At 46.3% G+C, this 72089-nt stretch overlaps 1 long non-coding RNA gene across 1 annotated transcript; it reads left to right on the top strand.

Moving 5' to 3' along the window:
• Positions 1-19503: 19503 nt before the first annotated feature.
• Positions 19504-58947, top strand: LOC144094521 (uncharacterized). Its single transcript, XR_013306512.1, has 3 exons — positions 19504-19622; positions 56788-56927; positions 58769-58947. It is a non-coding gene; the product is annotated as an uncharacterized LOC144094521 (long non-coding RNA).
• Positions 58948-72089: the final 13142 nt, after the last annotated feature.

The following is a 72089-nucleotide window of genomic DNA, read 5'->3' as shown; positions in this document are numbered from 1 at the left end:
AGCGCCGACTTCAACAAAAGTTTATTGCTGTGCGAGCGACTATATATGGTGTACAGCGGACATGCGCAGCAACGAAAAGGTACAATCATTCATGAGCATCTGGTAGCGGCGCCACATCGCAAGCGAACACATCATTTTCTGCACGCGACAAAAAAAGGAAAAAAACAAAAACCTAAAAAACCTAAAAAGCAGTACGCGCACAAGAACGTCGAAGCCATAATACTCATTCCGAAATTCGCAAGATATGACGCTCCTTATCACTTAACAGCAATGATGGAGTGCTGACACAGTGATCCCTTTTTTTTGCAATCTCTGCAGCCTCAGCAATCTCCCTGGCTGTTTTGCTTATGTACTTGTGAAGGATGGTGGTTCCTCCCAAAGAAGGACCACGTTCCTTGCACTGTTGGCAATCACGGCAGTGTATGCCGAGATGACGAGATGCCCCGATGAAGCTGTTGTTATGTTCCATGAGCCTCTCGTTGAGGCACCTGCCTGTTTGGCCAATGTAGGCTCGTCCGCAGGGCAATGGAATCGAGTACACCACGTTTCTCGCGCACTTCACAAATGGCTGCCTGTGCCTAACAGCGCAGGAGTTGCTGACAGAGACGGCGGAATTCACCTTTTTGCATAGTTTAGAGAGTTTCTCAGGTGCGGAAAAGACCACATGAACTCCTGCTCTTTTTCCTATTTTTTTGAGCTGGTGGGCGATGGTGTGCATGTACGGCAATACCGTCATATTCTTTCTCCAATCTCTGTCAGCTCCGTCCTGGTTACGAACCACTTCCCTGCTCTCTTTGAGCAAGCTCTCTGCAACCGCTAACAAGAGTGTGCTTGGATAGCCAGAGCTGTTCAACCTGGTCACCTGGTTAAGGAACGCAGACTCCAGTCTATGCTCGCACGATTTCTCGAGAGCACTGCAAAAGCATGACTTAACAATCGCACGTTTCACTAGTTTTGAGTGGGCTGAACCAAAAGGAAGAACAGGTTTGTTTCCTCGCGGTTCATAAGCCCAGCACACATGGTTAGCAGAAAAATAAATACCCAAGTCAAGAAATCTGATGAATCTGTTCACAGCCAGTTCATGCGTCAAGATTAGTGGTTGAAGGCATTCAGAAAACAAAGACAGAACACTAGACAAGTTTGCCTGATTGGACATATCTTCTGTGCCGGTGAAAACGAGAAAATCATCCACATATCTGAAGATGCCAACAACACTGGACCCTTCACTTCTACGCTTCAATTCTCGGTCCCGCTCCGCTAGAAAAATGTCGCTCAAAACCGGAGCAACGCAGGAGCCAGTGCATATTCCGTTTTTTTGAGTGACGATGGTGCCTTCCCAAACTGCGAATGTTGACTTAAGGTAAGTTGAAAGCAATTCCAGGAAATTATCGACAGATAAACCACCCAGATAAACCCAGATAAACCTTATTCTGTATGCGATGTATTTTCTCAATGATGGTTAATGTGAAAGGGTCACAGATAATTACGGCATATTCCAACAAAGGGCGAATAAGGAAATTGTACGCTAAAAGGCGAACACTATTGCGCCGATGACTTAAAGGGAAGCTGAGACGGTTTTCAAATCGCATGAAACGCTGTGGTTGGGAAGAAAGGTCCTTGAAAATCATGTGTGTAAGTTTTTTCCCGATTCTATCCGCAGAGCTGCAATCGCGTCTTAAAAACCCTCCGCCGGCACGCCCTCGTCGCTTCCGGAAGCGCCGGGTGGGGGGACGGCAGAGCGGGAGAACTGGCGGAAGTGACGCCATTCACGGAGAGTCGGCCGGCCGTCTGGCTGCGCTTGCTCCGCTGCGGCCCGCACTTTGGCGAACCACAAATCGACGTAATCTTCCGCCAGGGCCGTTTACTTTCTCTCGTTCGGGCGTTCCGTGTAATGCTTGTAGCCTGTATATAAACCAGTTTTGGTATGGTACTTCATTCCTGCAAAGTATTTATTAAGGTAACCGCTAATAGAGTGAGGGCCACGTTAGACTTTAATCAACCAAATGATCAGGCAGGCTTTCGTAAAGGATATTCCACAATAGATCATATTCACACTATCAATCAGGTGATAGGGAAATGCGCAGAATATAATCAACCTCTATATATAGCTTTCATTGACTACGAGAAAGCATTCGACTCAGTGGAAACCTCAGCAGTCATACAGGCATTGCGTAATCAGGGGGTAGAAGAGCCTTAGGTCAAAATACTGGAAGATATAGATAGCAACTGCACAGCTACTATAGTCCTCCATAAAGTCAGCAATAAAATTCCAATAAGGAAGGGCGTCAGGCAAGGAGACACGATCTCGCCAATGCTGTTCACCGCATGTTTACAGGAGGTATTTCGAGGCCTGAATTGGGAACAGTTGAGAATAAGAATAAATGGAGAATACCTAAATAATCTGCGATTTGCTGATGACATTGCCTTGCTGAGTCACTCAGGAGGTGAACTGCAAATCATGATCAATGAGTTAGACAGGCAGAGCAGACCGATGTGTCTAAAAATTAACATGCAGAAAACCAAGGTAGTGTTCAACAGCCTAGCAAGCGAACAACAGTTCACAATCGGCAGCGAGAGCCTAGAAATTGTGACGGAATACGTCTACTTAGGACAGGTAGTGACAGCTTATCCGGATCATGAGAGGGAGATAACTAGAAGGATAAGAATGGGGTGGAGCGCATATGGCAAATTCTCGCAGATCATGAGTGGCAGTTTACCAATTTTCCTCAAGAGGAAAGTGTACAACAGCATAATCTTACCGGTGCTCACCTACGGGGCAGGAACGTGGAGGCTAACGAAAAGAGTTCAGCTTAAGTTAAGGACAACGCAGCGAGCCATGGAAAGAAAAATGATAGGTGTAACGTTAAGAGATCGGAAGCGGGCAGAGTGGGTGAGGGAACAAACACGGGTTAATGACATCCTAGTCGAAATCAAGAGAAAGAAATGGGCTTGGGCAGGGCATGTAATGCGAAGGCAAGATAACCGCTGGTCCTTAAGGGTAACGGAGGGGATTCCAAGAGAAAGTAAGCGGAGCAGGGGGCGGCAGAAGGTTAGGTGGGCGGATGAGATTAAGAAGTTTGCAGGCAAAGGGTGGATGCAACTGGCAAAGGATAGGGTTAATTGGCGAGACATGGGAGAGGCCTTTGCCCTGCAGTGGGTGTAGTAAGGCTGATGATGATGATGATGATGATGACTTCTTTCTAACAGCACTCAGCCCACAGCTTGGCAAAATCCGTCGGTTGTTCTCCGTCAGCCTCTTCCACGTTAACCAGACAATCTGGTTGTACGCAACATGCCGAAACTGCCTGCACAGAATATGTGCAGCAATATTTCTCTTTTCGTTATATAACTTTCTTACCTGTTTGTAAACTCTTTGCCTTTCCCAGCTGGTTCACATCCATGCTGAGCTAAAGCCACTTCCAGCAATGCTTTACTGAGGCACACAGTCTTGAACTTTTTGAGCTCGTTACGCACTGTGTGCCTTTTTGCTTTTGCCTGATTGCTTGAACCTCGTGGCAGCACAAGCAATTCTCTTAATCTTTCATCATCGCGCAGCACATGCAGCCGCAGCTAACTGAACAAAAAAACGATTATATAGGCCTAGTATACTTGAGCAAAGCAAACATTTGCATTCATGAGCGCTTGGTCATGGCTGACGATCGACAATGGGGCCAGAATTCATACAAATTTGTCCTTGAGTCAGAATGGCAAAGTGGTCGAGCAGCAGTACGCATATATATGCCACAAGCAATTCTGCCGGTTATCTCGATACGCAACAGCAGCAACTATATCTCGTAGCACACTAGTTTTGATGAGCAGCACTGCGAACTCCGAAACGCATCTATAATTATTTTCAAAAGCGGGTTCATCATGAAAAAAAAAACAACGCACGGGGGTACGTGCAAAAGTTTCATGGTTGAACAGTAGCCCGAACATGCGACAGAAGGAAAGCGCACACGGGAGCTTCCTCCCGGTCGCCTCGTCTCTTCGCGCTGTAGTACAGCAGTGCACCCACTCCAACTCATGCAGTTTTGCATTCTTTTGTAGTTCTAAAAGGCCTTCGGGGGGAATTAGGCAAGTAACCATAAATAAATGAACAAACAAATGCTTTACCTCGCGCCACTCGTGTAAGCGTGCCGGTGATCTGATTTAGATCATGTTTACAGGCTTTACAAGAATTTGGTGGCCAGGCTTTTATGCAGCAGCGGTACACAGAAACGTTCCGACGCAATTTACCTTTTTTTTACTGCCACTTGCACCTACACAAAACATATGCACAAGCATGCACCTAGCAAAACATACGTATCAGTGGAGATTTGGTTTTCGTGTTACCCTGGTAGGACGTGAAAGGCCCATACTGGGTTAACGAAATTTCCGGCATGCGGGCGCCGCCATGCGGTCACTTCTCTATTAGCTTCTTATCAGGCGGTGGCGCCAGTTTTCTGTTTAGTCTGTAGTTCTCAACGATTTCGGAACAGTTTTGCGCGCGCTCGTCCAGATTCCGACAGTCCGGCGGTTCCATGGCTACCCGGAAGCAAATAATATGGGAATGCGCTGACTACCCCGGAGTCGACGAAGTTATTGATAGCATACAAAGCTGGGAAGCCCTGCTGCGCAGCGAAGAACCCGCTCGGCAGAAACAAGCCAATCCGCTCGGCGGCTGATGCCGCGAAGAGATAAAATCTTTTTGTTAGCCTTCAGTCACGGAGGCTCCGGCCCCCGCCGTCCAGGCCTGCGTGCCGGGGGCGTTGAGTAGTAAGGCTTCTCCATTTCCGGTGGAAATAAAAGCTGTCATCCACCCATCCATCAAATCGAGATTTCCAGCACGCGAAAATGTCGCGACTTGGCTTTGGCTGCCGACGCACTCCGCGGCGTCGTTGGTTCCGCCGTTTTCTGAACCTGCTCATGGCTCGAACATGCATGGCGAAAGTCCAAACTGTTCAACACTGCTTGAATTATCCACATTTTCCAGAACGTAGTCCTTAAAAGCCCGCTGAAGCAACGCGCTACGCAGCAACGCCGTCGGTGCCGGCAGGAGATCCACGTGGAAGACGTCACGACGGTCCCGACCAATCGCGGGCAAGAGTGGCGTTCGCTCGGCGCCCTGAGGCGATGGGGCGCGTTTTCTTCTAAAAAAAACAGCTTTTTGCGTTTATTTCCGCTCTTTTTGAATGAGATATTCTGTTTCAGTGGACTAAAAGCTATAAAATGACGTAGAGAACTCATTTTTTTTCGAAAAGTGCTTCAGCTTCCCTTTAAGTGAGCGCTTCAAGAAAAAGAATTTTAGTGGAGAATTTGTTACAACAGCATCTATATGTTGTGTCCACGAAAGATGGCTTAATCGAAGATGTCCACGAAAGATTTCTTCAGAGGTTTCATCAAGGTTGGCCATCTATTTGACTGATTAGTCATCCACAGGCCCAAATACTTGTGCTCTGCTACTACCAAAGTGGTACGTTGATAGCGCCATACACAAATATTATCTCTCCAGTTATATTCTCTTTTAGCTGTAGGAGGGTGCCATAGATCGATATATTTGTTCTGAAGCCAAACATGATGCTGGATGTCCTGCCATCTTTTCTATTTCGTCAGCGGGAGAAATGGTGCTGTATGCTGATGACACAAGTGTATTTTTTTCCGGAGAGACCCTTGAGGAACTTGAGGCCACGTCAAACGCATGGCTGCATGTGCTCAGTTTATGGGTATCAACAAACAAGCTTCACATCAATGCAAAGGAAACAAAATACATGACATTTTTTCAAAAAATAAGCCCAATGTTTTTGATATAAACCTGAACGTTAATGATGCATTGCTTGAGCGCGTAGATCGTCATTCATTTTTAGGTGCTAATTTTCAATCGAACCTAACGTGGTCCTATTATGTAGAAAATATAAGAATGAAAGTAGCAAGTTGTATTGGAATGTTATGCCGCCTTCGAAATCTTCTCCCTCCCATGCTCAAAAAGCAGCTGTATTTTTCGCTTGTACACTCACACTTTAATTACTGTGCCTTAATATGGGGAACCGGAATTAAGACTGATAATGATAGACTATCTGCACTGCAGCGAAGGGCGATTAGAGCACTATATAATGAAAATGTACACCCTGTGACCGTAATGAGAACATAAAATATCCGACCTTTTCACGAAATATACATACAAAAATTATCTGCGTACATATTTTGCGAAGTATCAAGTAAATACAGCCGATTTGTTAGACACCATCTAAATAGAGATACTGGTCACAATTTGCGTAGGACTTTCATTGTCACAGAAAAACCAAGGACAAATTATGCTAAACAGTCAATTGATCATCAAATCATGAAATTATGTAATATTTATCGAGACATTCTAGAGATCACATAAACATGTAGATGTCTGAGAACTTTCAAACGCAGAATACAACTTCTGTTCACTTCAAATAGTAGGCCAAACACGTACGAATGATAATTTATAATTGCAAAGTGTTTGTGTTCTGATTTCTATATTTGTGTACAAAGTGTCAACAATAGCATGTTTCATTTTTTTTCTAATTTGTCACATGCTTTATTCGCATTTTTGTATGGTGATGACTGTTATGTCCAATTGTATTTGTACTGTCTACATGTATTTTGTAACCGCTGCTGTTGCGCCCAGTGGGGCCTGGGCCTCGTCAGGAGACTAATTACCTCCTTTTCTGCTGCCCCACGGGCCGTACTATGTATGGCCCATCCAATAAGTAAATAAATAAATAAAAATAGGCTTGTACAGACTTTTGCCCATTATTTTCTCAAAACGCTCCCCCAGCACGCTTTAAGGCGAGATTGTTCTTAGGCTCGCTATGTTGATTTCGTTCTCAGGCTTTAGTATTAAGTGCACCTGTGCAGCCTTCCAGTGCATTGGTATTTCTCCCTCTGCCCCGCAGTTGGTAAAGTATTCCGTTAGTCTTGTTAGCGAGCTTTCATCGCGGTTGGCCAGCATTTCGACTGCGAGTGCGTCGCCGCCCGGACTCGCATAGAGCATTGCCTTCTCAGTTAGTTTTTTTTTTCACTGCCATTCTTGCCAAGCAGAGCTCTAGTAAGGTTCCGCCCTGTGCTCCCCCTTGCTTTTGTAGCGGTCGATTAAGCACCTTAGGAGGCTCCATGCTTTTGTCAAATTTAATTTTCCTCTAAATGAGCTGCGTATTCGATGGCAGCTGATCTTGGCAAGCTTCCTATGCATAATTTTCTGCTGTTTTGTTAGCTCCGCTATTCACTTCTTTAGCTTCTTGTTGAGCCGTTGCATCTTCCACCTCTTTGCAAGGCTCCGTCTGTTTCCCAATGGGTGTAGCAAGTGCGGGTCGATTACCATGGTTTTGTCAGTTTTCTTTGTGCATTTCATATGTTGCCTGATTTCGCCTAGGAGTTTGCTCAGCCCACGCTTAGTAGTCTACGATTTATTCCCCCTCCTTCTCCTTCATGTTTCCCCAGGTTTGGTTCCAGCCCGTTGGCCTGGCTGCCTCTCTAGCTGTTTTGCTTTATTTTGACCTAATTAGGAGCATGAAAAGATAGCTGTTTAAGCTGTTTTCGCTGTTTTCTCTTTCCGCCTTCCTAACATGCTTCACCAGTGGAAGGTCTGGTCCTGTGTCGCTGATGACGCTATTTTCTAGCCTCGTTTTCCTTGGGTGTGTGAGTATGGCAGTGGCTTCCCTCGTTAGTATATTGTCTAATAATCTTCCTTTTGGGGTTTCGTAGTTGTAGTCTCACATTTGGTGTGCTCAGTTGAAATCTCCTACTGCCATTGGTGGAGCCTTCTCCGCTTCCTCAGTGCATTCCTGAAGAGTTGCCCAACTTGGCATCCTTGTTGCTCGGTCTGCTATATATAATTTATACAAAGGTGCCTTTGCTGTTTTTGTTTACAGGTATGATTTCCACAAAGAATTAATGCATTTCCTCTTCTTCAGTACAACACTGAGCTCTCCTTGTCTTTGAGCACTTGACCGCAGTTAGCCTTCAGCCACCGCCAGCACTTCGCAACGTTTTTCCGTCACTTTATCGTTTACTGCTTGCCGTAGGCTCAAACCGCAGCTCAAGTTGATCTCGCCCATAACTATAATATGTAGAAAACTGTGCTGCGTCATCATGGCTCTCCTTCTGTGTTCTTGGAAGGGGCGACTACAAATAAAGCGACGCTGTTCGGCAGCTTTGCGGTCTTAGAAAAAGACAAAAAACGCGTGCGTTTTTCTTCCGCTGATTTGTTGGTCTGCGAGCATCTAGCAAAGCTACCAAATTACAACCAGACCGTTATGTGTCACGGCGATACCACACCATAGCGGCGACTACTTGGTGGCATTAGTAGACCGTAGGTTGGCCCTGGTGGGTTTTCTGCACACGTTTTGAAGCTTTAAATTTGTGCTCGTAACCATTGAGTTAACAACGGCTTATATGCTGGTTAGAGAACCTCAGAAATTGTATAGATGTATCAGACTGATGTCTCCGAGAATCCGTTGAAAACAACACACCCTTACTTTTTCATGTCTCGTTAGTTTTTGTCGGGAGTTGAACGCAGTATTCACAAAACTCCACCAAATAGTTGTTTTCGTGAACAAATATTAAATCTTCATTCAATTGGTTCCCCCAAATTGCAGTGTTTGTGTTCTTACTATGAAATAATAAAAGGTCCGCAAAAAATTTTAGTTCGTGTTCCTACAAATATGAGTTCCGAGAACACTGCTGACATTGCTTTCTTGCAGCTCCATTTAAAGCACCTCTTGGCAGACGTGACGCTTTTATGGAAAAAAAATCGGGTATTCACCCAGTCATTAGAAAATTAATGTTCTTTTTTTTTTTCCAGCAGCCTCCGCTAGCTGCTGGCACTAGACAGCGCAGTCTTCCCCTCGCCCTTTTAGAAATAGCGGCGCATTCATTCGTCGAGGCAATCCAAAACTGTGCCGAGTTCACCTGTGTGGCGATTTCACAACAGCGCAAAAGATGGGACAGCAGACAGAGATACGAAGCAGCGTCTGTCTCTGCTCCTTGTTATTTGCGCTTTTCGACTGTGAAAGGCAAAGCAACAGAAGCACGTAATTGCAAGCCGTGTAACGATCCGTTGCAATGCGTTCCGCCTCAAGGGATCGACTGCTCCACCAAATCCTTGGAAATGCTTACGCAGACCTGATTATTTCCTCCGCACAACGCCTAACAGCTTCCTTCTCCGAGCTTCGTTCCTAGCGCAAGGCTGCACCCGTTCTGTGAAATTAATTTGCTATACCCGCTCTTACCGCCAAAGACACCACAATTGTGTTGGGCCCGCAAGTATTGCAATGCGTGAGCCGCATTCGGGGTTTTTCAGGCACCATGGAGCGCTGGCCGCGTGAACGCATGTTTAAGCGAATGCAATTAAGCTGTACAGTTGAAGCTCCTATCGTGCACCAACCACAAAAAAGAACTCCACTTGCAAGCTCCAAGCCCGTATGTGCCGATCTAATCATTAGGTTCACTGTGGTAGGACTGCATGCTTTGATTTCATCTTCCCGCTTTGCCTCGGGGCTGCAAAAAGGTTGCTTACTAAAGCGTTGGGCTCCTGCGCATGTAACGAGACGTAACTTTATTTGCTTACAGAGAGGGAAATGGGGGAGGGGAAGGTACGTGGAGATTACTGGCGCTCTGGCTCGTTATTCACCCCGCCAATGCTGGTTCCCGACTCTTAGTTCATTTAGTTTACGAAACGCTCCCTCCGTTTAATGAGTTCGGTTTCTAAAGCTTTCTTTATCTGAACTTGTTCTCGCAGGTAGATTGAAGAGACCTTGCCAGGTGGCCGAATGGCCAAGGAGTGAGAGAAAGTGAGCTTTACTGCCGTGGTTCTAAAGGTAATGAGCCGAGAGGACCCCTTTATTCAGGGCGTTTTCCACTGCCAAATAGATCCACAGGATTCTCGAGTGGCGCGCTCTGAATAAATTTTCAATTACAGCGAGGAAGATGTGCGCCAAGTGAAAGCATCCAAGCGCTGCCTGCTTTTCCTAGTCTTCTTAAATCACGGCGGTATTGGCGATTTTCATGAAACCGACGCCACACTGCGGCGGAACTGCGAATTAGTAAAGAAAAGATCGCCGCGCGTAGAAGAATGTAGTTTGCTCCGTTGCCTGAGCGCCACACCGGCACATTCAGACCATTTTGGCACAGTTTTGCTGTAAAAACACGCCACGCGAGTGCTATTGCATGGACGCGTTTACGCGCTAACGATATGGAAGTACTGCTAAGTTTATGTGCCGATTTTCTGGAGCCAGCAATACACAGAAAGTCGGGGAAACTTTAGCCCGAGCAAAATGGCTGGGGTACAACTCGGTGATACCTAATGAGACGAGCGAAAGACCGACAACATCTACCGCCCCGCAGGGTCGAGCCCCCAACGGCTGCGACTGAAGCAAGCGCTGTGAGGCGGGTGCTATATACGGTTGATCGCATGGTCATGTCACGTGGTGCGGCGGAGGCTCGGCTAGCTCGGCGCAGCGGCGAGGCGAGCGGGCGGAGCTCGGCGGCTTCAGCAGTGGCCAGTCACGTGGTATGACGTCAGACGTGTGAAGCCTGGCTCAAGGTCAAAATGAAACCTTCTGGAACTTGAAAGTTGCGGCTTGGAGAGTGAAGCTTTCGCTGCAATGCTCAATCGTTCGTTGTTCGCAGCTGGCCCAGCGCTTGTGCTCCGTCCCGAGGAACTGCCCGCTCATCGTGGTCTTCTACGCAGCGCAAATCCATGCATGCTTTCGCATTGATTTGAATGCAGTAAACATTTGCTGCTGCTTTTTTTTTTGCTTTCTCAGTTCTTGTAATTTCGTGTTTATGCATGTTCCCGGGCTTCCTGAAACAAATTTCGCCACTTGATAGCCCGTCCTTGTGGTGCCTGCATCTTTGTGTCGCGTGCTTCGCACTGTTTTATGCATCAACGTTCGCCACCAAGCCCAGTTTGCTACACTTGTGTCAGAAATAAAAAAATGAAGATGAAAATTCACGCCTTCATTTTAATTTTTAAACATTTTTTCATTACAGGAAACAGTAAAAGGTTAAGCACAAAAAGTGTCTGTTTCTTTTTTAATGCGCAAATATGCCTTTCGGTATGAGGGTTAAATATACATATGCAGGCCGGTGTAGGCTATGAATGCCAGTAAGGCCCGGTATTGGGGCCCATGGGTCCAGATTCGAGCGTCCGGTGGTCGGCTGGGGTGGTAACCCTGAATGCCGAAGTGTCGCTTGCGTGGATTCCGAAGTCCAGGGCAAATTAGCATTAAGTCAGGTAACGTCGCCTCTGTAGCAGAAGCGGGGCCCGTGATGTCCAGGAGGCCCTGACTGCAGGCGTCAGCACAGTATCCACCCGGATTCTCCTCAACGCCACCTCCTCACGGCGAGTTATGTCGCCGGGAAGGTTTGATCCATGATTTGGAATTAAAGCACGCGTGGAGCGGCGGAGAAATTTCTTTCTAAGCATTACAGCGTCTCCTGCAGATAATTCAATTTTTAAGTAGGTAAAACAGGTTATAGTACGAAAGCACGGTGTTTTCGTCTATATGTTGGAAATGTTATTGGTTGTTTTTTCCGCGATACTTACCTGATCTTATGTTTCGGCATCAGGGTCGGCCGAATCAGTCCGCCACGAACCACGCGGATGTAGTCTTCGTAGTCCAAGATTCCGTGGTCAGCCCACACCTGTATTCACTTATGCGCATGTTCAACTTCCTCATCCTCAGTGTCAAATTACGTTACGTATTAATTTCGTAGCACTGCAAAGAAGACGATGTGCAATGCACAGCGTGCGAATGCGCTGCAGCTTAACGCGAGGCTTGTTGGGCTGCCTAGTTTTTTCCATTTCTTTGATGCCTAGATGCGTCTTATTATGATGTATTACCTAGGTGCTCTGCATTGACTCTTTTCTTGTGCTTCGTGTTTTAGATATGTTGATCTGCAGCTGTTTTCCTAGTGTTTGTAGATAGCTCATACACACAAAACATCGTATGATTGTAATAAATGCCACGTAGGAAAAAAAAAAGCTGTCATAGCCTAGTGCTCTCGCGCACCGTCCTTTGAAGATGATCTGTTGCCACCACAGCGGGTTTGACTCCCAGTCGCTGACCATTATGCGATTTCTTTTTTAACCTAACTTGGCTTTAGTGTTGCCAGCTATCTGTTAGAGATCTAAAGATCCAAATATCCAATATGCAAAGATTAAAAAATGACAACGTTCTTGGCCGGTGTTGGCGAGCGTATGAATGCTTTCGCCCTAAAAAGCTGCTGCACTGGCAGCTTGACAAGGGTTTTACCTCGTTTCCTAGAAACAGAGAAATCGCGCCTATAGTTAAAACACAGCTGTAATTATAAGTACTTTCTTAGAGCAAAGAAGAAACAGAAGCCGTAGTATTATACAATAGTGAGCGCCATGGACTGAAAAGCAGCGCCTATACAGAATAGACGCAGTGAAATCAAGACTGTACAAAGACAAGCAGCCGAGGGTATTCACGGATTACATGTACCTTTAAGAACATTTAGTAAATACGAAGCGCACTACTTCCGCCCTAAGAACCCAGGCCGCGAGGCGCTCCCCCCCTCCTCTCACCCGCATAAAGGAAGCATCACTGCGCCGCCAAAAAATCACGTAAGGTGAGGACAAGTGTTCTCTCCATTCCACACAACTCCGAGCACAAGGAGTGCCAAGTGCCCCACCGCACAACCAAGAAAGAAACCTCATCGGCCATCAGTGCGGCAAATATGGCACATGCAAGCACATGTATGTAAGAAACTAGTTACTACTTTTGCACAGATGTCATTAGTTCATAACAATTATCTTTGCCCCGTTTTCCGGCATTTTATCTGCACAGATTTCTTCATAATTCTGTAATTGTTTGCATATGAGCTCCAAGATGTATTCTCGTCTATACCAAGGGGCGAAATAAGTCGATAACACAACTGATGATAGCTGCGAGCACATTTTTTTATCACATTTCTCATTTTACATGCGGGATGATGTGATTCTCTGCAAATGATAGTTCCGACCACTTCCAGAAAAGTGACATTAACTTCGTCGAAGGCCAGTCAATGAAAATTATTTCTTTTTAACTCTAGCTGAACCACGCGTCTCTAGCTTAACTAAAAGTAACTGCTGCAGGACAGCAGGACTAGGTAAGTATCTAGTGAATGCAGTTTCAGTGCAAGAGCTCATTTTGTTCTCTGTACTAACAGAGCATAACCGAAAACATACTTAAGGCAAGGAAAGATTTTTCACGTAGGACATATTGCCAGAAGAGGAACGCTCTTTTTACATGAATTGGGCACCGAAAGTCCCGTCATTCGGTCATTTTACCTCTAAAAGTAATTTATCCCAGAAGCAGTTTCCAGATCAAGTCACATAATACACGGCTTCTGTTACGGCACTTTCTTTAACACGAACTAAACTTCGTCTTCCTCAACCCCACATAATCATGCGATCACTTCAGTAACATCAATGACAGTTTTCTCAACTTAACGCCTTTCCAGTTTTCCGCATTGGACCATGGGGTGACATTGGTGGTCAAAGTGGAGCTTTTTAAAAAATACTCTGCTGAAATCTTGCCACTATTCAGTACTGCGTAATCGTTTTAGGTCCAGGGGAGTCTTTTTAAAGTATTTGAATTCAATTTCTCCCTGTATGAAGGCGTTCGTGGAACGGTATGAGAGTATTTCGACATACTGCCGAGAAAGGAGTGCACCTCTCCTTATGAGCTAGCGCCTTTGTTTGAGAGAGAAATCCGAAGCGCACACTTTCAGTAAAGTGCTCCTGGAAAACGAAGGTTTAATTTTGGCGCTGCTGTAGTGGTGATGATGACTCAGAGTCTAAGACGCCGCTCTTCGAAGAGGTCGTCTGCTCCAGCGAGATATTGGACGCTTGCAAAGTGGCAGGGGCTGTTGGCCAAGAGGTACCTACGAGAGACCACTAGGGAAAAGGTTTATATTGCCCTTAGAGTGTGAACGAACTGTGCACATAGGCGAAGTAAAGCCCGAACTTTGTTGCAGCTACCTGCCCTGGAAGCGCGCTGCACCAATCTGTCATTCAAGCTGCGGGCAAGCATTCTCAGCGGACACGAATCATTAATTCTATTTTAACGCGATAGTTTTAAAGGCCCCATTACGTACAAGATCCAGTGTTGACGTTGTCGGCGCTGTGAGCGATAAATAGGGCGGTGTAGGGTTGCTCACGCAGCCACCCAAGGAAGAGCAACCTAGGTGCGCAAGCTAGGATACGGACCTTGTGGGGTCTTCACAACCTACCCACCGGAATGTGAGCAAACTAACCACCATGGCATGTGGAAGTTAAATTAATGGTTAATCGTGAGAGGTTGCTCGGGAAGATCAACAAGGGTTGCACAAGGCCCACCGGTGGCGGCACCTGCCATCGCAGGGCAGTGGCGCAACCCTTACCCGCTGCGCTATTGCGCCAGGAGGGGTACGAGGACTCCCAGGGGCATCTGAATGTAAAGTTGAGAATGACAATTTCCGGGGCCCTGAACTCATTAACGCAATCTCGTCATATCCTTAAGGCTGAGCTTAAGCGTACTGTCCATATTTTTTTATTTTTTGTTCTGGTGGAACACTTGGGCTGCTCTTACAGGTTCCGTAATAAACTGCGCAAACTCCTGGACACTCTCGTGGCCTGTAAAGTGCCTTCTTAAGGCTAAACTGTGCTTCTTCATCTCCAGTAATGCATTGAGACATTCCTGCCATTGCATTCAACCGTCTAACAAAGTTTCAAGAAAGAAAGCACTCGTGCCATGAAACGAGGCAAAGCCCCCATAACCAAAACTCCTCAACGGCTCTGCTTAAGTTGACATAAGGGCCACTCTGATTGAAATACATAATGCGGCTTCTGTAGATACCACATATGTAAAGGAACGGTGGGCCACAATACCGCACAATGTGTGCGTGCGTTGCGTGCATTCCTGCGCGTGTGCTTGCGTGTCTTTTTCAAATACCCCAAAAAAAATTACTTTTCAGCTCTCTCGGCTGAATAGCAAACGTAGCTTCAACGCCTTCCCTTCTCATCCTCTGTTCTCTTTCTCTGTGTTTAGGAAAACGCGGAGCAGCAGCCCCTTCCACATTTATTCAGACGTCCACCTTTGTCTAAGTAAACGCCACGCAAAGCTCTAGTGGGCATCTCCGGTAGGGAATGCCGACCACATATTTCGTCCGGCGCATCGCCCTGCATGAACGATCCAACTACGCACTGCTGTCGAAGCAGTCCAACATTTTTTTTTTCTGCCTTGAGGTAGAAACGCATTAGTAGCAAACGCCTGCGCAATCGCACGTAACCTATCCCTAACCGCTGCATGTCCCGCCAGACCTAGGCTGAAAAGGAATGCCATGGGCAGCACGCCTACTGACGCATTGCCGCACTGGTCGGAGAAATGTGATACTGTTATCCGTTTCATATGAGTGCATGCGATAATGGAAAGAGGTAGGACACAGTTCTAAGCCTAGAGCGTCAAAAGGCACACGTGCAGGACTGCCACAGTGTTGTCGACATCAGACTCAGCTCCATGCCACATACTTTCGGAGAAGTAGAAATATGATCCATCTTTTCCTGGCAACCAGATGGCTCGAAGATGCGGCACTCAGCCCACGCGCTCAACTGGAATACGCGCACACAAAGCAGGCACTACGCCCTTGTTGGCTCTTGGCGCAAGTGCGGAGGAGGAGGGAAGTGCTTCGGAATTCTTTTTCATCATTTAGCTCGCGGGAACAAAAGTCATCCATGAGCCAGCAGAATGAAGGGAAGACGTCTTGCGAGATCATTTTCTTCACCCTATCAGAGCTGGGGGCCCCTTTTAGCAGTTTTTTTATTGGGGTTCCGGCTGCAGGCTCTGTGCACAGGTACACAAGTAAACGATCCGAGTTGAATAGCATGCAAACACTAAACACTTCCTTCATATTTCCTGTAACTGCGCCAACGCGCCTCTTATTTGGCAGTCTGTACGACATGGACGTTTAGGAAAGGCTGTGATTTCGACTTCCAACACGGCATCTATATGACAGTGCATGGTAGGTAGTCTTTGCCAAAAGTAACCGGACAACGGTAGTTTGTTTCTTATCCACGTAGCGCAGCACTTATGGCAGCCCTTTAAACTGTGTTGCGCACGGGTCGTTGGACTGTTGATTGAGAAAATTATTCCAAATGAGAGTCATGCGCTACCTTCAATTTTAATAACTGTCACAGTGCTGCACGAAAGCGAATATTCTGTTGCTAATAAGGAATGGAATATAACATAAACAAGGTGGCAATGAACGCCTGTAAGAGGACGGCTCGGTGATTGCGCATAAAAGAATAAAGTACATTCTTTTTACCCGTGAGACAGGAGCTCGTTGTTGCTAAGTGCAGCTTGAGTCACGCAGAACTTCACAGTGATCCAGGTAATAAGAGAACACTGTTTCGTACACTATAGGTAAAAACTTTCGAGCGCTGCCTCACAGGAGCTCACAGACCACATCGGTGACAACAGCTTCTATTGCAGGACACTGGCGCATCGCTTAGGAGCTGCACTACTTCGCCGGGAGTGTGTTATAAGGACTGCCAAGGATCTGTGAATGTTTATGTTTTATGTTTATGACGGTTTAACGTCCCAAAGCGACTCAGGCTATCAGGGACGCCGTAGTGAAGGGCTCCGGAAATTTCGACCACCTGGGGTTCTTTAACGTGCACTGACATGGCACAGTACACGGGCCTCTAGAATTTCGCCTCCATCAAAATTCGACCGCCGCGGCCGGGATCGAACCCGCGTCTTTCGGGCCAGCAGCCGAGCGCCATAACCACTGAGCCACCGCGGCGGCTGGATTGTGAATGTAAAGAATGACCAATTGCGCATGCATTGCCATTAACCCATAAGCGATGTTGCGCCATGCCCGTAAAGAGGAGATTAAGTGTCTCCTCCATTTTTTTTATCTTTAGAGGGTGCACTGAATGGCGATAGACTCGTTCGTATATCTGAGGTTTCACGCAGACGTGGGAGCTTGCAGTATAATTCTGGATGCGGCGCAATTTAATCATATCTTTCTTGAGATTCTGCAGAATGGCACCGTTCATTAAAAGGCCATAATTAGTGCCAGCAGAACTTATGCGATTATAGCCATAGAAGAGTGCTTAAGCGCATTGAACTCTACCCGGCAGCCAAAATCTGGCATACAAAGCTATTCGTTCGTGTTTTTATCTTGTTTCATGGCAGCTACCGACCGGTGTACTTCGCATATACTCCTCAGTACATGCAGTCATGGAATGAACTGCGATGTTCTGGTGTTTTATCTTGTCCAGTTGCCTGCTGGCAACCTCTCGAAATAAGCAGAGCTCTTAGTTCATACCAGCTGTGAAACTCAGCTTAACAATGCAACTAGTACAAGTAGCTACTTTACGTGTTATTACGGGTGGCGGCGCCATATGGAAGCCGTCAGAAATGCTGCTGACATACGTCGTCATTGTCATTGCCTTCTGAAAAGTGCATTTAAGGCGTAGGCCTTACTTGCCCCATTAAGCGAAAACCTGTCTGTGTGTGTGATAACACTCGACTGTACCCATAAAAGATGGCGTCCTCATGCAACCTTGAAGGTGGCGGTTAAATTAATGATTGGTCGCGCGAGGTTGATCAGGGAGAAAAACCTTGATCGCACAAACTCCGCCCGTGGCAGCACCTGCCATACCAGTGCAGTGGCGCACCCCTTAAACGCTTCACCACTGCGCTAGGAGCGGTATGAGGGCTATGAATGTTAACTAAAAAAGAACCAAGTCCGCATAAAAGGGCATTGACCAATTAGCTATCGCGTCATACTCTTAAGGCGGAGCGCGGGCCCCGGTACGGCGTGGACTGCATTCTTGAAATTAGCGCGCTGATCAAAAGGGGCGCGGCTTCATCGCGGCGGCGTCGCAGCGGTGGCTACGTAGAGCCATTCAGAGTTAGAATTGCCAGCTGCGTGGCATCGGCTTACATAATACCGCAGCGCGCGGCGACTATACGTTCACAAAATTAGCGGGCGGCCTTACGCCTTTTCACATGAAAGCAGAGTTACGTGCCTCTGCCGACTTCTTTTTTCTTGATTGGTTCTTTTACCTCTAAATTTATCTCTTAGGCTTTTATATCAGTAGATTTTTGCTATGCACCTGTTGTACGGATTTCGTTACTAGATTTGCACCTTGAACACAGTTTACATTATTGACCGTGGGCGGAGCGGCAGTCCGTAAACAACTGAATTTTGGCCCTCGCGGACCGCCGTTGTTTGACACATGGACCCCAGGGGAAGTTTCGCAACCGGTAGTAGCAAAGGGCTGTGGAACTTTGTTATTATGCACATAACCATGCGCGCCCACTGGCCGATTTTATCTGGTTACCGCAAATAACACTTTCTTAGGCTTTGCTCACCGTTATAGGAGGTTGGGGTTCCCCGCCCGTTTGGATTCAAAGCGCGTCTGCCAGCGTCTCCCTGAAGCATCGTCGCCCTCCAGGATGCAAGCTCGAATCGCGTCGTCACCCCCAGCGGTCTTTGTCGTTCCCTACACTGTGCCGGCTGATTAGGCCTCGCTGGTCGCCAACGCTGCCAGTCTCCCGCCGGCTCTGTTGACACCTGCACCTCGCTCGACGCCATGACTGCCTTATTCGACAGCAACCCGCCGCCGGCTCCATTTCTAGATACGCCGGCTCTTGCATAAGTGCCGTGGAAACAAAAAGCTCACGTTCCTCAACTACCTAGAGGCCATCGCTGGTGTGGACTTCACCCAGCTATGCTGAAAAGCTGAATGCTGATATGGACGGCGAACATACTACGGTTTGGCCACTCTTATGGCATCGCAGCTGAAGAGCTGTAAACCTCAAGACTGAGCCGGGCATCATTTTTTTCGGCGGTGCGCTTACAACACCTGAAAGGTGTGGTTTATGAATGTTTGACGTGTAAAAGCGACTCAGGCTATGAGGGACGCCGTAGCGGAGGGCTCCGGATAATATCGACCACCTGGGGTTCTTTAACGTGCACTGACATCGCACAGTATACGGGCCTCTAGAATTTCGCCTCCATCGAAATTCGACCGCCGCGGCCGGAATCGAACTCGCGTCTTTCTGGCCAGCAGCCGAGCGCCATAACCACTCAGCCACCGCGGCGGCACATCTGAAAGGCATTTACCTACAAGCGGCAAGCAGTTGGTGGAGCGACGCCGCTTTCGAGAGCGTTGTCAGCTGCAAGCCGAGACTTCAATGTTAGTGCCGCTGCACTGTGCGAGCTCGCTGCAAGCTGCGAGTTAGCTGACCAAACTGTAAAGGCCGGAAGGGTACTGCGACATGGAGGACCAGCATTGCAACCAAAAATTACAAGATTTTGCACTCAAGTGTGCTTAAAGGGCCGTTCACACTTGCCTAAAAATCCGGCGAGCGAAGCTGATTCGGCCGCTTTTGACGCCGACCGGGGCAGGAAGCGACGCGGCGAGGCCTATCGGCACAGACCGCTTTCCGCCGCCGGTAAAATTCCGCGGCGACAAACTTGTCTGCGCCCTTCGAAGCAGGATCCCTCGCTTACGACTGATTTCGTCATTGTTGCTGCCTTTTTCAGTGCGTTCACTGGCCGTAAATGGGGCATGCACCGGCCTTTCGCTTAGTCTCACCTCGCCTATAGAGAAACACGTAAGTGATAATTTTGCTTCTTCCTCACATTTACAGTGACGATCCTGCCGCCTCTAGGCTTAAGAGGAGCATCGGTTTGTTGACATGAATGGTTCCCGTCGGGGCAACCTGATTGCGCACTTGGCTGAGTTTAGCGTTGCGTCGCTGCTAGCATACGCTGAACTGAAAGTGGGAATGCGCCTGCGTTTAGCATGCATACGCTTATGGTACGTAGACAGCGTCGTTTTATCTTACCATAACTGTGTACGCCGGGAGCGGCGACGTGGGGTGGAAAAGGGAGAAACAGTAGCGGCGGGGCGGTTCCGCCTCGCCCGGGCGTCAACAGATGAGAACAGGGCCTAGTTTTTCAGATTTACTAGCGGGGTTTTTGGACAAGTGTGAACGCTCCCTAAAAGCAGAAATTCGAAAATCTTTCCTTTTCCTGTTTCTGTCTACTTTTTAATTTTTTTATTTATCTTCAATTCTCTTTCTTCTTATTATTATTTATTTTTACTTTTACCGTTTACGTATAGTTTTTATTTCTATTCTTTATATATTTGGTTTCTAATTATTTTATTTTGATTTATATTTATTTTATTTATATATATTTTATTTTCGATTTTTACTTTTCCACCAATATCATTATCATCATCACCATCATCGCTATCACCAAAATCATCATCGTCATCAACACTCTCATCATCACTATCTCTAGCGCTATCACTATCAGTAGCTATAATTATCACTATCACTACATATCTCCACGCCACTCATAAACCAAGAAAGACTTACCCCTTAATACGCAGCGCCTTTTAGAGGGAACATGCCTTGCACTGAGCCGTCCTGTGGAGCTGGCCAAATGCATCGAACAAACGAGACACGAACCCAAGGAGCTGTCAGCCGAATCAGTCGCACAGAGAGAGGCAGATAATCCTGCACTGGGGGCTTTTTAGCGTGCTGCCTTTGTGGGCCAACCGAACTTCGTGCCAATACAAAAGGATGCCCTGCCATGATGGTGCCGATACTGTGGCAAGGTCGGGATATTCGTAGCTGTATGCCGGTAAAAAGGCAAGAGCGAGCCTTAGAGCAACAGAGGGAGCAAGGAAAAATTCGAAATGAATCCAATTTCCGTACTCAGCCTAACTCCTGATGGCATGCATAGTGTTAGGAAAACACGTACCGCCTGGAAGCAGCTAGCACACCTGCTTTCCTTATAAGGGGGGGGGGGGGGGGGGGGGGGTCCGGTCCAAAGCATCCCATGCCTAGTCGATGACAATTGCTCCCAGGCCTGCCGTAATGGACGATTCGGAGAGGACCCGGTGTCACCTGGGTCCAATCAACGTGCTTTGACGCGTCGTTTTGCGGCTGTCTTCGACCCAAAAGAACAAAAGGAGAAGTTTGAGCACATCATCACCATCATCATCCTGACTACGCCCGCTGCAGGGCAAACGCTTCTCCGTTATCTCTCCTATTCACCTGTCCTGTGCCATCTCAGGACCACTCTATGCCTGCAAACTTTTTAATCTCATCCGCCCACCTAACCTTCTGCCAACCACTGCTACGTTTGCCTTCTCTTGGAATCCCCTCCGTCACCCTTAAGGACCGCGGTTATCTTGCCTTCGCATTGCATGCCCTGCCCAAGCCCATTTCTTCCTCTTGATTTCGAACAGGATGTCATTAACCCACGTTTGTACCCTCACCCACTTTGTCCGCTTCCGGTCTCTAAACGTTACACCTATCATTTTCCTTTCCATATCTCGCTGCGTTGTCCTTAACTTGAAACCTTTTCGTTATCCTCTACGTTTCTGCCCGATAGGTGAGTACCGGTAAGATACAGCTGTTGTGTGCTTTTCTCTCGAGGGATAGTGGTAACCTACTATTCATTAACTGAGAGAATCTGCCATATGCGATCCACCCCATTGTTATCATTGTAATTATTTCCATCTCATGATACGGATCAGCTGTCACTACCTGCCCTAAGTAGACGAATTCCTTTACCACTTCCAGCACCTCGCTGCCAATTGCGAACTGCTGTTCCCTTGCTAGACTGTTGAACATTGCTTTGCTTCTCTGCATGTTAATTTTTAGACCCACCGTTCTGCTTTGTCTGTCTAACTCATTGATTATGATTTCCAGTTCATCTCCTGAGTGACTCAGCAAGGCAATGTCATGAGCGAATCGCAGATTATTTAGGTATTCTCCACAAACTCTTATCCCCACCTGTTCCCATTCGAGGCCACGGAACACCTCCTCCTAACTGGCAGTGAATAGCAATGGCGAAATCGTGTGCCCTGTTTGATACCCTTCCTTATTAGAATTTATTCCTGACTATATGAAGGACTATGGTAGCTGTGCAGGCGTTATAGATTTCATCCAGTATTTTCACATAAGAATTTTCTACATCCTTACCCTCCGCGATGGTCCAGTGTTAAGGCGCTCGTCTACTGAGCCGGAGTACCAGGCTTCGAGTGCTATAATAGCACGACGCCCGCGTTCCGATGGAGGCAAAACATAAAAAGCGCCCGTTTGCTGTTTGTTGTCAGTGCACGTTAAAGACCCCCGGAGGTCGCAATTTTTCCGGAGACCTCCAGTACGGCACATCCTTCTTCGTTATACGGGTGCTTGGAATGCTTATACAATCCAACAGATTCAACAGAGTAACGCTGCACAGGTTGACGACCTTGGTCCGGCAGACATGACGGCTGATTAAGGGCACGAGAGAGCGCGACACATGTCGGCTCTCTCCCTTTATTCCTTTATTTTTTCACTCCCTCTTTTACTGCTTTTCTTACGGTGCGGTTCGTGTGTCTACCGACATAATATGAGACAAATACTGTGCTATTTCATTTTCTCAAAAACCAGTTTTTATTTCATTTCCTGATTCCGCTATGCATGCAGGACTAGTGAGGTTTTCATTGAGTCAAGTGCTTTCTCGTGTTTAATGAATGCTATATACATGGTTTGGTTATATTCTGCGCATTTGCCCGTCACCTGATTGATAGTGTGAATACGGTCTATTGTCGAGCATCCTTTACGAAAGCCTGCCTGGTCATTTCGTTGATCGAAGTCTAAGGCTGTCCTGATTCTATTTGCGATTATTTTATTAAATACCTTGTAGGCAGCGGACTGTAAGCTTGTCGGGCTCTAATTTTTCATGTCCTTGACGTCTCCCTTTTTATGAATTAAGATCATGTTAGCGCTCTTTTAAGCTTCTGGTATGCTCGAGACCATAACGTGTTGCGTAAACAGGGTGGCTAGTTTTTCTAGCACAATCCACCCTGCGTCTTTCAACATATCTGTTGTTACTTGATCCTCACCGGCTGCTTTACTCTTTTGCATTGCTCCTAAGGCTTTCTTTATTTGCTCTTTTGTTCCTTGCGGGACATTCCAACGCTGTGTGATTCACTTAGGTCATGATTACATTGGCTACTGTTAGATCTTTGTAGACCGTTTGGCTACTTTAACTATATTGCTATGCAGATTGCTCCCTCTCTCTCTTAACGCATATATCTGACTTTTCTCTCTTCCTAGTTTCCTCTTCACCAGCTTAAGGCTACCTCCGTTCTTTAGATCCGGCTCTAGTGTCTCCACATTAAGCATCCCTGGAGCACGAAAGGTCCCAATTTCCGGTGCCTCTTCGCGTGCCAAGCGCCGCCGCAGCCTGAAGTCGGGCGTTATCCCGAATTGCTGCGACCATGTCTGGAGATAAAGCTTGTTTCCGGTGGTTCCCCACTGGTGTGCTTGCATCCCGCGTCGGGGGTTATGAAGCACAGGTGCCGGGAACAGGTGTCGACCACCAGCAGCCGCAGCGTACTGCCCTACTGCAGCCTAACCTGCTTCCACACCACTGGCCTTTCCCTCAGGCTCAACACGTGAAGGGAGGCGTGTCCACGAGTAAGAGAGTGTGTGATCGAGCGTAAAAGTGAACTTTACAAGACACGCCTTCTCTGGCACGGCCGTCCTCCACCTAGAGACTTTATGGAATGAGAGCCCTATATAACCGGCAATGAGCGTGGCCGAGAGAGACTCTCCCGTTTGATCTTTATGTTTTACAAAATGTAATTAAACACATTCGTCTTATTTCGGCCGTCACCTAACTCCTTCACTCGACGGCAGCCCTGTCCTGGTCGGAACGGGTATCGACATAGCCGAGGTTCCGTCAAGCCACGACCCCAAACTCCGCATTCAATAAAGAGAAAGGCATTTGCAACGACGTTAAAGTTAATAATACTACTCTACTCATCGACACTGGGTCGTCTATCCCCCTCATTACTGAAGAAAATTTTCAAGAAGATTTCTTCCGTTCTCTACTGAAGGAGACTAAAGTTAGGCTTTTAAAGTTATTTCAAAAATTAATAAACCATAGGGTGCGTGTCAGCGAATTGGTACGCAACGAGGGGCTCAGACCGCTGAAAGGACCCATTACCGCTATCGCGTCATACATACCCTTATGGAGGGGGGCTTAATCTAACGCGAGTTTTTTTTTATTTCTTCAATAAAGTGTACAGATTAGCCTTTTTTTACCTCTCTGTTCTTGGCTAACCCCAGAGGAGGTATGTGCGATTTGGTCTTAGTACAACAACGGCAATATCAACAGCTAGGTCTGAGTGCTCGAACTCTGCCTGAAGCATACGAAAAGGGAAGTTTTAGAATCAGTGGTTACCCACTCAGCGTCAATATTGGCAATAAAATCATGCGATTTACAATAACGAAGGAATAAACATGATATTTTTAATTTTTTCGTATAAATTCAAAATATCACGGATATAAAATATCTATTTGCTATTTCTGAATATATTATGATGCAGTAATGTCCTATTTACGCGTAAGGAGCTGTTAACGACGTAACTGCTTGCATTCAGTTCATTCTTTATTTTTGCTCGTTCGTGGATGCTTCCCATTGCGTTCATTTTCCGTCTGCTATAAATTATTATTAAGATGCAGCCGTCTTTATAAGTAACATATTCTGAGGTGATATGTATTACTGCAGATATTTATAAGCAGCGGCCGGAGTGTGAATGCGACATAAAGTCACCAGGATTGTTCAAATGGCAATTATCCGTTGTATCAACGGTGTGATGAAACACCATCAGCTTTCACGAGATTTCAGTGTAGGACAGTCCACGCCTTCAGGAGTTTTGAAGAGGCTTATCTATACGTGAGGTTTGGTGTTTCGATCTTCACAGGAGACATGCCAGAACGACCAACAAACTCATCGAAACAATTTTTTTACGCGTGGCTAAAAAGCTCTAGACTGACCGCTGTTGACATTTTCGAAGATATCGCCCTGTTATTAAGCTGTACAGTAACGTCATGGACTGTGAGACGTCATAGGCAATGTGCTGATCATAACTACAGAGCCCATCTCGAACGCCGCTCGTCTATGGAAAGAATTGTGTTTCCACGATGATGCGGGTAAAGGAATACCTGCTGTGGTTAGGTCAAGAAAAGTGTGATTTAATTGACAAGTCGAAGTCCATCTCATGCGGGAAAGATGGGGTTCGTTTCATGCCTCACTCTAAAGTCAGTTTATATGTACAGTCTTGGACAAAAGTCTTAAGGCCAAAGGCTTTTCGTTTCAGCCGCATAACAGAGCTATTACGGCTATAATAAAGACTGAATGACGTTGAAATGCTTGCAGAAGGTTTCTTCTTGCGGTAGAGAAGCGTCCTGCGTGACTTTTTCTTCGAATGGTCCGCTACACGGAGCAATCTAGGAACATTCATTTCGCTGCAGCTGAACGCTTTGGCCTTAAGACTTTTAACCAAAACTGCACGTTCACTCTAAAAAAAAGGGGTGGGGGGGCTAAAAGGGGGCGAGAGGTTTGTCTTTCGGGGGCTAATTTACCTGCCACTGCCATTAGTCTGTTTCAGGAATAACTGCAAAGGGTCTAACTGCTGGTCCTCTTGGAGAGGGGTGTGGCGGTTAGTCCCCTTCAGCAGCCGTGTAACGAAAAAAATGCAAACGAAACATGGCTTCCAGCGTAATTCAGAGCGGGGTAGTTTCCGACAGTACTTAACACACATCATAACGATAAAGGAAACAGAAATAAAAACACGTGAGAATGCCAGGATTTGAGCCCACAACGTTCAGAGTGGAAACCGAGCGTGGATTTGGCTAAGCCACCTCAACTTTTTTTTTCATTTACTAAGCCACAACGACAGCCGACTTGAACGAGAAAATGATAGCCTTATATGAATAGAACATACATTGCTTGGGTTCAAACGTATTGCTGTTTAAATCAAAGTACGGTGGTTATGTTGTCATATGCTTTTGCAACAAGCTGCGATAAGCCTCAATGCGTACGCAGAGCGGTCTAAATCGCGTTTTTGGCCAAAAAAGAAGTACTCAACAATGTAGACATTACGACCGATACTTCACAACTACACAGTTGTTTCCTTCTCGTTTTTTTTTCTTTGTTTTAGAATAAGGTGGTCTTATTTCTGGCAGCTGGCAGCTTCACATTGTAGTCTGTTGAAAACAAATATGCAAGCCCGTACGTGGTGCACGTCGTTTTTTTTTTTTTTTGCTACTGGCGGACAGCGGCGACATGGAATTCACTGCTTGCCACTCATCGTTTCGCTGAGTGTCGCCGAAACTTGCCCGGCATCACATGAGCCCGTAAACAAATGGCGGCGAAATGAAACTACGTGTACTTGCTTAACCGTAGCCTTTAAAACTCACATTCGACACGTGTTGAAGCTCGTGGTACTTATTTATGCAGCTCCACAGCTGCGGGCCGCTTCGGTTCCTCGGAGCCTTTTTGTCACGCAAAAGAGTCTATGCGCCTCGTCACGGGCAACGGCGGTGCTCTCACTGGCCTTACAGACGACATCCTGCGCTTGAAAAATCGTGTACTACTGCCGTCAATTAAGGTATTCCGCACGATTTTCGTGTGCTGCTATGCTGTGGTTCGCCCACCGTTAGTCTCTTTCTCAGCAACTAGTCCCTTGAGTTTACGCACAGCGTGAATTTGCGGCAAGAGGAGTGCCGCGTGCAAATTTAGGGACTAACGGGGGGTTTCGAGGATTAATGTTTTCGTTGCTTCCACCCTGGGTCGTTTTTTTTTTTCGTATAGTCTTGTTGTCAACTTCCCACGTTAAACCACAGAGCCGGGAACGTAATGGCCCGAAGCTGATTCTCCACTCGTGGAGTTTGTGCTCTGAGTGAATTCAAGGAACCATGAGCGAAGAGGTTGATAAAGGCATTTTTTTAAAAAGGTTTTGCTTCCATAGGCACACAAGAATCTTAGATTTGCAAAGCAGCTTCTTCAATAAATTTGCTGTGGGAACTAATTATCGCTTAATATGACGAGAAGCAGTGGTTGCTAGCGTGTAAAAAGTCTGACATGGTTGTCCCACCAACCTCGTCAGGAAATTTTCGTGCGAGTAAAACGTTACAGTGGAAAAACAGAAATATGGTATCTTTTTGTTCACTACTGTATATATACCCTATCCTATCCTTTAATCTGACCGTGTGAGGCGAGCTCGCTTTTCTGACGCATTGCAACGTCGGGTATGGGAGCATTTCCGTGATGTTAACCGAAAGCGCCGTCGAGCCACAGATAACGTGATGCCAGGTTTCTCCCATTTCTACTCTTCCTCCTCCCCCTGTAGTAGCGTAAGTGCGTGTAAATGGGCCCGTAAGCAGCGGAAACAGCCGCGCGGGGCGCAAGCAGCCTTGTATCGTTGGTTACAATTCACTGCGAAACAGCGCGCACCGAAAGGGACGAAGTGAAGGAGACAGGAGCGCTCTTGTCCAGTTCTATGCTTTGTGTTTCGTGCCTGTTTGTGCGCGCTGTTTCAAGAGGACGCAAGCAGTTTGGTTGGTTGAATTTTCGTAAGAGGACTCAAACACCGAAGAGGTGCGCGCAACTGCTTGGCCATGCCCTCTTTTCCTGCGCTGCCATTGGCTGCATTGCCTGCCAATGGCAGTGGCTGCAGATGGACGTGACAGGAAGTCCACTGATGTGATTGGCGTCCTTCACGAACGGCCACGTGATGTCATGCCCTGTGCAGCCATATAGATTTCTACGACTGCCAGCAAGCCCATAAAGTTATGTGGATACTGCGGCAAAAACAAAGGTTCCCTGTGCGACGGCATGACAACCTTGCGCGAAAGAAACAAAGCCAGCGTACCGCAAAGCGAAACTTCGAATTCGGCACAACAGCTTCGGATTCTTGACATTTGGGCCGCATTCGGCCGAAGAACACGTGGTATTCGAAAAGAGAACTTGAGCAAGGACCCCAACCTTGTTGGTCGTTGAATGGATAGAGGAAAAGATGCACGTTCCCGTTGGTTTCGAGAAATATTCTTGTCTATCATTGCTACGTTTTCTAGCTCCTTTCATGAGCTTTTCCAAGCGTACTGCCGTTCCTTTTCCTGAGGCCACCTCTGTAAACAATACGACGTGACTCGAATGATCGCAGCAGCGCGGCAGACAGGACGCACTGAAGCGCGCGCCTGTCAGAGAGGAGACGCGAAGCTCCGACGAAGCCTTTCTGTGGACGAGTTGGTATTTCGGCCGCTTCGAGACGGGGCGTTTTGAATTCCGCTCGAGAACGTCAAATGCACCTTCAACAGTGCTGAAAGCAGGGACATAATATAAAACCAAAATACGATCATATAGGTGTGCGCTTTGTTTATTCCACAGCGGTTTGTAGTTATTTTCCTTGCCCATGATAGAATGGTTCCACAAAGTATGTCACAACGGTCAAAGTGACGCATTCTTAAACGTATCGTCCCTTCATGTACAACATTATTGCAATATTGTAAGGTACTGTTACAGAAATATTCAAGGTAATGGCCCATTCTTCCGATGCGTACTATGATGTTTTATTTTTTTTTAAACTTTCTCCATCGCTCGCATCGAGGAATTAAAACTACCGTAGAGAACCAATGGGGATCCAACGTTTTTGACGATAGCAGAGACGTTAATAGCAAAAAAAGTTTAGGCCTGCAGAGGTTATACCTGCGGATTATTGTTATAAAAAATGTTAAATATGTTACAAAAATTGCTTTCATAAACTCTTTATCCTTAAAAATCTTTATGTACAGAATTGCTGGGTATGTATGAAAGGCAGTTAAGATCTCGTAGTGTGTCTGAAGAAGTGCTTGCCGCAAATCAGAAAAAAATAGCCATGAGCAAATTTTGCGTGATGTAGAATGATTTAGTATAATGGACTATCCTGCAGATGTGAGAGGAGGGAAAGAATACTGGAAACATAATCGCGGAACTCCAGTAATGAAGTAAACCAAGACATACTATTAGGAACGAAATGCTGCAAGCGAGAGAATTTGGATGACAGGCCCTTGCTCACGCCCAAGATACAAATCATTAAAGTACTCAGAATCGCCTTTCACGGGATTAACTACTGCGTGCAACCAACCAGGTGCCGTCTAGTAGCGTGCGGGGCTGCTTAATCAAAGGTAAGCGGAATAAATGGCGTTTATCAGGAGCACGGACACGATGCTCTACTCAGGACAAGAAAACACAGCGGGCGCGAACACCAACGGACGCAACTAATCAGCTAAATGGCCCAGGTCACTTATGTTCTGCGCGCTGTCGACATGGCGCACCGATAAGACAGAACAAACGGCTCGGCTAAGGGCTCTGATGCCCCGCTGGTTACCAGGGCTGCGACACCAAAAGTAACCGAATAAAGTAAAAGGGAGTCCTCCCATAAGGCTACTTTTTGTTGAACAGCTTGGATGGCTGATTTTAGGGCACAGTTTTTAAGCACCCGTTCGTGGGTTGAGCAGCGTCGCCGTCATCAGTGTAACCGAGCCATAAATAAATGAATGAATAAATAAATAAATACAGAAATAAATAAAGATTTCTGCGACTTGGATTCGAAGCCGTGGCGCCGCGAACAAATCAGCTTCGCTGGCCACTGCAAGAGAAAACCACGCTATCGCCTACACAGACTGCTACACACTTTCAAGCTGTGCATTGCACATTGTCGTCTGCGTCAGCTATATATTACCACTATCGAACTAATATCACCGCCAGACGGGCCGACGACACAGCAAAGCAAAACTATGAGCCTACAGAGCCTGAGACACTGACAGAGCTGCGCTAAAATTTCGCATAAGTGAGAATCGTAAACGCCCTTACAATTTTTCTTCTTAGTTGCAAAGAAGGAGGGAGAAAGATCACCCAAACAGAGCGATTCCTAACTGTGGTTCATTCGAACCTGACGCATTCAATTCCGCTCCCGTACACCATCTTGCCAAATAGATTATTCTATTTGCGTACAAGAATGTTGATAAACAACGCTGATAAAAGGACGCCAGTGAAAAGGACAGACTGAGCAGGAGGTGTCTGGCCCTCTTATATGCATCTGCTTGTATGCTCTCTTTGTACCTGTAAAAATAGAGAAATTGATGAGTGCGTACTGTTCTCAGAAAGAGTACGGGGGAGACTCGGGATTTGTCAACTGCAGAAAAAACAATCACATTTAATTGCTGGTTGAGAGGCATGCATTAGGAACGGAAATAAAAGTAGGCCAGTTATGCATAATGTGTAATTTAGCTGCCCGTTTCTGGCTGATTCGGCAGATCGACTGGAAATACTATTCCGAAGTTCCTTTCCATCCTTCGCCTTGTTTTTGATTAGTTGGGTACTGTTTTAAAGTTATTCCTCCTTCATCTTTATAACTCATTAAGAAAAACGTTGCGTGATGGGAACGTTCGTGTTTTATATAAGTCGTTTCTTGTTTCTCCGGAAAAACACATCGCACTCAACTTCACACGTGCGCCTGTATGTTAGCATCGTCTCATGCTTCACTCCAATGCTCCGAATGGAATCATGCGCTGTGCATGGAGTATTTGGGCCGCCAGAGTTCCTCTATTTGCTGTTCTGGATGATGTGCAGCTTAATTAATGGCACAAACTCTGCGCTAAATTTTTTGTGCAAATAATTATCGCAATACCTTGCACACCGGAGTCACCCGAACTTTATAATCTACGATAAATGCTTTCATAACGAACGGCAGCGAAGGCGGGAAGAAAAAGAAGCTAATGTCAACAAACGACGCAAAACGGTCGAAGCAGTAAATATACAACGTTACGTAGAGCCTGCCGTCATGTCACCACATAAAGCCGGTCTAACTGCACTCCCGTTGACTGTCACAGCGACCACGGCACGTAAGGAAAAAGCAAACCGTAGACTTAAACAAAGACAGTGTGACTGGAACACTGCAGTACTTCTAACACAATCCCTCAACCTTATCACCCTCGGCCACGAGCAGCCATAACATAACACTCGTTGCGTTCGGGCTCAGCAAACTTGCGGCGCTTCTGTCGCTCTGTCCCTCGCAGTGTAACCCTGCCCGTGTCCCCTTTATAGTTCTGCGCCGCTGCTTATGGGCATTGTTGCTTTTGCAAGCTCTCAGCTGATACTGTGGATTCTACTGTGGATTCTACACGTCCGATGGGTGCGCTTCCACAGAGGAAAAAGTGCGGAGTGAGTTATTCTGCAAACAATACGCGCTAATACGGCCTGGAGATACCATGCGTGGTTTTTGTGCGCGGCTTTCTGGAGAGAGCGCCGAGACAGTCCCATTCAAGGAGACGCTTCGAAAGGATACTGTGCGCAACACCTTTCGAGATAGACACAGCTGGCTACTCGCCTGCGTCTGCGCCGTCGTGCTTGTCGTGGGTGTTCTTTTCATGCAAACAGAGACAATGACTGTATTCGCTTAACAGGCCGCGTCGTCTCAACGAATGCGAAACAAAATCACAGAACGAAACGGTGGGGCTGAGGGATGTGTTCTTTTATCCGAGTGGAATAGAACGGTCTGCTGGTACGTGACCGCTGCGGTGTTGCGGCGCTGATTGGCTCAACTACAGGAACGGGCTCCAGACGTGCAATGAAGAAGCTACGCTGAAATGCGCGGCACCTGCAGCCTATGCTTGAAACTGGAAAAACAGCCTCCACAAGGACGCCTTGAGATGTATTTTCTTTTTATGCCATCAGAAGCAAAACCTCACTCCAGGTATCCCTTGAGATATAGTTTGTAATAAAGTTCGCATTAGATGGTTTTCCGCACGCATATCGCGTAAGCGACAATCATGGCGATGAAACATTGAAAAATTAAGGTGACAGAAATTACATTCGGCAAATACAGCCTTTATCGCAAGTATTTAAGTCTACGAAACATTATCAGCCGAAAGCCTAATATTCCCAACGAACCCGCTTAGCAATCATGCATAATTATTTTACCTGCGAGGGCGCTTTCTTTCATCGCATCGAACACAGACACCTTGTGCGCTACGGCACACCACGCGAGTTCACGAAGTCGTTTATGCCGAACATGTAGGTGGATCCGTGTAGTCGCCACATACTTTAAATTATGTTTTGCTGCTGCAGAGAGCTTAGGGCAAAAAGTTCTCATCAGCACGTAGAGAGCGCTTTTAGTAGTCGGCAAGATGAGGAAAAATAATAAAGAGACTCTCGCTTTTCTAAATGTAGGCTTTGCCTCAGAAAATACGCCAATTCCACCTTGTATGCACAGTAGCGTAGTACGCAGCAATGCTGTGCAGCCAAAACCTCGAGATGTACGCAGGATGGTTCTTTCCGCATGCCTACGCTTGATTTCAGCGAGTCTACAGCAGTCTGTATTGTTTTTTGTTTTCAAAACGCAATATTCCTTGTAAAGTAATGAGCTTGCAGCATGTGTATCGAGTCACAAGATCGCAGACAGTCGGTGTCTCCTGTTGACCACATATATCTCTTTAAGGAGCACATCTTTCATCCTCGTGCAGCACTTCGCACAGAAATGTGTCGAGCCTAGAACAGCGTGCGACAGGGTATACAGTTTTAAAGCCTCCTAAACCGCGCGACTGAACACAAAAAAGCTGCTGTCTTGAAGACGTCTTGGTTACTATAAAACCTTTTCTGTAGCGCCCATGTTCACTTCGAGCTGCGTAAAGGTTTGGGCAAGTTGGCGCGAACTGCTCTGGGATGAATGCCATGGCAGGCAAAGACGTGGAGAGACGAAAGAAAGAACACACACTATATTGCGCCAACGTCAACTGACAAGGCCCACAGCCTTCTATGGCCACGAGTTTACAGAACATCAGTGACTGGAAATGAATCTCTTGCTAGAAAGGGGTCTTCAACCGCTAATATTTCCAGGTTGCTGTACAAGTACTGCGGTATGTACTCCTGCCACGTCCCTACTTCTGCAACAAATCACAGGTAATGGGCAGTCGGCCTTGTGTGTTTACGCTGATAAGAACACTTTCATAAAATTGGTGTCGCTAGTCTCGATGCTCTGCACCAAGCGATCAAGCTTCAGGCGCTTTGTTTACTTTAGATTTCGCTTCGGCAATTGATACATGAGTACGTTTGTTGAAAACTGCCGGTAACACACTGGAAGCTTGTGACTTCGAGATCCTCAAACATAACACATTTCGTATCTTGTTCCGCCCTGTGCACGGCATGTCGACGCTCCAACTAAGCGCCGCATAGTGAGGTGCTGTTTGGCGCATTTACCGCAGCGGTGGCCTAGTGGTTTCAGCATCCGCCCCGCATGCGGGAGGTGCGGGGTTCGATCCCCAGTGCCGCCGGGTACCCACCGGTGATACAATGGGCACAAGCTTTCCCCTGCCTGGTGCTCGGCTTCTTTGGGGTGAAATGCTTGGGTTGATTGAACACAAGAGGAAGCTGCGGGGCAGAGTCCCCATGGGATCTACGGATGTAAAGCTGAGACTGATCTTCTGCATATGTGAAAATTAGCCCTTTACGCTTTCGCGTTATACCGTTAAGGCGGCGCTTAAGTGTCCCCTTCATTTTTTTAAATTTTTGTACGAGAAGAGGCATATCGCAATCGCAATATTGCATATCGCATATCGCAATATCGGAGGCATAAGGCATATCGCAATGACTGAAGATAGACCGATGATGTGGCGGTCATGGTGAGAAGAAAGGTGCTGCATTTTGCCTCACTTTGGGCGGCCACCTTAACCAGGCCATGGGAAAACAAATGACTTAAGTTTTAAAGCAGAATAGAACAGTACACACCGTATGTACTAGCAGTTTCTTTTCTATCTCCTATTCAGTCTCTGCTGAGAGCGAGAAGCGCATGTGTAGCGCATGGTGCGCCGCGCCTGACTCTTTTCCTAGCATCTTGCGAGCAATGTCGCCAGCGTTTTAATCGGTGATACCGCATGTAGTTGTCAACCAAAACTTCCTAGAAAGAGAAGGCTTTCATACGACCTCACTGCAAGGCATGCACCCTGGTACTGTCAGAAGGCAGTGCCACACTTGCGTGGCGTCAGCAGTCAATAATTTTATTTTCCGGATTCAGTAGTCCGGATTCCTGGCAAAAAGCTGCATGAGCAGCTTGCCACCCTAGGGAGCCTTGCGAGTCTACGTTCTATTAGAGGAAAGTCCAAGAGGAGGGGAGAGCTGCTTTAGTGGAGCTTTAGTAAGATGTGCATGTGAACGTTTTAGAGTGGTGTCTGAGTGCATGTACAGAATACAACGATCATTAAACCTTGCCATTTTAGATAATAACAATAAAAAAACATTCAGCAATGCTTTCAGCTGAAACAAAGACAAGTCTTCAAGCGATTCAATCGTTGGTTCGAAGAGGCGGAGAGCTGAGCGGCTCTCCACGACATGAAGCCCGATCAAGTCTTCACTCCTCAAGCGCTCAAATTAGCGTTCTCACATGTCCTTCGAAGCTTTGGCCAAACCCTACTGTCATCTTCCAACTCCTTTACAACCGTATCTGCCGAAACGCTGGCTGTCGAAATCGAACCATCCGACGCAGCAGCCGTTGCGACAAAGCAGGCGCCGAGCAGTCAGGAGGCGTGTTATGGCGGCGTTATCACGTGGTCAAAGATGGCAGCCCCCATTATGCGGTGTTGTAAATCGTCTACATGAAAATTTAGTGCGAAAACAGAACAACCTCATTACAAAAGTCCTGTCTTCTGCGCTAAGCTTTCAAGCAATTATGAGCCTACTCGCCTAGGAAGAAGTTTTACGAATGTTTAAAGGGCACTTATCAGAAGCTTGAGGTCAGTATTCCGTTAAAGTGCAAGCTACAGAAATAGCCATAGACAGTATTATAATTTTCGATGTGGAGTATAAGAGCCTGTAATCCTCCTACATACTCTACATAACCAGCGAGATGCGACATTTTCAGCCAGCGATGCAGTTTATTTCCCTTGTTCAATTTTCTGGTCCTGGTCGCTCATGGTCAAACAAAATAAAATAAAATTAAACCCTTAAATATAGGCTCGGTAAGAGGTAGTTGGGGAAGGCTCTTAAGGCGCGTTAGAGCATGGCATCTTTTGAAAGGCGCGCGCATCAAACATTGAGTAGGATTTTTTTCTCTTTGGCAAGCGACCATGAATTAAGGAGTTGTTAACGACGTCTATGAGTTAGCGCGCATGTTTAGAAGGATATGAGCTCTAGCATTGTGGGTTTCTAATAATACCCACTCATAAGAGATGCCACGCATATTTACAAACTTTTTAGGAGATGAGGCGTTGAAATGAATGAAAGCTTCTGGGTGGCTTCCACTCCCTTAATTTGGTAGCGGTCTGTGCGCCCCTTGGAAAAGGTTTTCTCACAAAACATCACGTCCGTGGTGTTGTGTTCGTTCCTTAGCCTTTTTTCCTCGTGATTTTGCGGTTTCTTCCTTCTTTTGTCGTCTACTACTCGAAGAATAAATAAATAAATCACTCAAGGCAGGTACGCGAAGCGCCTGGATCTTCCGTTAGCGGGGGGCTACCACGTGTAAAGGGTTGGGACGTGATGGGAACAAAAGGGCCGTTAAGTGACTGCGAACTCACCTCAAGTCGCTCTCAGCTCTTCGAAGTTTGCGTCCGTCTCTCCATCGCCTTTGAGAGCTTCAGGAAAAAACAATATTTTGCTTGTTTTCCACCAGGTTCCCTTTGTTACCTTTTACCGACGCAGCTCTGAATGCGTAAGTGCCTTTGCTTGTATTTCTAAGCGCCAAATAGCACGTAGAAGCTCCGCTCGTGCCTCGAGCTTTTAAAAACGAGCAGTAAACCATGGCCTTTCGCGTGTCTCGAAGGTAAAGTGCTCGCAGAATTGCCGAGTTTCGCTGATGCGCACGCAGGCTTCTGACAGGGAACGTTCGCTGCAGATTCTACGCCGCGCGGGTCATTTCGTACGGACAGGGCCAGGGTGGAAGTGGCGGCAGGAGGGTAAAGGTGAAGAAGATGAAAAACCAGTGTTTCGAAACCAGCTTGCTGTCATCGTGTTTAAGGAAGTGTCCAGTCGCCTGGTTTTCCCACACGACCATGCTGCTCTCAACATAAACCGCGTTAGCAGATATAACATAAAAGAAATGTAAAATTAGACATGAAAGTCTTTTTTTTCCACACAAATCAGTTGCGCACACCTACAGAGCTTTTAATATTTTTAAAGCATAAATGTCCTAGAAGTGGTTTTCATACAAAAAATACGCCTCTTTATAAGACACTGTACTGGTTCTGCAAAAAAACACTTAAGATACATGAAATATTACGTTTTTTCACCGTTCTTCAACAATGCCATTCTCACCAGTCTGTACAAGATTTCACGCTCTCTGCACATATTTTTGCAGTCCTTGCGTTTATTGCTGTGGAGAAAACAGAATTCACTTCCTTCCTTCTTAATTAATTTTCGTTTACATCGGTTTTGACGTGTTCATTAAAGACGTAACCATAACCACTGTGGTCGGCACCGTCAATTTCACAAGATTACTGACAGAAGTGTTGCCTCACAGCTTTTTATATCCTTACCTTTTGTAAAGTGGAACTGTGTTTTTCATGGTGTAGGCATAACCCTGTGTAGCTTACTACTGTTGCTGCAATAAAATTAGTTCAGCTCATAGCGTCAGCGCTAGTGTGTGTCTTCCTGTCTGTCTCGTTTGTTGCGCTACTAATCTTATATTATGTACCAACTCTCTTGTCTGTTTCTTCCATCCTTCAGGGCTAGTTGGTTTGATTCCATATGTGGGGCCAGCATGAACTTTGTGCGTTCTGTGTGTCTCCCTACATCCCAAAGATCATGCTGGCCCCACAGATCACCCGGTTAATTCCTATCTTCAATTATAAATACTCTCCAGATACCAAGGAAACACAACTACAATACTTATACATACATGGAACGTTACGTGTGTCAGTGTTTAGCACGTTACGTTCTAAGGGGCAACTTCATTTTTAGTTTGTTTCATTCAAGAGCTTGCAGCCATGTTGTGTATTGGGCGGACAAAAATACAATGTGAATGGAATAAAATGAAATACCGCCTGAGGGTGGTGCTTTTGCACAATGTTTTGAAAGTTTTCGCCTACTTAGGGTGGTCACAGTTGCTGTTGCAACAACGTTTCAACTTACATTTTATTTCTTGGGCACACTTGTCCAAGTAGCACTTTCTCAACTCCAACATAAGCCAGGCACTAATGCGAATTTGCTAAATCACTTGTCACTACGTCATGAAAAACACACATACCGTTTCATGCTCATTAATTGAAAAGCTGCAAGGCAGGAATCCATGCGTCCTGGTCTCGCATCAGATTCGGCGGGAGAGCCGAACAGTGAGCACGGCTTCCTAATTAAACAATGAAGCATGAATGGCAACCAACACTTTCTCTCGGTGCTGCTGTTATCTGTGAAGTACTGTAAACGTGGTACTTTCTTGCAAGCTTTCGCGAGGATATAACATGCACAACGAAAAGGGCAAAATTGTTTGTTCGTGTGAAGAAACATTTAGGCCACAAACAAAAACCAAAAATCTGCAATATACCTATCAGAATAAACCTTCGCGACAAAATGTCCGCTTTCCAAACACATATTCAGTGAGATATGATGATAAATATATCCTCGGATTTTTCAGCAAGCGTAAATGGATGTTTCAAGACAGCATCAGAAAGGTTAATTTCTCAATTATCCGTGTACTGCTAGTTCAGATTTGACGCCTGGCAGATTTCGTAACGTTTTCCTTGTCTCAGTTACATCTGATCGTTTTCTTACTTTTTCCTGCTTTCGTTGTCTAAGAGCAGCGATCATTATTTCTGCTTCTGAATACGGTGCCTATTCATTTATGCTATGATGTAAGTAATCGGTACAGCGAAAAACCAAACGAGGGATAAAAAAAAAGGTGCCAAGAAGCTTTGTTTCTTATGTTCGCGTGACACCGTGAGTGACGCTAAGGCTTACGTTGTGAAATTGGTGGAATATGGGGATGCCGAACTCTGTGACCTTGATGTCACATGATATAGAGTTGCTGCTGCATCGCTACTATTTTTCCAACAGCACGAATCAAGCGTTCAGCGCATTTTGCGCTTGCCCTAACAATACGAGCTCGTCTTCGAATTAAACAATTCGAGCCAGACGACAACCGCACACTTCAGGTGCGAGGTCAAGAATGGCCGATGAAGAGACGATAGCCGACAGCTGCACAGTTAGGGCACTCAATAAGGAATTGTACATGTCAGCGCACTTTTAGCTCGTTCCAAATTCGCTTCTATGTCCAATAGTTCCGGATGTTCCGCTCAAGGTCCAAATAAATATCCTCCTTGTGGCTGTTATACTCTGCCTTTTGAGGTGACATTTTGGTCGCTCCTGTTGCGCTTACGCTGAAAGTTGAATCATAACGCTGTTTTTCTTTCCTGCCCTGGCTCCCCGTCTTCGTAATTGGAGACTGGGAAACTTATTTATTTATTTGTGACGCTAAATGTGCCGCACGGCATAAAACGTGATGTCAGTAACGAACGTTATAATGCGTTACTAAAAAACATGAAGTCCGGTTATGTATAAAAAGTCACATAATCTTCGGGCGTAAATGTTTTTCGTTAGCCACGAGTGGAAATTGGAGTCATTGTTTGAGGACAGGCCTGCCTCTTGAAGAACACGAGCGCGCACCAGCGAAGTTCCTGGGCATGTCCACCCTAAGTGGTGGACTGTGGTGTCGGAAGCGACTCGCATTCGGGAGGGGCTGGATTCGATCCCGAGTGCCGACATGTACCCACCGGGTTTTAATGGGCCGAAGATTTCACCCGTTCACCCCTCTACAAGCTCTCCGGCTTCGTGCACCGCATACTGGCTCCGCTCGTCGGAAGAACCCCCACCAATGTGCGCCATTCTGCTGGCTTTATAGAAAAAGTTCGAAACGTGCGTCTTGACGACATTGACATCATGGTCTCTTTTGATGTCAAGTCGCTCTTCACGAGTGTTCCAATTGACTTAGCAGTCGAGGTTTGCGCGGCAGCCCTGGAATCTGATGCCACTTTGCCCGGCAGGCCACCCATCGATGTGCCAGATCTCAGGCGACTCCTGCATTTCTGCCTGAGTAACACCTATTTTACTTTCGACCAGGTTTTTTACGAACAGGTTCACGGCACAGCCATGAATGCTTGTTTCTGTTACCGCTGCAAACGTAACAATGAAATGGCTGGAAAGCCGCGCACTAGATTCATTCAGCCCACAACCAAATATTTTTGTACGGTACGTCGACGACTACTTTTCTATTATCAAGGAAGATGCTTTTCTTGATTTCACAGCGCATCTTAACAGCATCGAAAGAGCCATCCAGTTTACAGTCGAAAAAGAAGAGAATGGACAGCTTCCATTTTTGGACGTCCTAGTGAAACGAAGCCAATCCGCGCTCTCTTTCAAAGCGTACAAGAAGAGCACTCACACTGGCCGCTATCTTCACTTTAACTTCCTTCATCTAGCCTCTCACAAGATATCAGTGGTTGCCTCGCTTTTTCGTCGAGCAGACCGTATCTGCACAGAGCCAGAGGACGTGAAGGCCGACCGTCAGAGTTCCCAAGGACCTCTCCGAATGTGGCTGCCCGTTGCCTGTCGTCAACGCTGTGGAACGCAAACTGTTGCGACCCCCCACAATCTGACGGTGGCCCAGCCGCCAAAAAACGTGCACCTGTGCCATATGTGCCCGGGATCAGTGAAACCTTGGCGCGCATCTTGCGATCTTACGACGTTGAGGTGTCACACGTGCCGGCGAAAAAGTTCGGCTAGGCCTCGACAACGTAAAAGACTGCCTGCCAAACGAAAAATTTCCGGGCGTAGTGTACAGTATACCGCGCAGAGACTGTAACCGTGTGTATGTGTGTGAAAGTGGAAACTTTGTTAAAAGGTTTAAGTAACGCCAGTATGATGCTGCAAACAAGAAAGCTTCGTCAAATGCACTCGCCGAACATTCTGAAAGCAGGCAGCGTGACATAGATTGGAGCAACGAGCGCATTTTAAACACAGAAAAGAATCTCCAAAGCCGTTTATATCTAAAATCCTTAATCATTCAGACAACCAAACGCACTCTTAATCGCACTGACGGGGCACTTCCTAGTGCATACGCCCGCTGCCTAGGGCACATTTCCAAGCTTAAATAGCCAGCATATCACGTTTCTACCTGTTCATGAACAAGGTTCCCGTGTGGGAGCCGACACGTCATTTAAGTGTTCATTTTATTTTGGTTTGTGTTCTGCCTTCTTCTTCATTATTCAATTTATGCAGTAAAACTACCAAAACAATTTTGACAAGTTTGTGTGGACTTCAATTATGTTGTGAAGTGTCATCAAAAATATTTGAGGAGTTTGTAATGAAGTAATTTCTGCAATGAAACTACATCTACCTTTTTGACGTGTTTGTCCAGATTGAATTTCTGTAGCAAAAGCCACATCAAGAATATTTGAGGAATTTGTATTGACTAAAGTTTTGTAGTGAAACTACATCGAAAAGTTTGACGAGATTGTGCGAACAGAATTTTTGCTGTAAAACCACATCAAACGCATCGTGGGGTTCAGTGGAGGTCTGTCTACAGAACCTGAGTTTTTGTCGACATCTTGTTGAGTCTATAAGAACCCCACATGAACTCAACAAAGTTTTCATGTCCATTTTTGTAGGGGAGAGTTACGTACTCGCGCGGTAAATGCCGAATCCTGTAGAAATATCTTGGAGCAATAATTTTCTGTTCCGAATACATGGACTGTTTGCTAAATCAGCAGCAGATATCGTAATCAGTGGCCACGCAACCCTGAGCAGTCTGGCAGCGCGTCTGCTTGGACGGAGCGAAGTGAAGACAGCGACGGGCATTGGCTAGTACGGACAGTGACGTATATGTCGTTGTAATGTGACCAGGGGATAGGGCGACTGACGCGCTGTCGGCTGCGGACCACCCGCACAGACGTTCGCCGAGCATCGTCGTGGCGAAGTGTAGCAAAGCTAAATACAGTGCAGGAACTGTGTTGGCATACGCGCTATCGCGACTGAGATCAGTCCAAGCGAGCCACTTGGTTTCACAACTCGATGTCGTCCCTCGCTCACTTAGTTTTTTCTCAGCATATCGCAATACAAACCAAGTTTGCGGACATTTCAAAAGGCGCTGGAATGGGTGCTCAGCAATTGAAACCGAAATCACTCAGTATAAAAATTCAATTATGAATCGCAGAGAGTCTATCACGCGGTCTGGGGCAGTACAGAACGTTTGAAACAAAAGACCACGCCAACCAGAAATTTCTCTTCATCCCTTTCGCAGTTTTTTTTCCCATTTTCTATTGTTTTCTTCAGATGTTATTTTTGCTCCGTTTTAAATAACCTGTGTTCGTGTTTTTTTTTTCCTTGCGCCGCGTCCATTGCACCGTTATTGTTGTTTATCATTTTTTTATATTCCTTTTCTTTGATGCCCCCCTCACTCAATGCTCTTCGGGGCCTGTGAGGTATCAATAAATAATAATAATAAATGCCACATGGCCGCATTATACTCCATTCACTCCTCCAACTGGTTTCTGCTTCTCACAAGAGCTTGTTGAAAGCTTATAGGTCAAGCAGAGTTCGCGCAATATCTTCCCCAATTTATGGGGTCTGTTCCAAGAAGAATGGCTAGAGCTACTCACGCAATATTTATCGAGCAACATTGCCGAAATAGGCGCTTTATTTCAGGCAGTTTCCAAAGCCGTGAAAATCGCAAGGGCGAAATGAAGCAATTACTCTTGACAGAAACATCGTCGATTTTCTTTCAGTTTATCGATCCGTACCTCAATAGCAGTTACTTTGCTCGGCGCCTTCTCATTCTTTTTTATAGTCCCACAATAATGTTTGTGCCTTTGACCTTCTTTTCACCGGGGGGGGGGGGGGGGGGGGCACGAAGGGCAGTAAAGCAGTAAAGCAGTAAAGCAGTAATGGGATCAGACGAAGGGCAGTAAAGCTTTCTTCGATCTCGGCTGAAAAGCCTAGCAAACATGCTCATGTTGATTAAAATCTAAAAACTGGATGTATCGACATCTTGCGGAAGCTCACGACTAAAATTGAGAGAATGTGAACAACTATAGAACACTAACAAAAGCTCTTCTGCCACCTCAGCGAGTACATCATTAGATGAAAGTTTTAAAATGATAAGAAAATCGTTTACATACATAAAGGCACTACAAATAAAAACATGGGTCAACTTATGTTTGAACACTAGATCTAAACTGGCAAGAAAGATTTCGCACAGCAGTGGCACAACGCTGGAGCCAATACAGATTTCTTTGAGCATAAAATTTACCATCAAATGAGACATTGGTTGAACTTAAATAAAACCTGAGCAGCTCCATAAGGTAATCCATAAACACACCACAAGAGTTCTGGAAGTCGACCACGTCGCCCGCTTCGATGAGCTCCCTTACAGTGCCGAAAAGTTCTCCATGGAGAACAGAACAAAATAAACCTTCGACATCGAAAGGCACCACAAATTTAGCACCACGGACGGCTGTTTTTAGCACTTAACCAAATGCTTAGATCCGTAACTTTTGAAAGGGTCTTCAGGCTTTAGGTTTTTCAGGTGGGTTTGCAGAAACTTGCAGACTTAGCTTTGCCAACTTTCTTCTCTCTGTTACAATCACCCTGAACGAACTACCATCCTTATGGGTCTTTGCCCTAAAGAAGATGTTCAGTACATCAGACTTGCTTCCCTACAGGTGCCTTGCTCTTGAACTTAGAAGGCGTCTTATTGACGACCTGGAAGTTCTTGGTCACTGCATATGTCATGCTTTTTCGTCGTTAATGGTCTGTGGCCATACAGTAAATCTCCCTCCTTGTCCGACTGGACAACAGGAAGTTCGTACTCACAAAAATGACCGGGCACTTCATCTAGGACTTTGGAGCTGCCATACTTCTCAGTGAAATTCTTTTGCAGGCTCCCAACAGTGTCAAGAAAGCAGCATCCTCTCTCTTCAACTGGTGCCTTGTCAGCCATCCTGTGTACGGACGCTTGAAGGCCGTACTTATCCAGCATGGGCTCAAGGCTGTACTTGGAACCATGTTGAAGAACACTTTCCACTTTTGCAGGGATGGAGGCGTTGCCGAGGTAGGTAAGCGGAACAATACCCCCATTGCTTTTTTCGTTCTTTGGGAGTTGACGCCGCAAACCCTCCCAGAGAAATTCAGTAGACTGCTGAGTGGTGCGTTGGGAGTCGAGCCATCGCCTCCGTCCGGATGAGCCAAGACCACACTGCTGAACCCACAAATTTTCAAGCCAAGCACTGAAGAGTCCACCTTGTCTCCAGCCTCAGCTTTGAGGATCTTGGCAACCCTTTCCTCCAAATAATTGTTCAGTTCCAGTACCGCCCTGTGGTGACGCCTGCCTCAGTCCCGTCCTGTTTTGTGGTTTTGCTCCTCGCGATTGTGAGCGTATCGCAGCCCACGATGCCAGTTAGCCGCGTGCGGTGATAGGTCACCTATATGTACCCAATTTCTATTCAAAAAATGCAGCTATTGATTTGGGGAGGGGGGAGAGGGCGTGCTATGCTTATGGACCTTGAAAGGCCACGAGCCTCATATGAACTATTGACGCGAATCTTTGTAGTGTTTTTTGTTCATTCATCAAAGCTGCCGGCACGCCGCTTCATCGCTTTGTTTGCGATGCTGATTCCTCGCTCTAGAAGCAACGCCATGTTCCCCTCGATGAGAGCTTCTATGGTCTCGGCATCCGTGGCACCTACTGTGACAATTCAGCTTGATCGAGGTGAGACGCTCACTTGCTCATCTAGGACACTTAGAGCAACATGCTGCTCCATGGTCGTGATTGATAGTATGGCTTCGGCCGTCGAAAACGTGATGAGCCTGGAACGCAGGTCGATGATCGCCTGAGGCTCAGGAAGGAAATAGATACCGAGTATCACGTTCAGGAAACATTGCTGTAGTACTACGAAGGTCGCAGGAGAGGTGTGTCCCGTGATGGTCACTCGCACTGTGCATCGCCCGGATGGTGTATTGAGGTGGCCCCCTGCGGTGCGAATTTGTGGGCCGGCCCAGGCGGACGTAACTTTCCTCAATTGCGCTGCGAATGTTCCATTCATCACTTAAAAATCGGCGCCCGTGTCAGCTACAGCAGTAACTTTCCGGCCGTCGATAGTCAGTTCTAAGTCAGAGGTCCTGGCTCTTGCATTGCCCGTCGCCCTCGGCGTCGGGTCACGGCTTCGCCGCGTATGTGAATCGCAAGTGGGGCGTGTCGTCGAAGCTTTTCTTGGACACGGCGTCGTTTTGAAGGCAGTTCGCGCAGTGGTCGGGGTTGTCATTTTTTCCAGCGTCGGTGCAGCGAGTGTAGCGTCTTCATACGGCGTAGCGGGTGGAGCGTCTTCATGGGGCGAGCATATTGGGCGTTTCGCTCGTGAGCAACCTCAACTCCCGAGGTTGCTGTCTTTAGTTTCCCCTACAGGGGCTGGGAGACCTTCCTGGTACCGCGGCTGCGTAGCTGCGGCGTGGCGAAGAAAAGCGCGAGGTTGACGGCGACGGTGAGCGCGAAAGGCGGTTCGGCGTGTGCTCCTCTCAACGCAGGTACTCTTCGGTTTGCTGCGGACGTTGGCCGAAGCGTGGTCGTGGGGAGTCAACGGCAAATCCTCGAAGACCGATACGTCGGTACGAGCAGTGACGAATAATATGGCCGGCTTCACCGCAATGGAACCATAACTGGCGGTTGTCGGAAGTCTTCCAGGCGTCGCATCTCCTGGGGCTTGAGCGTCGCTCATAGGCTCGGCAGGCGGGGCAGGGAGGCGACGTTCGGGAACAAGTTGTTCATGTCGGAGAGGACGTAGGGGTTCTCCTTGGGACTGATGAGTGCTTACTGCAGCGTCGTAGGCCATGGCCTCGGGTTCTGTGGCCGTCGGTGTGCCAAGTGCCTGTTGCACTTCTTCCCGTACCACATCTATGAGAGTCGCTGCTTGCGGCTGTTGGGAGAATGGCAGCAATCCGCGTAGCTCCTCGCGGACGATTTCGCGGATAACTTCCCACAAGTTGTCGCTGGTGGTGGTGGTCTCTGTCCGGACGGTTTGCGCAGATAGAGGAACGGCGGTTGTACTGCCGGTCCCGTACGTCGAGGGTCTTCTTGATCGTGCAGGCTTCTTGCATGAGTTAATCGATTTTGGCCGCTGGCCTACGTGGCTGCCGAAGAGTTGTTCTTTTACGCCACGCATGAAGCACTGAACTTTCTTTTCCTCGGTCATCTCAGGGTCGGCGCGGTGAAAGAGGCGCTTCATCTCGTCGACGTAACCGCGGATAGGCTCATTCGGAAGCTGAATCCAGGACTCGATGAGTTTTTCGGCTTTTTATTTTCTCACGACACTGGTAAATACGTTCGAAAGTTCCTTCTTGAATAGTTCCCATGTCATAAGGGACGACTCATGGTTTTCGTACTACGTACGTGCTGAGGCCTCCAGTGAGAAAAATACACGTGTCCAATTTCTGCAGCATCATCCCACTTGTTGAATGATGTTGCGTGCTCAAATTGGTCGAACCATTCTTCGGGGTCTCTGCCGAGGGATGATTTGAAAGTTGGCGGCACCCGCGGCTGTTGCAGTATAGTCGGTGTCGGCATCTTTAGCGTGGTTATGGCGCTCATAGCAGCGTCTTTTCGTTGTCGAATGCGGTCCCGCAGCTTTGAAGAATGAACAAACAAACACAAAGATTCGCAAGAGGCATCGCAAATTTCCCCAATGGTCAAGATGAAGTACTGATGACTATCCTCGGCGAAGAATACAGGCTCTGCATCGCCGAGTATTTCTTATCGATGGGCAAGAGCGGCTACTGGCAAATTGAGGTCGATGAAAGAAATCGGGAGAAGACCGCCTTCATCACTCCGGATGAGCTTTTCAGTTCAAGGTGACGCCTTTTGATCTCTGTTCCGCACCAGTGACGTTTCAGCGAGTAATGAATACAGTGCTGGCAGGCCTCAAGTGCCAAATATTTCTAGTATATTTAGATGACGTCCTTGTCTTCGCCTGGAGCTTTGAAGAGCACCTGAAGACGCTTCGTACAGTGCTATACGCAATCAAGTCGTCCGGCCTAACCTTGAAAGCAGAAAAATGCCTTTTTGCCTATGAAGAGCTGCTGTTTCTCGGCCACATCGTTAGCAAGGAGGGAGTGCGCCCCGACCCGCAGAAAACAGCTGCTATCGCACGGTTTCCAACGCCGCCCGATAAGAAAGCTGTGCGCAAATTTCTCGGACTGTGCACGTATTACCGATGATTTATCAAAACTTTTCGCGCATCGCGCAGCCTGTAACCCAATTCACAAAGGTAGGCGTGCCATTTAAATGGGAAGCGCCGCAGGCAATAGCCTGCAAGGAACTTCAAAGTTGTTTGCAGTCCCCACCTATCCTCGCGAATTTTGATGAAAACGCTGAGACTGAAATTCACACCGACGCAAGTCGCGTGGGCCTGGGCGCCGTCCTGGTTTAGAAAACTGACGGACTCGAGAGAGTAATCGCTTACGCTAGCCGTTCCCTAGCTCTCCAAGTTCGAGGCTAACTATTCGACAACTGAGGAGTGCCTTGCCATCATCTGGGCTACGTCGAAATTTTGCCCCTACCTGCACGGACGACCGTTCAAAGTGGTCAGCGATCACCACGCACTGTGCTGGCTTGCCAGTCTGAAGGATCACTCCGGCCGCCTCGCTCGATAGAGCCTGTGCCTCCAGGAGTTTGAACGTCACCGTCGCTTACAAGTCCGGACGCAAGCACTGCGACGCCGACTGCCAGTCACGAGCCCCTGTAGATGCACCACCATCGGATGCTGATGAGAACGCCTTCCTAGGACATATCAGCTCCAAATCTTTTGCACAGCAGCAACGCTCGGACCCCGACCTAAAACGCCTCACCGAGTACTTAGAAGGCAAGGTTTCTTCACTACGGCCTCGTTAAAACGAGGATTGTCTTCGTTATGTGTACAGAATGATGTCCTTGTGAAGAAGAACTTCGCAGCGAACAAAACAGCCTACCTTCTTGTTGTACCTGCAAGTCTGCGCGAAGAAGTTCTTCAGGCTTCACACGACGAGCCGACAGCTGGACATCTCGGGATTTCTCGCACCCTCCACTGAATTCAAGACAAGTATTACTGGCCCCTACTTTCTGCCGATGTCGCACATTATGTGAAAACCTGCTGAAATTGTCGGCGACAAAAGAACCCTCCCGCCCGACCAGCAGAATTTCTGAACCCCACTGAACCCCGCTCAGGGCCCTTTCAACAGACCGGGATGGACTTGCTTGGCCCTTTCCCGAAGTCAACGTCTAGAAATAAGTGGTCATCATAGCGACCCACTACTTGACCCGCTACGCCGAGGCAAAACCCTACCGAACGGAACAGCAGCAGAAGTCGACAAATTTTTCGTGGAGTGCATTCTTCTGCGACGCGGCGCACCCGATGTGCTCATCACGGACAGAGGAGCAGCACTCACAGCGGAACTGACGCAAGCCATCCTGCGTTACAGCCAACCCGGCCATCGGAGTACAACTGCACACCATCTGCAGACCAAAGGACTGACCGAACACCTGAACAAAAACTAAGGATGCACTATGCTGACCTAAAGTGCGGTGAAGCGAAAGCCTTTAGCGCGGTGTTGCTGCTTGTGTCACTGATGTGTGGTTAAGGTGCTGATTAAGTACACAATTGTTTGTGAATCTTAGATGCTGGAGGCACTGGAGGGTATATGGGAAACATCCATCTGATTCGACGCCTTTCCGAAAACACTCTCCAGCTTCCTAGACTAGGGGAACTACTTGTGCGTCGGCAGGAAGTAGCGTAGTCGTTAGCACGCTCGGCTGCGGAACGGAAGGATGGCGGTTTGAATGCCGTCGTGCACAAATATTTTTTTTCTTATCGAGTTCAAGAGTGTCACGGATGGACGGACGGACGGATGGACACCGCGAGTATGAACCATTAAAAGCTTTTGCCGATGTGCTCGCCATGTACTACATATGTCGATTGCGAACACAAAACCTGGGACATCATCCTGCTTTACATCGTCTTTTCCTACAAGACCACAGTGCAGGAGACCACCCAGATGACGCCTTTTAGGCTCGTCTATGGCAGGGAGGCCAAGACCACGCTAGACGCCACGCTGCCCAACGTTACCGAAGAAGAGAACGTCGGCGTCGCCGCCTACCTTCAACGCGCAGAAGAAGCCCAAAGACTTGCTCGATTACGGACCAAAGACCAGCAGCGAACCGAGGCCAGACGTTACAACTTACGAAGACGCAACGCGGAATATAAGCCAGGAGACCGAGTCTGGGTTTCGACGCCCATACACCGGCGCGGATTGAGTGCAAAACTTTTGCGCCGCTATTTCGGCCCGTACAAGGCTCTTCGTCATCTAGGCGAACCGGACCATGAAGTCGCCTCTGATGAAATGACTGCATACCAGTGACGCCGCGGACGACCGGACATTGCTCATGTCCTCCGTCTAAAGCCATATTGTGTGCGGTAAACGACGCTGTGTTTCTACACTCGGCGTTTATTTTTTTCAAAATCTATTGCATTTGTTTCTAGCCGCTCTATTTGTTTCAAAACAACGGCTTGATGCATCTTTGATAGGAGAGTAATGCCGCAAATCTTTGTAGTGTTTATTTGTCCCTTCTTCAAAGCTGCTTGCACGCCGCTTTATCGCTTTGTTTTCAATGCAAAATGTGACCAGATTTATCTCGATTGTTCACACCCAGATGGAGCCGATTCTAGGTTGTTCCAAAATGTTGTAGTAACTTTGCGCGCCGTATCTCGAAAGCTCGCTGCCAGCTTTAAATTGAGCCCGGCCAAGAGCGGCGGGCATTCTGTTCGACGACCGCCGAGCACGCTTGTTGCTGTGCCGCCGCCGAGTGATTCAGTCCCTTGTGGGCGCAAATCAACCGAAATAGAGTTTTGATTAGACGCCATTTTCGCTGCCGTTCTGCATCCCGGATTGCAGTCATCACTTCGTGACACTATGTACGCTACAATGAGGGTAGCACTAACGCGAGTCCATAGCTCGGGGATCACTCCAGTTACCTGCGGAATGGTTTTCGCGGTTTTGCGAATTTCTGTAAGGGCGATTCTCGCGATCGAACAATTCCGCATAATTTCGGCGTCTGGCCATGTATCCTAGACAGTGCTCCTGTTAGCGCCCTCGCGGGACTGAGCCATCCGATATGGGAGCTGGGTGCTTGCGAACTGTATGAATGTATGCATGAGCGGCTGCAATTAGGTTCCCGGGAATTAGCTCTGACGGCGTCTGGGTTTTCCTGCGCTTTTCGCCTGCAACCATTCATCTATTACCGTAGTTTTCTTTACACTGACATTTTTAGGCTAAGTGGCCTCCCTAATTAAAGTCCCAAGCTGGGCTGCTATTACTCTAACCACGGTGCGCTGTGCGTAGTTTCTAAAGCGTTTTCATTTTTGTCTTCCACACATGAAAAGTGCGCTTCTGTGAATAGGGACTGCTTTGAAATGACTATTTTTTTTTTTCATGTGAAAGACATTTGCGCAATTGATCGATGTACTGCCTCCCGGAAAGCCGCCCAATAATTGAAAAACTCTCACGCGAACGACGGCAGTGGCAGAAAGAGAGCGTTGAAAACACACTGCAGGTGTTGCTGCCTGTGCTCGCAAAGAAATTAGCTGCGAAAGAAACAAATATAAATACACTGATTTGAAACAAACTTTCCATTTATCGGCGTTTCCATTTGGTCTGGGACACTTCAAGAGAGGAGCATAAAAAGCTACATTGCGTTGTACTTATTGCAGCGTGAAATGAATACGTTTTAAATGTTTAGCAATAAGCTGTCCATGTCGAGCTTTACTGACTAGGCGGAGAACGTCTGATTCGGTAACATACACACAATTAAGCTGGCTAGCTTTGATAGTGAAAGAAAGCTTGAAATAGAGATGAACTAAAATAGGCGCATGAGTTCACATTTCCACGTGAAGTAATCCTTGAGCCAGAGTGCTTGGGAGGTAGGAGATACAAAATATCGACGTATAGATAGCTCATCAACCTGGTATGTCCTTGATGCGCATTATGAAAGAGTACTTCGCTCCAGCTCGAAAAGAAATACTCCAGTTTTGAAGAAGATGATCATAAATAACGAGGCCGAGTATACTGCAGGATAAAGACCTCTCTAGGTGATCTCAATACCCATGACCTGTGTAATCCTCTGCCACTTGCGGATATGCTGTGTGCTTCAAATTATTCTTCATCATCATCATCATCATCATCATCATCATCATCATCATCATCAGCCTTACTACACCCACTGCAGGGCAAAGGCCTCTCCCATGTCTCTCCAATTAACCCTATCCTTTGCCAGCTGCATCCACCCTTTGCCTGCAAACTTCTTAATCTCATCCGCCCACCTAACCTTCTGCCGCCCCCTGCTACGCTTACTTTCTCTTGGAACCCACTCCGTTACCCTTAAGGACCAGCGGTTATCCTGCCTTCGCATTACATGCCCTGCTCAAGCCCATTTCTTTCTCTTGATTTCGACTAGGATGTCATTAACCCGTGTTTGTTCCCTCACCCACTCTGCCCGCTTCCGATCTCTTAACGTTACACCTATCATTTTTCTTTCCATGGCTCGCTGCGTTGTCCTCAACTTAAGCTGAACTCTTTTCGTTAGCCTCCACGTTTCTGCCCCGTAGGTGAGTACCGGTAAGATCATGCTGTTGTACACTTTCCTCTAGAGGGAAATTGGTAAACTGCCACTCATGATCTGCGAGAATTTGCCATATGCGCTCCACCCCATTCTTATTCTTATAGTTATCTCCCTCTCATGATCAGGATCAGCTGTCACTACCTGCCCTAAGTAGACGTATTCGGGCACAATTTCTAGGCTCTTGCTGCCAATTGTGAACTGTTGTTCCCTTGCTAGGCTGTTGAACATTATCTTGGTTTTCTGCATGTTAATTTTTAGACCCATCGATCTGCTCTGCCTGTCTAACTCGTTGATCATGATTTGCAGTTCACCTCCTGAGTGACTCAGCAAGGCAATGTCATCAGCAAATCGCAGATTATTTAGGTATTCTCCATTTATTCTTATTCCCAACTGTTCCCAATTCAGGCCTCGAAATACCTCCTGCAAACATGCGGTGAACAGCATTGGCGAGATCGTGTCTCCTTGCCTGACGCCCTTTCTTATTGGAATTTTATTGCTGACTTTATGGAGGACTATAGTAGCTGTGCAGTTGCTATATATATCTTCCAGTATTTTACATAAGGCTCTTCTACCCCCTGATTACGCAATGCCTGTATGACTGCTGAGGTTTCCACTGAGCCGAATGCTTTCTCGTAATCAATGAAAGCTATATATAGAGGTTGGTTATATTCTGCGCATTTCTCTATCACCTGATTGATAGCGTGAATATGATCTATTGTGGAATATCCTTTACGAAAGCCTGCCTGATCATTTGGTTGATTAAAGTCTAACGTTGCCCTGACTCTATTAGCGATTACGTTAGTAAGTACTTTGTAGGCAACGGATAGTAAGCTGATCGGCCTGTAATTTTTCAAGTCCTTGGCGTCTCCCTTCTTATGAATTAAGATAATGTTTGCATTCTTCCAAGCTTCTGGTACAGTCGAGGTCATAAGGCATTCCGTATACAGGGTGGCCAAATTAGTCAATAGAGAGTTTTCTCTGAAAAGCCATGAGAAATACTGCAATGCGTGCTATGCACTTTGATTCTACAGCATGATGTATAATATATCCCTGATAAAATCTCTCAAGTAAAAGATCAATTAACCAAATTTTACTAAGGAACTTTTCTGTTTTGACTTTAGGAGGCGGTACACTGCGAAATTGAAGGCCATCAACATTAAGAAGAAGCCCAGTTTTTGTATCTTATTAATCGGCAGTATGGCTTGAAATATCAGACGTCAAAAACGGCCATTCGAAAGCCCTTTTAATTCGCTTTCCAGTGATGAACAATGGGTATTGCTCTCATTTCTTAAGCATAAAATAGAGATGCTGTTTGTGTATTTTATGCCAGTTTGAGGAGTGCAGAAACCTATAATTTTTTGTGCTTGTTTTTTGTTTTCTAAAGCTTCAAAATACATTAGTGTTCATTGATTACCAAGTGGTATTCGCCTACGTTGGCCATAATTGAATTTCTCTCTCATGCTATTTTGGTTTCAGTTTCAACCGCCAAACGATGGCTGTGAAGTCAAAGTCGCGCGTAAGTCGCGCTAGGCATGAAAAAAACTACATAATAATCACTGCTTCGTCATTGCACCTTGCTTCAAGAGCCGGAATGACAAAGAATGAAGACGCAGCTATTGTGTTTTTTTTTTCATACCTCACATAAATTATAATGAACTTTGACGGCACAGAGCTTTTGAAACCGAAAAAGCACGCACGAAAAATTTTATTATAATTTATTTAGCTGTCAAAAGCAAATACCACGTGGTGATCCATGCATAGTATTGTCGTATTCATCAGCGCAAAAAAGAAAACATGCCGCCAAAATTAGGTGTCTGTACTGTATTGTAGAAATTCCACCGACGATGCTAAACTCAGCCACAAAGACTGTTTCTGTCCTTTGGCGTTGTGCCTTGCGCTGTACAATTACCGTGCAGAACAAACTGTCCCGTCAACTTGCTCTTGTATTGGTAGATCTCGTCAAATGCTTTAACCTTAAACAAGCTCCGCATCACTTGACTTCCTGGTCATCATAGTCACCCAGCAACGTATTTACGTAAGTGTTGCCCATCATTCTCCTGTGACATCGCGATGCACGTCAACTTTCTGCTTCCTGCACGAGCCTTATGTGCATCTTACCATACTGGTGTTGCGAAACATGGGCTGGTGTTACGGAACTAGTGTTATTGAAAATTCTCGACTCTCTCCATATTTAACTTCCTTATATCGACTACCTCGCGCTTCTTTATTAACTTTGATAGCTCTGCCTGTTCTATTCTGTCTGTAACGTTAGGCGCTTTCGTGCTTTCGCGTTTCTTATTAAGATCTTTCGTCTCCATAGAAAGCTTCCCGATATCCTGTCGAATCTTCAGATCTGTTGTCTTGTACGAGGAACCGCAGTTTTTTCAGTTTGTTCATTCTTTATACAACAAATGGCACTGCCCACGGGCAAGGCAAATGGAGGTGATTGCTCTCCTTACCTGGCGCTTGCAACAGTTTTAAGCGCACGAAAAATTGACAGACGATTAGGATGGTCGGTAAAGCGAACTTTTAACGCTGCTTTTCCCATGACACCTACCACCGCTGGCAGGTGGCCTGTTGCGCTGCCAGCTACCCTCCGAAATCTTCTCGTAGAAGTAACCTCCCGGTTGTCCGTTTCTAAGCTCTCGCCGTAGCCGGAAGCGCTCCACTCTGCTACTACTTGCGTATACGTGCGGCCTGTAACACGCCACGACGCCGACTCGGACGACGGCTACGACGCACGACGCAGGAACAGGCCCCTATGAGCTGCGGTCAGGAATGCCACTACAGATGAGCTCCTTTATAGCGAAGTCGGAGGGGCCCCTGGATTTCATCTTTATAGCCGTTGATTGGTTGCACAGCTACACGGACTTAGTTTAACGGTCCCACGCCAGCATAGCTGGCGTTTAGTGCGCCGCAAGTGTGTGCTGCGGGAGCCATCAGCACGCGCACCGAGCGCCCACCATGCAGCCGAAACACGTACACCAACCGAAAATGTGAGCTATCCCAACGCACGCGGGCCGCATGGTCTCCAGCGCCGAGAGCAGCGCCTGTTGAAGAATATCTTAACGGACAGAGAGACATCTATTGAGACATCTATTTTTAAAAAATGGCTCTGTTTTCTAGGTGCTCAAGCCGATTTCAGCCGCTGAAAAACAAGGCCCGTGGCGACGATTTCTTAACGAGAACCCGTTCTGGTGGGCTTCGCTGCAGATGCCATGAGCCCGCTGGCCACTAAACTTGACCGCACGACAGGAGTGTTTTGTAAAACATGCATATGCCAGACCGTAGGCTCTGATGATGGCCGCGTGCTAATCGAAGAAAATTGTTTCCGCTTTCGTTTCTCATTGTTTGGCCCTTTGAAACCAACGAGATCTCTACACAGTCAAGTGCATCAAGCGCACTGCGGAAGTATTGGAAACATGCGACCATTCTGCGAAAATGCAAACTGTACATGCATGGACAACACAAAGAAAGCGCGCTTGCAGTGGGCAGAGGGGATGAGCAATGCGTTGACTTTGGCAGCTCTGTCCAGGCGTCGCACGGCGCCGTGCGCACCGCGCAGTGTGGCATCGTTGAGTGGTCTGCGTACCGAGCTCTGAGCAATGAAGGGAGCGCCAGTGTCAAACGACGCGCCGAAACTGACGAACTGTCCTGACGAACGCTGCCTGCCAGAGCTCTGCTTCAGGCGGGATAAGTGTTCCGCATGTTTCAGGTGGTGGCCGACAGAACAGGTTATTCGTGCTGATTTCTACCTGCCGACACTCTATCGATACGGAAGTGTTGGGCGCCGTTACAAATCGACATACCGAGCGCAAAATATCCTGGTCGGGTCATTGGGGGTTCGTTATAATGTACGTTGCAGGAAATTTTTACTTCGTAAAAATGAATTATCTCTCACTTGGGTTTCTATGAGAGTTTTGAGAGGGAATGGTTTTCTTCTTTCGTTATATCCACTATTTATTTATAAGCCATTTCTCACAATGTGGCTTGAGTGTATTGCATGTTACAGGAAGCACACGCATTGTAGTAGTAATATTCGTCACCGAACAAAATAAACACTGTGCATATTTCTCCTGTTCACAAAAACATGGAACAAGATGAAAAATTACGTGTTATCCTTGATACTGTTTTTATACAGTTCAAACACTGAAGCGTGAATATTACGGCTAGCTACATGCCTGCGGCAGGCATGTGTGTTGGGCTCGGTGTTCAAAGGTGATAGAATTTAGTGCTTGAAATTTCTGGTAGTTGCAGGTGCTGTTGTGATCTCGAGGGTGTCTGGATAATCGTGACATAATTTCATGATTTGGTGATCAACCGTCCGTATTCCATGACTGGGTTCGGTACCAAACCAAAGCGGCTGCACAAGCGATGAATGGAAGGTAACGGCGAGGCTATGTGGGTGTTGAAGATCCTCTGGAGATGGAATTATTTGCGAAGCATTCAAACATGACGCTCCTCATGGGTGAGATGCGCGTATGTCTATGGCACATCGAGGACAATCTGAAGCTCGGCTGCATCGATAAATTCTAATGACTCACTGAAACTTTTACATGCCAGCAACGGCCATGAAATGAAATACAGGTGATGCCATTATTGGCCGACTTCTCAAGTGATCTGTATGCGTCGACACCGCTTTTCGGGCCCAAAGTTAATCGCGTTGACGCCAACAGTCACTCGCATGTTTTTAGGGCGTAGAAGAAGAGTGAGTTGGGCGAGTTGGTATCAGTCCACCACGAAACAACAGCGCGAAAAAGGACGGGGACGAAAATGAAGACGACACAAAGAGCGATCAGATTTTTAGATCACTCGCTCCAATTCACTTCATCCCATATAAACTGGGGCTTTTGAGCCCCATGGTCAAAACACTCATCCTGCCGTATTCATCAGCCGATTCGAAGCTCGTGAAAAGAGCAATTGTGCATTCCGTTCTTGACAATGTTGTAGAGAAAACATGTGAGCACAGGTTGGAGCATGGCTTCCACAAACAAATAGATCGTTTGACTCAGGCCGGTTACACTTCAGAAGTTATGGTTTCCGTCGCACAAAAACAGCAGAAAAAGTTGAAGTCTGATGTTAACAGCAAAATTATAAAGGAGAAAAGAAAGTTGCCGTTGTGCCATATCTGCATCAAGTCTTGCACAACCTGAAGAGAATTGCAAAACATGCGGGGGTTGACGTTGTGTTTTCGGCACCTAACCGATTCTCCAGCCTGGAGAAGTTATTTCGGCCAACAGTGATCAACGGGGCAGTTTGAAAAGGCATGGAAAACAATTTGTCCTTTGCCAAGACGGAGTAGTCTACTCTTTGCCGCTACCTTGTGGGAAGCAATACATCGGCCCAACTGGCCGATGCATCAGCGAAAGAATAAAAGAGCATGATTATAATGTCACTCGGGCTCCTATCATAGGCCACGTAACTAAACACTGCAGAAGCTGCAAAAGTGATGATAGCGAAGATGACATCGATGCCCGCGAGCCATTGTACAACGAGTGCGTTTTGACAGGTAGGAGCCGCGACTCCCTGGCAAGGGAAATTACAGAAGCACACATCATAGCATGGCTCCTGGAAGAATGTATTAGCGCACCCTCTATACCGATGTAAGAAAAAGAAAAACGTTACCTAGACTGCGAATGTTGACACGTATGTGCTTTATTCTAAGCTTCTTGTGGACACTTTGTTTCCGCTGAATGACTTTTGTGCATTACTTTCTATTTCTGACTACCAGTTGAGTGCTTATTCGGGCTGGCCAGTTAATAAAGATTTCACTTGTGAGTCAGCGCTGTTTTGTGTCCCGGTCTGTGTCCTTCTTCTATTTCCCTTTCGTCGCGCTGTAGTCAACTCGCCTAACAACTTACCTTGTGTTGCTTCTTCAGTAGAGTCCCTTGTGCAAACACATCGCCGGATTTCTAGCGCAGAAAAATGAATACAAAGAAACTAAGTGGGCAGGAGACGCTTGGTTTTTTTTGTCCTCACCTTTCTCTGCTAGAATTAGAGCCTGTAAGAATGTTCTCGCACGAAACACATTGCGAATGCGTCCTCAACTAGTCCTCGGCTCCAGATGACCGCCAATTCGCTGCCTGTATCACTTTACGTTTTTTGTACACTCGTATTCTGCGCCGGTTTCATTTAACATAGTAGAACTTGGCGTAAGGTCAAACGAAGACCACGCCCACTGAGGACAAAGCTCAGGTTTTACGACTAATTACGGACCTGGCAAACAGCGCTGAAGTTTGAGTTCACACAGCTCTGACCGATGTTTGCAGAGACCAAGCTGCATTGCCCATGGAGCAGTCGCCCTGAAATCCACGCACCGCTCGAGAAAGCTGTTCCGATGCACACAGAGCCACCCATGGCCCAACCGTTACGAGCAGCGTGTCCGGCCCATCGTGTACATCCTCCGCAGGTACGCACGACATTCGGCAGGCATCCGAAATTAAATAACAACCAGGGCACCGATAACTTGAGAGGATGCGCATAACTGTACAACTGAAGTCTCCGAATGGGTGAAAGCTGAAAATAACAGCCAAATTCGGTTGCTCCAGTTTCAATTCACAGAGATATTGCAGTCCAATGCTTGTGGCGCAGCATGCAACTTACTCCACTAGGAGCCGCTTCAATCTGTCCCCGCCGTTTTACCACGTTTCTCGACCGGGAGAAAGTTTGATTGCCTCTCTTTCTAGCGTCGCCTCGCAAGCTCTATTTGGCTTCACGCTATCGGTCTTGCTTTTACCGACCGTTACTAGGCCTCTTCGAAATCGCTTTCGCGGAATTGGCATTTAGTCTGCCCGCAGCGCGCCTGATTGGAGTGAAACATTTTTGTGACTGAATGAAGCGGTGACTAAATATAAACGAAGTGGCGCAAAAGCAAACTCCATATATTTTTACTGTTTTGGAAAAGAAATTTCACAGAGAGACAGTTGATACGAAGAGTTGGCAAGCGCTTGAATTAGAGAGTTAATACCTTCGTACCAACTCTGGGCTACTTTTCTGTGCACCTTCGCTTTCCACACAAGACCCGATTGGTTGCACTCACATTGTTATTATTAGGTTACCGTTACAATGGTCTATATCGTTTACAGTTACACCAGGGGTTCTTTACCCTTTATGGTCCTTTTTGCACAAATTTGTATGCTGCAAAGCAACAGGGTTTTGTGAAAGAGTGCTACACCTAACACTGATTTATTTGTTGCTTAAGAATCTACAAATATTGATATTACAACTGTGGTGTAGTTAACGTTATGTAGCTAGCTCACGAAATCATATTTAAAAAAATTGCATGCTTGAACACTGTCATAAGGGTTGATTTTCCTGTTTAATTTTAAGTTGATCGCGTTAGGAGAAGGTTATAAACATTTTTACTTGGTTGCGAAATCGTCACATTGGATATTCGATTAATGCCCGTGATAAATAGCGAGCGGTGAACTTTCACCGGCACAATTACTGCATGTAAGCAAGTGCCTACAAAGCGCCTTGCTGGAACTGAATAGTTGGCTTTCCGTCACTGGGCGCAGCAATGCCCGTGTGAATGTGCGAGCCACCATCATACTTGTAAAGAATGTTTTCTAGACCACTATTTTTTTTCAAGTACAGGATGCATGTTTGAGCAGAAAATGATGGCCAGTGCACATTATATGTCATATCGGTAACCATACCGCACGTTGACTCTGGAGAACGTAGTGTGTTGTGTTAGGTTCTTTGGTGCATATGCAGCTTTGCTCATTAAGCACCAAGCACAAGGTTAAAATGTCGGCTGCGACTAACGGAATTCACTGTATTTACTTTGAAGTTTGTTTAAGATGTTTGTCTGTTTTTGTCGGTAAAAAGTTGTGTGTCTGATGTGTGTGTGTCAAATGCGAAGATGACATATGATTACTTCTATGAAACCTTCCTTGTGACTGCATGAATTTCATTCTCCCAAAAGGGGCATTAGTGCGTGCATTTTGTCTCGTGCTTCATTATTCCATGATGTCCTTTGCCATTTAACATTGAATTCGCTGTGTATTAAGTCCATGCAGTTTTTATGGGGTATATTAGTGCGAGAGCATTAACCAGATCTGTAAGCGACGGGCAAGATCTTCCGGTGATTGCAAATTTGTGCTAGGTGAAATAAATAAATAAATAAAATGAAATGAAAGACTACCGCTACTGGGAGGTCAGCTTCTCTAGCCAGTGAATAATAGCTCCAGGCTGTAGAATTTTTTTTTCAACCATGGCTATGTTGCTGCTTGTGGTCTCTTCGTTTAGGTGTGCCCCTCCCTTTTTCACGGAGCAGCCGAACACGGTCTGCAGCGCATCGGCGCATGCCGTGCGCTCCTCTTGCAGGTTACGAGCAGCCTCCGCCACATAGAGAATTTCACGCCGTTCGGCTCCGGGGCGCAACGGTCGTCAGAGTGCCTTGGCGGTTTCCAAGTCGCAGACGACGCGTAGCTGGTGAGAAGGCCAGTGCACTTCATTTATCAGTTTTTCGGAGCTCTATAGAAACACCCCAAAAAACCTCCCCCCAGAAGCCTGCATGGGATTGCGTGCATGCTTTTAACAGAGGCATAGAATATGTGTGGATTTCGAACCGCTGTATATGGAGCGCATCCTGCGATCCGCCTAAAGCCGCGGAAATTAAAGGTGAGGCTCATTTTCAGAAATAATGGTCAACCCGCGGCGATGATGACGATAATGTGCACAGAATTTGTGGCTGAGAGAGTGTACACAAGAGCGAGCTTTATAAGTGTCCACAGGCAGCGCTCATTGGCCGTAATTAATTTTGAAAGTGGCAGGCACACAGGAGCAATGTGTTAATTAAAGCGTGGACATTGCAGGTATTACTTTGCTTATTGTTTGCTATCGCCAGACAGCGGTTTTTGGGGGCGCATAGGCAAGCAGAGGGAATCGGATGTGAGCGAATATAAGGGCAAAAAAGAAGGCAAGAACAAACGCAGATCATTTCTTCGGATACCCTCATTGGACGCATAATGAAACGTAAGCAAGACAGGCGAGAAACTTCCACCGAGCAGCGGTGACACCGCAATGAGAAGCGCTGAAAACAATTCAGTCCGTGCTTTTGTGTGGCTTGCCGCTAATAGAGAGTTTTAGTTTCACGTACGTAGAGGGTTCACGTACGCAAACGTGAGAAGTCTACGTAGTCTGCACGCAGGTCGTCTGAAACCCTTATAGTTACACGTACGCGAAGCACGCCGCGCCTTACGCCTAGCGCTATCTACTAACAAACACAGACACTGGTTTTAGCCTAAATCATCTAGGATAAGTCTTTAAGCCAAGCCATTCATAGCGAGACCGTTGCTATGACAACTACCAACGCTACTTCGACAGGCTTAACAGCTGAAAAATCGCCCTTCTGTCTGGAAAACATAAGCTATTTGTCGCTTGATACCTTATGCGAGGGTAAGAATGGGCAAATCGAAGGCGAATACAACAGTTTAGAACACGATATCGCGTCGAGGGATTAGCTACGAAGCTGTTATCGCTGTGAAGCGGCGGGCAGGGCGCCGCCATGTTTGTTAACGCTACGTACGCAAGCAACGCAAAGACCGCAACGTAAAAATCCGAATCTCACGTACGTGCGTGAGACTCGCGCATACCCTTTGCGTTCTGCGCATGCGCACTGGTCACCCGTAAGAGCTCTACGTACGTGAAACCTCTACGTACGTGAAACTAAAACTCTCTAATAACACAACGCTCAACACGAGAAAGTAAGTTGGGAGCGAGTGACAGACAGGGTAGAAAATATAGAAAGGCATTAAATCGCATCTCCGGCTACAGAAACCTCAAAATAGCACTGTATTCTCTCAGAACAGCATTTTGTAACCACTAACTGGACCTTTCCCAAGGTAACAAGTGATACGCTAAGTTTGTGAAACGACTGCGAGTCTCTCAAATTTTGCTGATTATATATATATATATATATATATATATATATATATATATATATATATATATATATATATATATATATATATATATATATATATATATATAAACGAAGCCAACAGTCACTGAAACCAAGGTGGACAGGCGAATATTTCTATTTATTTTTTAATTTGTAGTGGTGATCAATGGGAGACTATATTTTAAATATTTTAGCACCGGACGCGATATTCGGAGGACGTGGGTTCGGATTCTACCGGCGGCCTGGTTGTTGTTTTTTTCTGCTTTATAAGTAATTTGACCAGCACTACAGATTAAGAAAAAATACATAGAAATATTCAACTGTGCTCCTTGGTTTCGGTGACTGTTGGCTTCGTTCAAATGTTTGTCAAACGAGCCCCTCATTTCCTTTGCCTTGTCTGCTGATATATATATATATATATATATATATATATATATATATATATATATATATATATATATATATATATATATATATATATATATATATATATATATATATATATATATATATATATATATATATATATATATATATATATATATATATATGTATATATATTACTTGATATATTATAATGATCGTAATATTTTTCAACTATAAACTATAACCTTTTTAATTGTTACCGATAGGCACCTTATATAACCTGAATGGCAATAAGGTGCCTATCGGTAACAATTAAAAACGTAATAGTTTATAGTTAAAAACTACTACGATCAACATAATCACTTTATGTTGGAAATGGAGTAACTGCGCTATAAAAACGAGGACAGCAGAAGCAGGAGAGAACCGGACGCACGCAGTACTGCCGACTTCTGCTTCTCTTGTTTTTACACTGGAGTTACCTTATTTGCAACGTGAACATTCACAAACTAGCCCAGCTTGCCGCTCTACTACAATATGAATCACTTTGCTATTTAACGTGATTCACCTGTTTTCTGGCGTCCGCCAACGACGGCATTACATTGCCGCAAAGCGCCTCTTTTCCAGGAAAGAACTATTTTCAGAAAATTGACCGACAATTACGGTAGTCGATAACGCGAAAGTTGAGCACAGCTCTTTACACGTCACCTGCAACCGCTGGCAGGGGGCACTGCTAGCCACTCTCCGAGGTCCTCCCGTGGCAGCCACCTTCCAGGTGGCGCTTCGCTCTTCTACTTGGACAAGCGGTTACGCCGACGGCGATGACTACAACGACTACGACGCAGAACGAAGGATATGGTGCCTAAGAGCTACGCTCTAAAATTTGTGGCGGGCTTCACTGAAGCACCTGGTATGCCCTCGGATGTTCACACTTCCACGCACGTGATGCAGCCTCCCAACTGCTTCCCAAGGCCTATCATTTTCCATGGCCCCGGTACGCTCCTTGTTGGTTTTCGTGCAGCCTTCTCAAGCTCTCGCATGCGCGCAACCACAGCCGGACCGTTTCCCAAGGTGGGACGAGGATCTGCTTGAAAGTCACAATCCTCAGTAATAACAGGCAATCGGGAAAACAATGATTCCCCGTTTAATGTTTATTACCCAAGCTTTAGCGCCCCTGCCAGCAGGCAGCATCGTTTTTTGGGGTGTCGCCAAGTGTCAAACGGTGAAAATAAACACACCGTGCCCGGTAAGCGAGACCCGAAGGCGATTCCGGAGGCAGTTGCGACGTTAATTAATACGTTTGATGCAACAGTTTAGCTTCGCGTGACCTATCGCCCCTCTTTTCAACGCGTGCCTATTCGCGCACAACTCCCCCAACAACTAGAAAACATCTAGGCGGAGAAGTTCCGTTACCAGTGCGCTTCAAACGAGCACGAACTCTGACGACGCAATTATGAGAACTTTTAACCCCGTTTTATCCGTCTACGTTTAAACACGCAATTTTTCTTGCTCCTTGCTAGCCCAAGTTCTTCATAGTATCGGGTCTATAGTCACCTCACTTGCTTCATTACAAACGGACAAACATGAGCATCGTATCTTTGAATCCCTGTGCCAGTTTTATCCTCACTGCTTTCCCGGTACTTTGTGAATCATATTATCAGCATCGGTTTCTGTTTACCAATGAATGTCATGACCAGGTTATGGTGCCTCGTCTTTTTTCTCTCGTATACGATCAATAGCTACAGAGCGGGAAGAACGAAATGAAGGAAAGGCAGAAGGAAACGATGTACTCACAAAGCCAGCGATTTGTCTCAGTACTTGGATCTTGATTGTATATCATGATTGTCCTTTGCCAGAACAATAATGATATGCAATGTGACAGTTACAGCTGTACGAGCGAATAACGATCAGCATTGAGATGGTAAATATGTGAAACAGTAACTCTCACAGAGGACAGTTAGGATCCGATCTAGTATTTAAAGCCGACAGATACGCTTTGTAGATGTTGCTCCACGAATACTGTTTCTGTATGGTTTGTTCTCCATGGACCCTACTGCTGTGATGAATTCCTCACAATACCAAAGGAGAAGCATTCTGTCTCGCGGCCCCCTCCAGACGCGATTTGTAGTCTCGTGTGACGATAAGTACTGCAACCCTTTCAAAACACTCCAGCTTTTGACCACTAGTCGTATTCACTGCCTCACTGTCATAAAATTGAAAAGGGGTAGGTCTACACATAACAAAATAAACATGAATGGAATCGACCATTTAATTAGCCAAAGGTTTACCCCTGATTTCATTTCTGGTAAAGTAAATGTATTTGTTTTTTTCCGTATTGCCGCAGGAGCAAAATTTGTGTTTGCGCTAGTTGGGTACATAAAAAGCATTTTCTTTTGTGTGCCGTTTTTTTTTGTGCTGTCTATTATGGACCCTAGAAATTTACCAACACATAAAAGAGCACCTATTTGCTTTTAGTGTGCTGTAGTCGTCTCATGCTGCAAGCTTACCACGCGCTGCACTGTCTTCCGTTTAGCTGCCACGTTTGAGTGAAACAGCCGTAATGCCGGAAGGCTCCCATAACTGCTGGCCCTCAGATGAGGCTGACAAAACCTTATTGCGCGTAAGCGTAAGGGATTAAGGCATGTTAGCTGGCGTGCCGCAAGCCGTGGAGACCTTTGGCGACGCAGGCCCATTCGACGGCCTTGGACTGAATGTCAGGGTCATTGCTGGCCCTTAGCTTATCCCATGCTTCTTTGGAGGGATTAAGCAAGAGTTCTGGCGTGGGGGAGGGGGGGGGGGGGGCTTACGGACTTGGCACGCCCAGATCATATGGTGGAAATTATCCTTCTCACCACAACAGCGGCAGGAGGAATTATTATCCTTATTTATGAATTTGGATATGTAGTTTAGGTTGGGGAGGGTCCCTGGACAAGATTTACGCATAATACCCAAGAACAACGAGTTCTCGAATTATTTGCGTCTTGCATGACGCGAAAACCTATGCATCCACAAGGCTAACAAAAGAAACGACGAAGAAGTGGTCGTACTACATGGTCGTGATTTTTTTCTTTCACTAAGATTTTGTGCCTCTAGTCCCCCGACCTTCTACGTGGACGCTTGATTCAATAAGGGACATTGTGTGGGACTGGTGCCGGAGCGAATCAGAATTTATGATCGCCGGAACCAAGCAGTTAGCACTTCAGCAAGAGAATTTGGTGGATAGGGAGAATATACTTGGAGGAAAAGGCACCCCAACCAGCATAAAACCTAGCTAGTTTACTGCGAGAAGCCTGTTCGCGTTAGCAAATATTGGAGCACAAGGAAACAGAACATGCAACAAGATTACGCTTATCAAATAAAAACGAAGCGGGTATGGTATGCGTGCGCGTTCTCGACGACGTAGAAACCCCAGTATGCAAGCGTCGTCTCGCATTTTGGAATTATTTACTATATATATTCTCACTTGATTTCGTACTGAAAATCTCAGATGTCCGCATGTGAGCTTTTGCTTTTATGTTAGAGGCTGTACATAATGAAGTCATGCGCACCTGTTTGCAGAGAAGGAATCTAAATGAAAACTGATCAGCTTTTCAAAGTCTGCAAGTGAGTGCAGATGTTGAGCCAGCCTTGCGGAAATAAATATAAATGGCTCTCTTGAGGCTTTTGCGAATCTGCATGTTACAAGAACACGAGCGGGGGTGGTAGAAGCAAGAGAAGGAAAGATGTTTACATTCGCAAATCAACCTCTTTTGCCTTCAGCGTGCGAAGCAGCGTGGCAACAGGCCAGCAGTTTGTTCACAGCAGTTGAGACGCGCTGAATAAAAGAGGCAAGTTGGATAATGTTTTCAGGACAAGTACTTTTCACCCCACGTTCAAGCGAAAGGTTAGTGAAGCACACATGTTAATGATGTTGTCAAAAGGAGGAGTGATGCAGGACACTTTTCGGGACAAAAAAAAAAACGGCTGCTGCTCCTCACATTATCGCATTTTCGTTGCATATGCGCCATCAGAGAAAAGATAACAGCAAGGGGCATGCACATCCAGAAAGAGAAGCACTTCTTCTGAGTCCCAAGTATTATTTTACATTGGCCTGGTGCTGTCATGATGTGCATGTTGATGAGCTTTCTTTTGCGGATATTAATACAATACCTTCGAAGAAGTGAAGGCTGAAGACGCCAAAATAGGTAAATGAAACTTTCTTCAAACTCCTGATGACCAAAGTAGGAGCTGCTTCGATCCTAGGCATAGTAATCGTAGTTTTCATCGTCACAAATTTGTGATTAGCTCGCTAAAAATAGCATGACAATACTCAGCGGATTAAGTTGGTCCTAATGATAGAAATCACGATAATGGTATCGTGCTGAGTACAGCTAATTTTACTGCAGTTGACAAAGACAACATTAACAACTAAAATAAGGAAAAAAAGAGAGATAACAGCCCAATCAGAGTCACAACTGGGTTCATGTTAACTCCGCCGTTAAGAATTAAGAATGGTACAGAATCTCTTCACCGAAGAACACAGAGCATTAAGGAGTTGCTTGGGTTTCCTAGATGTATGTTTCGGAAAGCAATGAGTCCAATTTCCTTATACCAAACAGTCGTTCGTCCGCAACACGAGTACGCATCTTCAATCTAGTCACTTCATCAGGCTAATTTAATTATTTCTCTTGAATCGGTCCAGAATCGTGCTGCGCGTTTACTTTCCAGAAACTACAACCGTCACTCGAGCATAACAAACAAGAAATCATCGATCTCTCTCTCTACATTAAAATCACAGAGATTAATCGCCCTAACCTGCCTACTTCACAGAATAGTCTACAGTGCTTGCTCTTCAAAGCTGCCTCTTGTACAACCAAACCGCATATCACGTCGTTCAAGCAACCCTCTAAGCCTACAACGCATTTTTGGTAGGACTGTTGCATTTTATTCATCTGAGCTGCCGCAGTCTATCATTCATTGGAATGGTCTTCCGGAACACGTCGTGAATATTCGTGACCAAGCTCGTTTTAGGGCCGAATAACAACCATTATTTCAAGTTACTAACGTGTCATTAAACATTGCATTATTTTGTTCCTACTTTTCAGTGACCGGTACTAACAGTCAATAAGTCTTGAATAAACGTGTTACTCATGCTCCTGTCATTAACACTCTCTATGTAATCCCCCCTCACACAATACTCGGATCTTGGACCCTGTGAGACGATATGAATAAATATGAATAAATAAAAATGATGCAATGAGTCTGTGTTCTCTCAGTCACGACAGCGAGTGGAGATATGCGCTTCGCCTTACACTCTCACGACCAAGACATACAAGGAACATTGTGCTAGGACGCCAAATGCCCAGAAATAAATGTCACATTTAACTCCTCTTAAGAGCATTCATATCGCTTGTAAAAATGATCCAATCTTAAATTTACAAAAAGCCTGCAGCATGAACAATGTGTTCTTATCGAAGAACAACTATGATTTGCTTATCATTTTATTTTTCAGGAAGACCAAGCCGATCACTAATGTTCAGGAACCTGTCATTTAGCCAATCTCTTCATTTCATTTGTAATACACGTCCGGGCCAGAGGCAGCGGTAAAAACACATAACTGAAGAAAACAGAATAGTAACATAAATATTAATAGCACCTGAGTATACAATATTAGCTGCTGCAACGCGGAAGTCCTCATAATTATTAATGCCGATATTATCTACGGGAAGATATTCACGCGTGTTACACGGCAAAAAAAGGGTCCAGCAAAAGCTTTTCATATTAGTGTTTTTTTTTTAGGGAAAGTAAAGTTGTGTAAAGTTGACACGTACTGGCTGGCTAGTTGTAAGTGCATACTTGAGACTACAGCCCAGTGGAAACAAGTACAAGACAAGCAAAAGACGCAAAACAAAAGTGCGTATGTTTTGCGTCATTGTCTTGTCTTGTATTTGTTACCACTGCGCTATAGTCCAAACAAGCAAAGTTGATGAGAAAAACCCGAACGTTAAGTGCGTTCCAAAATTTTCTGAAACCGGTCTCTGTCACCCAGTGCAGCCCTTATCACATTCATCGCTAATCCCTCGCCTAGAACACGATCCCACTGACTCACTGAACATTGTGCCTTTTCGTGTTTTTTTTAGACTGCTTTAAAATTTGTTTTTCCCATGTCGACTGATATCCGGAACAATCTTGACGGTTCCTTGCGTATTCTGCCTTCTGAAGAGTTCGCATTACATTGCCTTTTCATATTACGATCTGATACACCGTTTTTTTTTATTCTCATTTGTAACTACTCCTGCAATGTCTCTCGCAAGGGACAGCAATATCTGTAAATAAATGAATGCTATGACACTGTCCGGAACGCTGTATGAAAAATGGTCGCGACATATTTTTGTTGAAAATGTCGGGAAAGCTGGTGCCATATTGAGGTCGGCCAGTGGGGAATATATATAGGCGGAAGAACGTAATGTTCATGATTGTCTGCAGTTGCGGTGCACGATTTGCTGTGTGCGCTCTGCGGCCGCTTAATGACGTCACCCTATTTCTTTTTTTGCCATCACTGAGATTTTCTATACTATCTGCGAGTACGCACACACACTAACATAGACGCTGCCGGCTTGTCTCGTGATCGGGCTAGTAAGACTTTCGCCTTAAATTTATTTTCTTCGCGTGCCTTAGAGCGCACTTTTAAATAGCGCAGTATTTATCGCCGGGACAGGTGATCAGAGTGGAAGGCTTCCAACGTTGCTTTTTTGGAAAAGAATGAGTACGAAAGCGGAGAGAGGAAAAGCAAAGCCCTCCACTGACGAGGCCACTGCTGAAAATAAAAATGAGTAAAGACAACTTACTCTTCTCCTCCCCCCTCCCCCACACCCCCCAAAAAAGGACAGGCGAAGATATTTGCTTGCGCTTGTGTCGTGTGTGTGTGTGTGTGTGTGTGTGTGTGTGTGTGTGTGTGTGTGTGTGTGTGTGTGTGTGTGTGTGTGTGTGTGTGTGTGTGTGTGTGTGTGTGTGTGTGTGTGTGTGTGCGTGCGTGCGTGCGTGCGTGCGTGCGTGCGTGCGTGCGTGCGTGCGTGCGTGCGTGCGTGCGTGCGTGCGTGCGTGCGTGTGTGTGTGTGTGTGTGTGTGTGTGTGTGTGTGTGTGTGTGTGTGTGTGTGTGTGTGTGTGTGTGTGTGTGTGTGTGTGTGTGTGTGTGTGTGTGTGTGTGTGTGTGTGTGTGTGTGTGTGTGTGTGTGTGTGTGTGTGTGTGTGTGTGTGTGTGTGTGTGTGTGTGTGTGTGTGTGTGTGTGTGTGTGTGTGTGTGTGTGTGTGTGTGTGTGTGTGTGTGTGTGTGTGTGTGTGTGTGTGTGTGTGTGTGTGTGTGTGTGTGTGTGTGTGTGTGTGTGTGTGTGTGTGTGTGTGTGTGTGTTGTCTTCTTGTGTCGCTTTTAGCGCATACGTTCGCATAATGATCAACCAACTGGCTCTGTATTAGCTTAGCATTGCTTTGAAAATATTTCTAAGTTTCTTGGACATTTGACCACATATCTCAAACCATGGCTTACAATTTGTTCTTTAGGAAAGATAGCCGGGCTTTATTAGCAAATTTATTGCGTTCTTAAAAGATTAGCACTTAACGCCTGACGCTATCTGAATAAAAAATACTAATGTATTTCAGCGGCAATGTGCTAGCAAATGTGTGAGCAACGTCTCGTGTCAGATCTCAAGTACTGAGATTTTTTTCGGTTACACATTCGAAGCGCTGCCGTTATTGGAATTATTACCTTTGTTTGGGCGAGTTGGATCATTTCTAATAAGCTGCGTACTTGTGCGAAAAAGGAAGAAACACGCTCCGTACATGTAGCATATGTTTTTCTTCCCAGTCTCCTGTCTCCTTCGCGCAAGTACAGCAGCCGAAATCTTTAACTAGCGTGCGCGACGGCAGCCTTTTCTGTGCTCCTGCGTGCTACAAAAGAGATAACCTGTGAAAACATCTACTCTAAGCAGAGTATCACCAAGCCCTTGCCTAATCTCGACTTTGCCGCAGGTCTGCTCCGCCCTAAGGTTCAGGGCCGCAGAAAACAGGTCCGTCGCACACGCTATTTAAAAATTTGGGCGACTGTACGCATTTGATTAGGTATTATAATGCCACCAGGACAAGTTAGCTTTTGTTAAATTTTTCTCTTGCTGCTCCTTTGTTCTGTGTAAGCGCAGAATTGCAGAAATACCATTGCTTTTCTCGCGCTGTGGCTAGTTTCTTTGGATTGAATAACTTTATTCTTTTGGTTATGTATCATTATATGTTCACTCCTGCTTGGGCCAAGCAGTGGCCTGCAGTATTATGAAATAAATAAATAAATAAATATTAGTTTTTTCATGTTGGGCAATTCAAATATTGCGAAACTTTAGTTTTAGCTTAATGAGGGAGTAGCTCTGCTGACGAAATGACCACATTAACGAGCCTCGAACTACACCCGAAGTCGCATTTGTCTAAAGCTGGCGTCACGCTTAAAGAGTCTTCGCAGCACTGCCGCCTTAAAAAAATTCCAAAGTTGTTGCGTAGAAAACTTTGCTCTTTAAGCGGTTAATCGCCGTTATCTTTTCTAGTATATTGGATTCCTAACACTTGTTTTAAAGCTGCACATGTTTAAGCCACAATTCTGGCGCGCTAATCTTTCATAGGTACGCCAGGAACGCTCCCGGTTTCTTTATTTCAGATAATGGGTATTGGCAACAAAAAATTTGGACCAAAACAACACCGCGCGCTTTAAGACCCTCGGTATCAGATGGTCCGGTTTTAATTTTGACCAGCTGCCTTTTTTTGGTGAGCATGAGAAAAGCAGCTTACTACGTTTCCCTCTTTCACCTCCATCCATCCAAATACGGCTGCCGCGGTGGAAATCGCACCCGCGAAATCGTGCTTACGGACCCACTACCAACACCACTGAGACACTGAAGTGAATTCAGCGCAAAAATGGGATACGAGAAGGGACAGCAGACAACACGAGCGCTTGTTGTCTGCTGTTCCTTCTCGTGTCCTTAGACAACACGGCTGGCCTTTCTATATTAGGTTTGCCCGCAATATCGGGCTGCAAAAACGCGCTCATCATTCACACAGATGACCATTTCAAATGACGTACTACCTACATTTTACATAGGTAGCGGCAAGAGGATTGAGCATGCAGCGCTTACATGTGCAAGGCGAAGAGAGGAGTGTGCGTGTTGACGTAGGCTAATTACTCGTCATTCAAGATATGGCAAACAACCGTGAAATTAGCACTAGCAGTTTCACATTCCGCACTGAAGCACTTAGTTCGCAAGTGTAGAGATAAGCGTAAGAAGAACGAGGTAAATGCATTATGTGCGCGTCGTAATGCAATCAACATCTCTGCTCGACTTTCCCCCACTCATGTCGCCTCTCCTTCGGCGAACGTGGACGGTTCAGCGAAGGTTGACGCTCGATATTTCCAACCGCAATGGCCATTCGGAAAATAAAATAACTGGGGTCGCCTTCGATGTTAACAGCCTTCCGTTTGGCAATACGTAATCTTGTGCCCGAAAAACAAATATAAAATTAACTGCAGGGGGCAGTTAGTTAAAGGCCCACATATAATGGATTATTAATAATGTCCGTATACCCGAGTGGATCATTCTCTTCTTGCTATTCATAGATCGCTGCTCCAGGTGCAATGATGCAGCGGTTAATCGATGCGGAACTGTCCTGCGATGGCAGGTGCTGCCAACGGTGCGGTATGTGAGACCAGGGTTGCTCTCCCCGAGCAAGCTGTCAAGAACAAGCATTAATTTAACTGCCACCTGCAACCGTGAGGACTGCGCTCACAATCCTGTCGACAAGTTGCGATGACGTTGCAAAGTCCCGTGACCTAGGCGGCCCACCTGCCCCTTAGGGGTATAGTAACCACGCGGAAAACACTACCACGGCACACATTTCGCCCCCAAAGCCGACGACGAGGAGCACGATGACACTGGATATTCTGCACAACGGGGGCCATAACGCTATTCCGTTAAAATTTTTGTTAACTTCAGTGAATTAACAGTCTTTTCCTCGGGCTCTAGCGTACATAAAGTCCATCTTACAATCGAACAGCACAGACCGTATACCGACGTACTCACACTGTTTTTGAATAAAAATATGTAAACATTAAAAACATTCTGAGAGCACTTAAGTCTGCTTACGTGGAGCAATGCGAAAACACTTGTTTTGAGGAAAGGAAACGGTTCTGAGGAAAGGAAGTCGCTAGCTAGAGTCCAACTTCCAGCTCAACATCTCGGTGGACACCTCGACCGCACCTTAAAGGAAATGTAGTCTCAGAAAGCGCGCAATTGAAGGTGCATATGTCACTGGTCCGAACCTCTGTTACAAGCTAGCCTCCGACTTGGCTAAACATGTAAGCTACACGAAAAGAGAAATGCTATGACACCACCCGGAATGATATATGACGAACCGTTGCTCAAAATGTTGGTGAATGTATTCGGGAATACTGTCTCCACGTTCAGGTCAACCAGTGATAACATCGCTGGGATTTTGTCGGCACCTGCCATATGTTGCTCAAACCACGCGCGGTTTTGCCCGCCGCCCGCGTGTCTCTCTCCATCATTCTTCCTCTCCCCTGTCTGCACGGGGCAGTGACTGTGACTCAGATCGGGTGTGACGTCATCACTTAGGTGTGACGTCATCACTCTCTAAACTTTCCGTCATCCTGTAACGTGACTTTGGCGTGACGTGTCACTCTTAATTTCGCATGTCAACATCTCTCGTGACTTTGGTGTGATGTCATTACCGTGACACGTAACTCATTTTTTACAAGTCATCTTGCCACATGGCTTTACCATTAAACTTTTGCACATTCATTAATCTGGAGTGACGTCATCATTTTGCAGACACGTTTTGAGGACAAGATCTGCGGACAGAACTGAATTACATAGTGCTTTTGCATTAATAATCACCCGGTATATTGCCGACAACCTTTCCACTGTTAGTCTGTTCAGACTCAAAGACACCGGCACGCGGCTTTATCCTTTTGTTTGTGAAGCGAGATGCGGCCTCGATTCATCGCGGCCAAGCCCAACGGCTTCCATATATTTCCACATTGTTGTAGTTGATTTTGGTTACTTATCTGCACAGTTCCTTGCCAGATTTAAATTTAGCGCGGCCAAGAAGTGCGGTCATTCTGTTCTACGACCGCAGAGCATGCTTGTGACTTTCACCGCCGCCAAGTGATTCACTTCTTTGTGGGCACGAGTCAGCCAAGAAACAATTTCTCTTGGAAGCATTTTCGTTGTCGCCCTGACTGTTGTACTGCCGTCACCAAAGTTTGACAA

The sequence above is a fragment of the Amblyomma americanum genome, chromosome 6 (genome assembly GCF_052857255.1).
Source record: "Amblyomma americanum isolate KBUSLIRL-KWMA chromosome 6, ASM5285725v1, whole genome shotgun sequence".
Lineage (NCBI taxonomy): Eukaryota > Metazoa > Arthropoda > Arachnida > Ixodida > Ixodidae > Amblyomma > Amblyomma americanum.
The sequence above is the reverse complement of the archived record's forward strand: the minus strand, read 5'-3'. Positions and strand labels throughout refer to the sequence as shown.